Source organism: Camelina sativa, chromosome 1, assembly GCF_030686135.1.
Source record: "Camelina sativa cultivar CO46 ecotype springtype chromosome 1, ASM3068613v1".
Lineage (NCBI taxonomy): Eukaryota > Viridiplantae > Streptophyta > Magnoliopsida > Brassicales > Brassicaceae > Camelina > Camelina sativa.
In genome coordinates this window covers 18,304,448-18,372,700 of record NC_141880.1, presented here as the reverse complement: position 1 = coordinate 18,372,700, position 68,253 = coordinate 18,304,448, and the positions used below count along the sequence as shown (strand labels likewise).

Sequence of the window (68,253 nt, the reverse complement as noted above, 5' to 3'; positions counted from 1 at the left end):
GTTGTTCGATTTGCTTTTGTATTGCTCTGTTTTTCTTGCATTGCTCTGTTTTCCGGATTTGTCCAGATCGACCCTGCACTTGATCGAGTGCTTGCTCGAGTTCATCCCCAGAACTTTCGTTTATGCTTTGTAGTTGTCCTGTCTTTTCTCTTGTCTCATTCTAGTTGCATTTCTTTTGCATTTAGTTAGTGTCTTGTTCATTACTTGCCTTGCATTAGTTCATTACCATAGTTTCTATTTCTGTTCTAGCTTCATAACTGTTATAATCATTCTGTTTCATTTACATTTAGCACCTAGTTCTAGTAGCTTTTACATTCTGCATTTTGCATTTCATCATAGGATTGTTAGTGACAAACATCCTTAATATTTGGCTTGACTTAGACATATATGCACATCCTGATTGCTTGCAAACACTCAGATTGGATTGACACCTCTTATACTACAACTGCATAAGGGGAATTGAAACACCTTGCTTTCACCATTGTTAATCATCATATCATTCATTCACATTCCATCACACACACACAAGAAAGACACTAGTTTCATTTGCATAGTCTCCCCATCTTGTTGTTGAAACTGCTCTTCCTCTGATATAGCATGAACATGCTTCTGCTGGTTGAGGAGCTGATCGAGCTTGTCATTGAGGGCTTTCATGTCCCTCTTTTACTTGTTCCTCTCCTGTAGATCGCATAGAGCGATCATATTCCTCAGATTGAGCCAAGTTCTCAACTAGGTCCCAACCTTCATCAACATCTGTGTGGAGGAAGTTACCATGTCTTGCTGTGTCCAGCAACATCCGTATCTTGGGGACCAAGCCTCGGTAAAGTGTGCTCAGCAATGAAGCATTACTGAAGCCGTGATGTGGACATCGAGTAGTGTATCCCTTGAAACGTTCCCAAGCTTCACTGAACGTTTCGTTGTTCCTCTGAACAAAGCCGGAAATGTCATTTCGCAGCCTTGCGGTTCTGGAGTTGGAGAAGAATTTGTCCAGGAATGCCTTCTTGCATGCTTCCCAAGTATTGATGGACTCCTTAGGGAGCGATTTCTCCCAGATTTGTGCTTTGTCTCCCAAAGAGAATGGGAAAAGCCGGAGCTTGAATCCATCTTCACTGACTCCATTGATCTTAGTGAGGCTACAGAGCCTATCAAATTCATCCAGATGATCCAATGGGTCCTCCATTGGCAATTCATGAAAATTATTGCTCTCTATCATCTGGATGAGACTACTCTTGATCTCAAAATTATTGTTCTGCACAGCTGGTGGCACAATGCCATTCCTTTGAGTGTGAGTAGAAGGAGTATCTCCTGCTCCTATATTGGTCCTTGCTTGAGGAGCTGGTGGACTTTTCTGATTATTCATCGTCTCCTCAATGATTGATGGTTCTTGTTGAACTTGTTGTTGTCTGAGTAGCCGAGGTCTGTCGATGATGTCGATGAAAGGACTCAGGTTCTGGCTGCCTCTGGATCGTGTTTGCATGCACAGGTATGTGTCTGAGTGTGTACACGAGGTTCAACTCGATCCAGGTGAACGAGTGAAGGGTCGGGTGGGTGCTCGGGTTGTACCTGAGATTCAAAACAAACAATGCGAAAGCAAACAAGTCAGTATCCAAACCAAATATAAACAAACAAACTTGATCTAGCAAGCGCTGAAATCCGAAATGTAGCAAAAGTAAAACAACCAAATGGCAACGACGCCAAATTGATAGACAGGTTTTCACCCAGGGTATCAATCCCCTATGCAGTTGTAGTACAAAGGGTTATCAATCCAAATGGTTGTGTATTGCTAGCAGGAAGGATATGATCAGAACAATGCAAGTCAAGCCAAGCAATTAGGGTTTTGGTTCTAACGATTCCTAAAATAAACAAAGTAAAAGAATATAAACAAGTAATCCACACGACCTAAGCACTCGACGCAAGCAATCGAGTACAGGATCGAGTGGGGTGATCGAGTTTGCAAGTGAGATATGAACAGCTCGAGGTATTACTCGATACAGGTTATCGTGTACCTGATCGGGTAAGTAGTCGAGTAAGTGAAAAAAATGCAAATAAATAAAATACGAAAGTTCCTAAGGATGGGGGTAATCGAATCCTAAGTGTTCTAGACCAGTACGGATGCCTTACATGCCTCAAGCAATTATTTCCTAGACAATGAACCTCTAAGACCTTTTCACCACACTTTCGCACTAGCAATAATCAACCTTGAACACATTACCACACTGTCGCACTAGCAATATGAACAAGCAGGCAATAAGAACGACTTATTATTGTTAGTAGGCTTAAACTCATCTAATTTTGTTACTCAGAGTTAAGTAAACCTCTAGCATTGGCTAAATCAAGCATTTTATCTACTCCTTTCGGCCTATAGCATTTGTAAACGCCCTAGATCTAATCTCAACCTTTCGGTCTGTTGACAGCATTAAGAGCACCAATCTAGAAGGAAATCTATCAATCATTTACAATCAACTAAAGCATCCTAACCGATCAAGAACACAAAATCATCTATCCCATCCCTAGAAACTTTACTACACTACTCGGACATAAAAGCGAATAACAAAGCAATCAAAATGAATGAAAATGACATTGTATTAAAAGATAAAGTAGAGTAGCGAAAGTAAAAGATAGAAATCTAAGAAAACTACAAAATAAAAATGCAAAACAAGAAGAAAAATGTTGAGTCGCTCAGTTCTCTCACAGAGGCTCTCGCTCTCTGGTTTGAGGGTCTGCGGCATGCTCCTTTGCAAGCTTGATGTTCATATATTTTACCATGTTTTCCCTTAATATATTCACATCTTTTACATCTTTTGCTATCCATTTTGACCATTATTGCATAGCTTTAGGACTGTTCTTGCATTAGAGTTTAATTGCATTGCATTTGCATCTTTTCATGCATAAACAGGTGATTTTGGAGCTTAAGGAGCATGGAAGCAATGCTGAGGAGAAGTGAAGCAATCATGAGAAAAAAGCAAGAGAGCTAAGGCTGAAGAACCAAGGTCCGGAGTCCAACTCGACTGCCCACTCGACCAGACACTCGACCGTGTGCTGAGAGGGACTCGACCGAGTGGGAGGAGCACAAGAGGAGCCAACTCGACCGGTCACTCGACCGAGCACCAGGTCGAGTTGGTCGAGCCGCCTGGCTATTTTGGTTTTTAGCGTTTTTAGGGCTTCCACTACTTTTTCTATATAAGGGCTTGTACCTGCAGCCACCAAAAGAGTCCAGCTTTTTAGAGAGTCAAAAACCTAGTTTTTACCTTGTTGGGAATTATTCCTTTTGCACTTTTATTTTTAGATCTTGTACCTCCTTGAAGGAGAAAAACAAAGTATTCTTGGATTTTGTTGGTTCCATAACTTTCAAGATATTAAGAATTCGTGGTTGATTCCTTCTTCAATATTGTAGATCTTTGCTTTATCTATCTAATCATGCAAGTTTCATCATTTTCTGGGTTTATAACTTTGATGTTCATTATGTGTTCTTGTGAGTAGTTGCTTAGGATCTTGAGGATGGGTTAGGCTGGGCTGTGTTTGAGGTTTGTTTTATTTGGTCAAGCTTGATTGTTGTAGATCTCTTCTAGGCTAGATGTTCTTAATGCTGATCCTATATCTGAGAGGGTAGGATCTGATTTCAAGCCTCTTAGCATCACACCAATGTCTAAGGAGCATAGATAAGGCTAGATCTAGAGACTATCATTAGGCTTGCTAAGAGATTAGAAGTCTTGTTTGATTTTTGACATATTGCTTAATGCCTACTTGTGTAGATTCTTTACTTTGTGATAACAAGTCTAGAGATGCATGAGTTTGATTGTTTCTTGCCATGAGAGTGGATTAAACATGTCTTAGAAATATATGTCTAGAGATTAGCTCAAGTTGTTTGAGATTTGTTGACCAAGTTAGATGACCTCAATCATAGTCCAGCCCATGAATCCCTCCTCAAGACCTTCCTTGTTTATTGATTTCTTAGCTTAAATCCTGTTGTTTGATCTTTGTTTGATTCGTTTTGGTATTGCTCTGTTTTTCTTGTGTTGCTCTGTTTTGCGTATTTGTCCAGCTCGACCCTGCACTCGATCAGCACTCGATCGAGTGCTTGCTCGAGTTCCAACCCAGAACTTGTGTTTATGATTTGTGTTTGTCCTGTTTCACTCTAGTTGCATTTCTGTTGCATTCATTTAGTATCATGTTCATTACTTACCTTGCATTAGTTCAATACTTGCATTTCCATAGTTTTTATTTCTGTTTGTTATAATCACTCTGTTCCATTTGCATTTAGCTCCTAGTTCTTGTAGTTTTACTTTCTGCACTTTACATATCATAATAGGATTGTTAGTGACAAACATCCTTTACATCTGGCTTGACTTAGACTCATATGCACATCTTGATTGTTCACAAACACTCAGATTGGATTAACACCTCTTATACTACAATTGCATAAGGGGAATTGAAACATCCTGACATCCATTCATTCATAAGTCATCATTCCATACATCATTCACCACCAACCACAAAAATAGTCAGTTTCAATTTGGCGTTGTTGCCCATTTGAGTTTGTTTTGTGACATTTAGGATCATTATTAGTCTAAGATTAAGTTCGTTTACGCACTTGTGAAGTTACTGAACTCGAATCTTCCTTTCCTTGGCTGTCTTGAGTTTCAGGTACCCACTCGACCTCCACTCGACCGAGCCGTGATCGAGCACCTGATCGAGTCAGAAGCTGGATCCAAATAGCCATTACTTCCCAGTTGACTCGACCACCCATTCGAGCCTGCGCTCGACCGTGTACCTGTTCGAGTCTGTAGTCGAGTTTGTTGATGCACACAAGGTCAAAAGGCAAAGACAGTCTTCAAAGGCCTATTGACAACATCCACAGGCTACAAAAGGGTTTGAGACATAAGCAAAGAAGAGTAGTTCAACAACAAGAAGAACAAGTAGTCATGGAGCAGCAAGATCACCATGATCATAGACCTAGACACATTGGTGCTGGGGATGCACCTAACACACACAACCAAAGAGCCGGTATTGTGCCTCCTGCTGTGGCCAATAATAATTATGAAATAAAGAGTGGATTAATCTCCATGATACAAGCCAACAAATTTCATGGGTTGCCAATGGAGGATCCTCTAGATCACCTTGATGAGTTTGACAGAATATGTGGCCTCACAAAAATCAATGGAGTAAGTGAAGATGGCTTCAAGTTAAGGCTATTCCCATTTTCCCTTGGAGACAAAGCTCATCTATGGGAGAAGACTCTTCCTACTGGAGCTATAACCACATGGGATGCATGCAAAAAAGCTTTTCTGGCCAAGTTCTTCTCTAATGCAAGGACTGCTAGATTGAGGAATGAAATTTCTGGGTTTGCTCAAAAGAATAATGAGAGCTTTTGTGAAGCTTGGGAGAGGTTTAAAGGATTCCAAACTCAGTGTCCTCACCATGGCTTCAGCAATGAGTCCCTTCTAAGCACTTTGTATAGAGGAGTGCTTCCCAAGATAAGAATGCTTCTTGATACATCTTCAAATGGCAACTTCCTCAACAAGAATGTTGAAGAAGGATGGGAATTTGTTGAGAACCTTGCTCAGTCAGATGGTAATTATAATGAAGATTATGATAGAACCATGAGGATCCCCTCCACTGATCAGGAGGACAAATACAAGCAGGATTTAAAGATGGTCAATGAGAAGCTTGACAAGATTCTCCTAAGCCAGTCAAAAACCATTCACTTCATTGGTGAAGAAGAAGCTCCAGTCCAGGAAGGAGATAGGGAGTTTGCTGAGTTGTGTTATATGCAGAACCAAGGAGGAGGATACAAAGGCTACAACCAAGGTGGAGGTTTCAAGCAGAACAACCTCTCCTATAGGAGCACCAATGTAGCCAACCCTCAAGACCAAGTCTATCCACTTCCTCAGCCTCAACAACAGCACAACTATGCACCAAAGCAGCAGCAACAAGTGTTCCAGCCCCAATTGTGTCCCCCACCAGGGTTTCAGACTAACCAAGGCCAGGAACAAGACCTAAGAGCAATGATACAACAGCTGTTCATTGGGCAAACCAATGGAAAAATTGAGGAAGCCAAACAGTTTGCTGAGCTGAATCAAAGGTTAGCATCACAATATAATGATCTCAATATGAAGTTTGAGGGACTTAAGTCAAGAGTGAAGTATATGGAGAGCAATATAGCATCTACTTCAGCTCCAAAACCCACCCAACTCCCTGGAAAAGCAGTTCAAAACCCAAGGGAGTTTACTGCCAAAGCCATTCATCTCTTTGAAGAGGAAGTCACTGGGGACAGTGAAGATCAAGTTGGGGAGGATTGGTCATTTCTTGAAGCTCAAAGTGAAGTTTGTGCAAAGCAGACTGACTCCGGTATTGCACTCGACCAGGTGCTCGAGCATGCACTCGACCGAGTGAGTGTTTGAGTGGCTAATCGAGCTGAAGAGTCAGAAGCTGTCAAGCCTGCTAAGTACATCCCTCCTGCTTACAAACCGCCTCTACCATTCCCAGGACGTTTCAAGGCACAGAAGCTTAAGGAATTAAGGGAAATCATTGAGAAAAAACAAATGTTGGCTTTGCAACAAAAGGAAGAGAAGGCTTTGAAGGAAGTGGTTGTGATTGAGAAACAAGAAGAAGTGATGGCCATACAAGAGATCACCATTGCTTACCAAGAAGAAGAGAGAGGACCTGCCTTGGAACAGTATGATCCATATCCTCTCTATAAGGATTTTTTGCTTGATTTAGAAGGTTCAAGCTCAAGATGAGAAAGATCTTGAAGACCTTGGAGGAGTAATCATCCCAATTAAGCTTAAGGATCCAGGTCCATTCTATCTGCCTTGCACACTTAGCTATCTTCACTACAACCAGTGCTTATGTGACTTGGGAGCATCTATCAGTGTGATGCCCTATTCTATAGCACAAAAGCTTGGGCACACTGACTTCAAGTCCACCAACCTTCATATATGCCTAGCTGATGGTTCAAACAGAGATGTGGTTGGCAAATTGGACATTATTCCAGTCAAGATAGGAAGAGCAAGGATTCATACAGATTTTGTGGTATTGGGGATGGACAAGGAACCTGAAGATCCTATCATCCTTGGGAGGCCATTCTTAGCCACAGTTGGAGCTGTTATTGATGTTAAGGAAGGTCTTGTGACCTTGAACATTTCTGAGGATATAGCTATGAAGTTTAACATCTATAACCCAACCAACCTTCCTACCATTGATGATCAACCTTTTACTATCAAGGACAAAGGTGGTCATGAAGGTTTAAGTGAAGTGGCAACTCCAAAGGACAATCTCCCTTTTCAAGAAGATTCTGTGGAAAAGCTTAAGAGGTCAGTTCAAGAGTTGACTGGTATGGTTAAAGATCTCCAAGTCAAGCTAAACAAGAAGTCTTTGAGGAAAGTAAGACCAAGGCTCAAAATCAAGAAGAAATATGGTTTGTGTGTTAAGGGTGAGGTGATCAAGGATCAGACTCACAATGATCAAGAAGTGCCAGGGAGGATTTCATCACCTCCTTGGTATCTAAACAAAGCCTAAGAAGGCAGCCAAAGTCAAGCTTAGTGACTCTAAACAAGCTCACTAGGGAGGAAGTCCCTAAGGTATCCTTTGTAAATATGCTTTATTTTCTTAGTAGTTTTGATGTGTTTTGTTTTATGTTTGTGTTGGGCAGGCCTTTCAATGAAAGTGTAGATGGGTATGGAGAGATTTGGACTTGGGGAAGGAGATTCGCAAGCCCACTCGACCAGCCCACGAGAGGTACTCGACCGAGTTGGCAAAGAACTAAGGCCCACTCGATTCTCATTTCTCTAGAATGATCGAGTGGAGGGAAGAACAAGAAGAAAAATTTTGAAATTTCAAACTTTGGTCAAGGAGCTCGACCACGTGGTGGTCGAGTGTGGGGTCGAGTGGCAGCAAAAAGCAGGTCAAAGATTCTCATTTCAAATTTGAATGGTATGGACGCTCCACCCTTGTCTCCTTGCCCCCTTAGCTTCTTTAAATAAAGCCTTACACGATCCTATGTCTCTCACACTCTCTCACTTGCTCAAAACAACTAAAATCAAGTTTTAAAATCTCTCTCTAAGTTCATCTTTTGCTCAAGCTTAGCTCTTTTGAGTTTTTGGGTCACTAACCTATTAAACTTAAGCTTTGAGTCTATTCCCTTCAGTTCTATTGAAAAATGTCTTCAAGGATTACAAGGAAGTCTCAACAAGCGGCTGCAAGCTCCATGGAACGTTTTGATGATCGCCTACAATCAAGAGGAGAAGCTGGAAGAACCACTCGACGCCCCACTCGAGCATGCACTCGATCGAGTGGTGGTCCGAGTGTTCGATCGAGCCAGATGCCGCGTTCAAGAAATCAGTCAGTTGAGGAAGATCCTGAGAGAACTGAAAGTGAAGAAGAAAAGGAGCCAACTCTTAGTGATTTCATGAAGAGAAACAAGGCCAAAGGGAAGAGGCCAGCAGTTGAGATTGAGCAAGAGGAGGTTGAGAGTGAGAGTGAAGAAGAAGGTGAAGAAGAAGAGGGAGAGGATGATGGAGAAGCAGAATCTTGTGGATTGACAAAGAGGCAACTTTATGAAGCCTTCATGAGAATGGAGTTCCTGGGAACTAGGTATCCACACAAGGAGACCATGGAGAAGCTAGCCATTGATAAAGATGTGGAGTACCTTTTTGAGAAGAGCAACCTAACCAAGTTCATGGAGCTTTGCATGGAGGGGTATAAAGAAGAAAGTTGTGAGTTTCTAGCCACAGTCAAGCTGCATACATATGCAAGGAAGGATGATGAGTTTGGAGCTGGTCATATTGCTTTCACAATCAAGGGGAAGAACTATGAGCTTTCCTTGAAGAAGATAGCAAATGTGTTTGGTTTTGAAGTTGGTAGTAATAGGAGCTTGATGATACCAAGAGAGGAGCTCTATGCCATTTGGGAAACCATTGGAGACAACATCACCTATTCATCCTCCAAGACCAAGAGTTCAAAGATAAGAAGCCTAGTCCTAAGGTACTTCCACAAGGCCTTAGCAAATACATTCTTTGCTAGGAAGGAGACTGGAAATCTCAATGCGGGTGAGCTCAAGGTAATTGACATGGCTCTCAATGGAATCATCCTTGAGGCAAGAAATGGAACCATCTTCAACTTTGAGCTTCCAACAGTTGAGAAAAAACAGTTGATCTTACCTAACCAAGAGCTCACCACCATTCAAGAAAGAGCAAACATTGACTTTTGGCCAGCTGATGAGTTCTTGTTTGATGGGATAGTTCAACCTAGAGTTGATGAAGCTGGATTCATTTAGTATCATGTTCATTACTTACCTTGCATTAGTTCAATACTTGCATTTCCATAGTTTCTATTTCTGTTTGTTATAATCACTCTGTTCCATTTGCATTTAGCTCCTAGTTCTTGTAGTTTTACTTTCTGCACTTTACATTTCATAATAGGATTGTTAGTGACAAACATCCTTTACATCTGGCTTGACTTAGACTCATATGCACATCTTGATTGTTCACAAACACTCAGATTGGATTGACACCTCTTATACTACAATTGCATAAGGGGAATTGAAACACCCTGACATCCATTCATTCATAAGTCATCATTCCATACATCATTCACCACCAACCACAAAAATAGTCAGTTTCAAAGCTAGGGGAAGAGGGGGTTTATATATGGAAACCCATTTGACCTAGCTTCCCAGACCTGCCCGATGATCTACTCGATGGGGTACACGAGGGTGAAGTCGGGTTACTCCTCGGGTGGATCTTCGGGTTGCTCTTCATGCTCTTGGATCCTCCTCGATTGTGTTGGGGTTCAGACTTGTTCTTGCAGCTCGATGGCTCCTTCGGGTACATGCTCGAGTTGTCCGTGTTTTTCTCTATTTTTGGCTCTTTAGCACCTGTTTTCATCCAAAATATGAAAATGCAGAAATGCAACACCCTAAATGCTCTAAAAGTGAATTCCTACAGTAAATGATCTAAAAATGCTAAGTTAGAGGTATGAACAATGCAAAATATGGACAAAAAAGGATGCTAAAAACATGTAAATTAGAGAGTTATCAGCTGCCGTAGCCAAGATTGTTGAACTTCCTATAGTCAGTATGGTGGACGCTACCCGCGTGAAGCTGATGAACTGGTTTTGTGTCTGGGGTGCGAAGGCGAAAAGGTTGGCTGGTAAAGCTGATCCAATATGTCCAACTGTGAACAACTTAATGCTTCGCTAGCACAAAAATTCTGCTGGTTTGGCTGTTAAAGGAGTCTCTGCTTGGAGTTACCAAGTGAGTACAAGTGAGGGAAACGCATACTACGTTGACCTTGGGCAGAAGAGCTGTTCGTGTTTGCAGTTTCAGAAGTTACTCATTCCCTGCTGCCATGCTTTAACTGCTGCTAGGACTAATGGTATCTATATCCCATCACTTGTGGGAAATATTTACAATGTCGATGTTTTTGGTAGATCATATGCAGAGTTTATATTTCCGCTCCCAAACAAGTGTGACATCGTAGTACCACCAGCTGTTGAAGAAACACAGTTCGCGCCGCCTACAAATCCGCCAGGACCAGGTTGGAGAAGGAAAAGGAGGATACCTTCTACTGGAGAACATGTGGTAATGGTTTCAACTTTTTCATATATTAAAACTAGATGAAGATGACAATATGTGAGCTTACATCTTCGCTTCTGGTCTATGCTTGCAGGGTACTAAAAGGCGGAAGGGTGTACCGCATAAGTGTACAATTTGCCATATAGCAGGGCATCACAGGGCCACCTGCAGCACTGTGGTGGAGTAAGGTTCGGCTGGTTAGGAAGATACCATTCCTTTACTACAATAATGTTATATCTGTTTTGCCCTGTTTAGTGCAGATGTCAGTTGATAGTACCATTATTATATGGCCCGGTCTTTCTATGTGCTGCGAATAGGAATTATGCTGAGAAGATGATTGTAATTTTGTAGGTTGGATGAATGTTTTTTGGTAACCAAAGCAGTTGTAGTCCGATGGATTACCTTTTATCGCACCTTTTAGAGCATTTTGGATGGAAGCGGTTGCTATGTACGAAGTCATGGTTAGAACTGTGGGCTTGTTGATGGTTTCCAGGTTGTACTTAACCAGTTGACGGCGAGAAAGGAGGTTTATTTTGAGTTGGTGGTTCTTACCCCCTGATAGTACCATTTTATTCTGAAGAATTTGGAAAGGGGAGATCGCCGCAGCAGGCATTAGAAGTGATGTCGTTATTTATTCTGTTATTTCCCTTCCTCTTTGTAAAACCTATATTTGAAATAAAAATAAGCTTTGGTTAAGATACAAGGAATTTGAGATGATAATCAGTAATTATACATAGAAGAACAGGAAATGCAGTAATTATACATAGAACAAATTGCAAGGTGGATGATAAGCACTAAATACACATACAGGAAATGCAGTTATTATACATGGGAGATAAGCAGTAATTACACATAGAAGATGAAATCGCTACGACAGACATAGTAGAGTTAATACATAGTACGGTAGACATTGTGTTATCAGGTGTTAACACAAATCCTGAATGCGTGTAGCATACAAGAATTCAAAACATTTGGGACAAAGATGGACCGTTGCGAAGTTGTTCAAAAAACAGTGAGGGAGCCCACTGAAGCGGAGACTATTCTCATAGAGACCTTGTGCTGGTGTGCCCAACTCTGTTACAGTTGTCATAACCACTTCTGCAATCCCAATTGCCTCATCGATTGTTGGAATGATTCTAAAAAAACTGTTGAAAACTTCCATGCCTTGGTCAAATGACCCACAACAAATGAGGAATGTGCCAAGAGGAAAACATGCGTAGACAATATTTGGACCAGCTTGACAAATAAGATAGATTCAACGTAGGGACGGACCTACTTGAGCTAACAGGCGTAATCCTTCTATGTAAAGCGCGGTCAGCTTTCCAGCGTCGAGGCATCTTAGTAAGAAAGGTCTGTAGAGAGAACCTTCAGAACAAAGTTGGCTGACGAAGATGTATTCGTCAATATCAACATCCACTAAGACAATTTCGTCGAAAGCAAGGCTCTTCCAAGTGTTACCTCCAGAAATAAATGGCGCTAGATGTCAGAAACCATTGTTTCCCACTCTTCTAACTATGTCTAGAAGGACATGTGGAATATAAACCATGACTTCTACAATTTCTGATATATATTGTGTGAGTTCTTGAAATAGCTCAGCTGAGGTATTACTTTTATAGGGGGGTGATTTGCTACTACGGATGTGGAGTAGTTAAGCAAAAGCAATAAGTGCGGCAGTTGAAAGTCGAGTAAATGTGAAATTAACTTTTGTTGTTGAAACAGTAGTGTCGATTTTGCTCGCTCTTGGTTAGGCGATGAAAAGATGTTAGAGTTATGATAGGTGTAAGATGAGAGTAAATGTTACATTAAGTATCTATGGTGAAATAGTCAATATTAGCATAGTACTGTAAAATTGTGTTAGAGTAGTTAAGCGAAGTGACTAAAAGAACAAGTGGGGGTTTGAAGGTAAAAACCATGCGAGTGTTTGTCAAATTCTTCAGTGGGAATACCATACAGGGAAAAACCTTACATAACCGTATATTAAGAGAAAAACCGAAACTCGTCTTAGCATAAGAGGAGGTACATAACAGTGAACCAATAAAAAAAGCACTTTCGACAACGATTACTAAGGTTACATGTTCGGCAACGTGGAAGGTCTGGATATTTCCAAGTGTCAGTGTGAGACCAAACTTTGACGGGACCAATTTGCATAATGTGACGGAAAACAGAGCTTCCAACAGCATCTGCAGCTTCAAATGACCCAAGCTCGTTCACTAATCTATCAATTGTCTCAAGTGCTTCATGATAAAACCCTAAACAGAATTGTAACAAACCGGTTGCGAAGGTACCATGCGGGTGTAGAGGTGGGATTGCAAGTAACATCTCCAGCGCTAATTCTGCTTGCCCTTCCTTCATTGCAAGTTTGAGGCTTTCAAGGTAAAAAGTCGTTTTGTTACTAGACTCTAAACAAGCATTAAAAAAAGGACGGAAAGGGGATTCCGTGTTGATCAGGGAAGCATTGGATAAGAGCAATTGAAGTGAAACATGCCGCAGGACCCTCTTACGAAGAGTGAGTTTCCGGTAGAACTTGGAGGTCGCCAGCATACCGCGAAGATCAGTGAAACAATCACGACCCACACGCGAAGCAATATCTAGGGCAATATTTATATCTAGAGTTTCCATGAATGTAGAAGTGAAGTAGAGATGAGGTTGTCGTATGATAAGGTCTTATAGAGAAGCAATGTTATGGTTAGTGGGTAGGGAAATTAATTTTCTAATGTGGGTTTTAGGTGACATTGAATGACATTTTGTTACTGTAAATGAGAAAGGAGTAGAGTACTCTATTTGGAACATTCTGCATTGATTGAAGCTATAAATGATGCGTAGAACACAATACATAATGGTATAGCAGAAAGTTGTTTATAGCGTTACAGTAGGGCGTTAAATTAATTTTGTTTAGTTGGTTTATAAGAAAAAAGAACATCAAGACATAGGGAGAACTATGCAGTTTCAATTCCTTTTGACGCTCTCAACTTATTCGTGATAGCGTCGAATGGAACCAGGAAATAGAGGAGTTAGACAAGGGTCGGGTAAGGAGATGAAGTTAGTCAAGCTGAGCATGATAGTCGTCTGACTAAAGTTGATTCACAATGCAAGGAAAATCGAGTTGAAGTTTTGTATGCGAGGCTCGAGCGCCTCTCTCTAAGGTGAGGGTGTTGGCAGGAGAGATCAATCGCATGACATATGCTACCCTTTGTTGATGTTAGCTTGCTATGAGTTTTGTAGACATGGACAAGATATTGGACTGATCGGTGGGCAACTTTCTTTTTCGGATGCCTGAAGGAAAAAATATAGTAAGGGATCGAAAGTACATCTATTAACCTCGGATGATTATAATTTTTTTAGAAAATTATAATCATGACAAACCTCTAGTGGTGAAGGGGTGTGCGCAGAGACGATGGGACGAGTATGATTGATAGAGGAGGGTATATTGGTAAAGGTCATGGTGCCTTCAGATTTGAAAGTGATGTGCTACAGAGATGAATTGCAACTTAAAAACGTTTGAGCCGTTGAGGATAATACAAAGTGCAGATATGTAACTTATATGGCGTGAGAGATAACCTGTTTCGTTATTTTGCTCTGTACCCATAACACTGTAGGGGTGTGTTATGTTAGAGCATTGGGACTATCCAAAATGGGAAGGTCAGACGTTGGCTGTAAATGATGAATGGAAATCAGCACAAGACTGTACTTAAAGCATGGTGAAACAATATGGTAAAATGAAAGACACAATTGAATAGAGACTGTAGAGTGAGTAACCGTAAAGATAAGGTGATCAAAGATGTAGTACCTGGGAGTTGTTGTGATAAAGAGCATGTTGACAATCTGTTCCTTTCACCTGTTGATTGCGTGACCGCTGGACGAGAAACCAGGGTATTCAGCTAATAATGATTGTTTTAAGTCTTGGAGTTTCTGGCAAACAATTTTTTTAACATCCTCTGCGGTGTAAATAAACCTGTTATTCCTTCGTGTTCTATGCTTTGCAGGTTTGTCATCGGACTCTGATGATTGAGTTTCATAGTTTGTACGATGTAGGTTATTCCGTTTTACAGAACTTCCATTCATGGATGGTAAAGAATCATCACCAGCAGACAACGTGTGCTTCCTGAAGGTGTAACCTGTCGAGAAAATTTGATTCAACTGCCTCTCCCCTGCATTTGCTTCCTGAGAACAACAGAAGACTGGGTGGGATGCTGCCTCTGGAGTCAATATTTGAACCTACAACTGAAGAATTAATAAGTTTTTCAGTTCACCAACTCTTTAATTAAACAAAACATTCATTCACAGATTAACGAAGATACACTTACATGTGGGTCATTTTCAAGAGCCAGTATGGTCGATGTATGGAAGGACTTGCACTTAGGAAGACGACTAACAATTTGGTCGGTAAAAGTTGAAAGATCTTCTGCATGTGGTATATACTGCAGCAGTAGAGGACTTTTTTTTGAAAGCAAACAGTTGGATCGCTAGGGGGAATCCATGGACAGCTATGGATGATTGCTTCAGCTTTTTAATAAGACTGTCTTTGTCTTCAATATAACAACCAATTGTGACCATTCTCATGAGCCTGTTGAAGGATTGGCGGCCCCAAGGGTAATGCAGAAATAAGTCAACATTCTTTACCATCTCTACGACTTCAACAGATGGTTTGACAGGGTGGGTCCTGCACAACATAATCCCTTCTACAATAACAATGAGAGCAAGTTTAAACTTACGCCAAACTGCCATCTGTGGTTCAGCCTTCAACAAAATAACAATGTCCTTCACAGTGATTGAACCAAGAGTTGGACCAATTAGTTTATACCAGTAAGGAGCTTCTCCTTCATCATGTGTAGTAGCGGCAGCTATCTCAGACGAGGGGAGTGAAGGGGAGCAGGATAGACCAGTGACATCCGCAAATTCAGTTAGAGAAAATCTGAAAGCCTTCCCCCCCCCAAAAGCAAACCAAAGCTCGTCCTTCTTTTCAGTACACAGTTGTCTACATAACATCTGGTGAACTAATTGCCCAGACAACGAACTTTGACGAACTGGTAGAGAAAACAAGGAACCAAGAGGTGAGGCTAATAACAAATCCAACTCAGGCAGCCCTTGTAAGACACACAAGACATCTATCAAGTATCGAGGTTTCGAGTAGGAGTTGATCCGAACGGCATGACTAGGACAGCAGTCAACTTCGAAAAGCCTGTGAGGAAGGTAGCCTGTAGTACAAAAGTTGCAAAGGAAATGTCAAAGATCACAACGGTTTATTATAACAGTGTATTCTCAATACACCCTATAAGACAGTAAAATCGTAAAACAGACTTTGTAAATCTTTGCACTTCCGTTCAGTTCCTCATATAAGCTTCATATTAACGTTGTTGACAGAAAGTATGACAGGTTAAACGGGAGGGGTACATAATACTAACAGTAGACCCTACAAGGCGGTACTGCAAAGAACCTAGACAAATCAAAACCGGAGAAGGCAGTATTACAACAAATTTGTTACAATATACCCTAGACGGCAGTATTACAGTAAACCCAAACAAACTTGTTACTATATACCCTAGAAGGCAGTATTCCCCTAAACTGAAACATACTTGTTACACTATACACTAGAAGAAAGTTACACTATACCCTAGAAGACAGTATTCCACTAAACCCAAACATACTTCACTCACTATACCCGACAAGGTAGTATTCCACTAAACCCAAACATACTTGTTACACTATACCCTAGAAGACAGTATTCCACTAAACCCAAACATACTTCATACACTATACCCTAGAAGACAGTATTCCACTAAACCCACACATACTTCACTCACTATACACCAAAAGACAGTTACACTATACCCTAGAAGACAGTATTCCACTAAACCCACATATACTTCACTCACTATACCCTACAAGGCAGTATTCCACTAAACCCAAACATACTTGTTACACTATACCCTAGAAGACAGTATTCCACTAAACCCAAACATACTTCATACATTATACCCTAGAAGACAGTATTCCACTAAACCCAAACATACTTCACTCACTATATCCTACAAGGCAGTATTCCACTAAACCCAAACATACTTCACTCACTATACCCTACAAGGCAGTATTCCTCTAAACTCAAACATACTTCGTACAATATACCCTAGAAGACAGAATCGATGGGAAGCGAAAGATACATGTTACAATATACCCTAGAAGACAGTATTCAAGAAAACCGAAACATACTTATTACAAATACTGTAATCTTAGATGACTTACGTGAACCTTCTGAATTCAGATCATCACAGGTACTGGTGAGAACATTCATCGCGCGGAACAAAACCTAGAAAATGACATTGGGTTACAAATGAATCTGATGTACACAGATATGTTAAAACGGAATCGGTTAAATGAAGGAAGAAGATGACTGACTTAGAATGACGGAATCACTGCTGACGGGGGAGATTTCTCAGATTTACTACGGAGTTGGAGGTGACGCTGTTACGACATTTCCGATTTCATTTAAGGTAGGAGATGATTAATGAGGAACCACAAAATTGAGATAAGCGAAGATGTCTTCAATGGCGGCTAACCCTCGTGATATCTTGAGAGAGGAGAGGCGATTTCTGGATCGACAACCAACTATTTTAATTGTGAGGCGTGTGAATGGTAACGTCATCATCGTTTTCTCGTCCATAAAAGATTGAAATAATTATTTAAAAATGAAAAATGTAAATTTGAAACATAAAGGGTAAATATGTAATTGACTCTCCTTATAAAAGGCCTATTTCCGAGAATCCAGAGAAAATGACCTATTTCGATAAGAATTACAAAAAAAAGGCTATTTTCTGTAATTAATCATATTAAACATTGAATATTACTATGTAATCCAGATATCGGACCACATTTTTTAAATGTCATTAGGATCCGGATCCATATCCGGCTGATTCAAATAATTACTATCTAGATTTAGATCTACCCAAAATAAGCAAACCCAACCAACCAAATCCGTTCATAGGTCATTTGGGCCCGGCCCAACGTTTTCCCGCCACCCTCTTCCCTCCAAAAGTCATCGCGAGTAAAAACCCCTTTTCCCTCATAACTTTCGAGAGAGAGATACAGAGACGAATCAAAGATGTCAGGTTGGGACGAAGGCGCAGTTTACTTCAGCGACCAGCCGCAGTTCCCGGAGGCCGGGGACGCCGCCACCGTCAGCCCCCATGCCGTCTTAACCAAATTTAAGGAATTCATTCGAAATTTCGAGATCGAGCAGAACTGCTTCCCTTACAGAGAAGCTCTCATCGATAACCCTAAGAGACTTCTTGTCCACCTCGAAGATCTCCTGGCCTTCGATTCTGATCTCCCGTCTTTAATCCGATCCGCTCCTGCTGATTATCTCCCTGTGGTATGACCGCAATTCTTCTTCACCGTTTGAATTAAAGATATTAGGGTTCCTAAAAGTATTGGTGTTTTTATGAGATTTCTTAGTGTTTAGAAAATTTTGGCTTAATCAAGCTCTGTACTGCTTATTTAGTTCTTATAGACATGTTTACAGGCCTTGGAAAAACATTTGTGTTTTGAGTGTTACAGAAAGATTCATAATTTTTCAGTTTACGAGTGTCTATTTGCACATGAGAGATTTCTTGGTCAGATCTGTGAAAAGTTGGCACTAATCAATCATTTATATTGCAGTTTGAGAAAGCAGCTGGTGAAGTTTTGGCTGGATTGAAAATGAGGGAAGCTAATGAGGGAGGGGAAATGGAGGAACCTTTGCCAAAGGATGTTCAGATTTTACTGACTTCAAGAGAGGATCCAGTGTCAATGCGGTTACTTGGGGTATGTCTTTGTTTTTATTAGAGTCTGATTTAAATGTTATCTGTTATGTGTTTTCTTTTAGTCTGGAGATTTACTTTAGCTTTCCACAGGCCCAGTACATCTCAAAATTGGTTAAAATCTCTGGGATCAGCATTGCAGCTTCGAGAGTGAAAGCAAAGGCCACTTACGTATTTTTAGTATGTAAGAATTGTAAAAAAACAAGGGAAGTTCCATGTCGCCCGGGTCTTGGTGGGGCAATTGTTCCTCGATCATGTGATAATATTCCACAGGTACTTGTAAGATTTCTTTGATTCGTTGGTAATCTATGTTTGTAGTTATCCTGAGTTTTGATAAGACCAATTGGATTTTGTTTAGCCTGGGGAAGAACCTTGCCCTCTTGATCCATGGATGGTGGTTCCTGATAGGAGCCAGTATGTTGATCAGCAGACATTAAAGCTACAGGAGAATCCGGAGGTATATATCTGTTGCTTCTTTTTTTATCTGTATTATTTTTCAGTGTAAGCAGTTCTATATGAAATGCTTCTGACTTTGAAGGATGTTCCTACTGGAGAACTTCCAAGGAATATGCTTCTCTCAGTTGATCGTCATCTTGTACAAACAATTGTACCTGGAACCAGACTGACAGTAATGGGTATCTACAGCATTTTCCAAGCTTCATCATCAGCTAACTCGTAAGCTTTTAGTTTATGTCAAATGAGAGTGTAGATTGTTTTCTAGTAAAGTTGCACCAATAGTAATGAACTTATTTGTTAACCTTCTTATGTAGGCATAAAGGTGCAGTTGCAATTCGACAGCCTTACATAAGAGTTGTTGGATTGGAAGACACAAATGAAGCGAGTTCTCGTGGCCCTTCCAACTTCACTCCTGACGAAGTTAGTATTGCATCATTTGGATCTTTTTTTTTTTTCCTTTTTTCATTTTATAGCCTATAATATTGCTATTGTTTCACAATGAACTATAAAGTCATCGTAGCTGAGCTATTCTGATTACTGGGCTGTCAATATTCTAGTTCATCACTAAAAACCAAATATGCCTTGTGTTGCTGTTGGCCTTATGAAATTTTCTTCTTTGTACAACTCCCAAGTGACTGTGATGGTGTTCAGTAAAACTACTTTGTGCTTTTGTGCTTTTAGTTTAGCATAAACCATTTAGGCCTGCTTGGAACATCGCTTTATGCAGCCTTGTTGTACAATTTCATTTATCAGTTTTGTCTTTCGTACGTTAGGAGGAAGAATTCAAAAAGTTTGGTGATAGTCAAGATGTATATGCAAACATTTGCACCAAGATCGCTCCTTCTATTTTTGGTCATGAGGATGTGAAGAGAGCAGTGGCGTGTCTTCTCTTTGGAGGATCAAGGAAGGTAGGTGACTGCGATTTCAGTTTTCATTTTCTGTACACTTGGATGTATTTTTGACAGATTTATATACATTTCTATCTTCAATTCAGAGCCTGCCGGATGGAGTGAAACTAAGAGGTGATATTAATGTTCTGCTTCTGGGAGACCCATCAACTGCAAAATCACAGGTTTGTATCAATGATTTAAAAGAAGAGTGGTAGTGTTTTTATATTTTCTATGCCTCTCTTATTAGCCCGATATTCATCTTACATCCTTTTGTTCTAGTGTTAAATTACAGTCCTTACAAAAGTTCATTGGTATACTCAACACCTGTAGCTAACATGTTGAAACCCAATATGCTTTTTTTTTTTTTTATCTCTTTCCAGTTTCTTAAATTTGTGGAGAAGACGGCTCCAATAGCTGTTTATACATCTGGAAAGGGTTCTTCGGCTGCTGGGCTCACGGCGTCGGTGATTCGAGATAGCAGCACAGTATGTCTTATGTTCGCCAGTGTTTTTCTGCCACATTCTCTTTTTTTTCTTTCTGTTATATGAGATGTTCAAAATTAGTTTACTGTGACAGATTCTCAGTTATTTTACACAATATGTTCTCTGCAGCGAGAGTTCTATCTTGAAGGTGGTGCTATGGTTTTGGCTGATGGAGGAGTCGTGTGTATTGATGAATTTGACAAAATGAGACCGGAAGATAGGTAACTCAAATCTGAATCGTAGTGTTGATGAATCCAATTCTTCTTGATGAGTTGAGTGATGGAATGTTTTGTTTATAATTTTTCTAGGGTTGCTATACATGAAGCAATGGAGCAGCAGACAATCTCCATTGCAAAAGCTGGAATAACAACTGTCCTTAACTCTAGAACCTCGGTGCTTGCTGCTGCTAACCCGCCATCTGGTCGATATGATGACCTTAAGGTTTGAAATCTGATATTTTTGTCAACATGATGTTTTCCTGATTCTTGTTTGCAATATACTTAGCGACGGTTTTTTGGGTTTGCAGACTGCACAGGACAATATTGATTTGCAAACAACCATTCTTTCTAGATTTGATCTTATCTTCATTGTCAAGGACATCAGGAAATATTCTCAAGACAGGGTAAGCAAGAAAAGAAACACTTCTTTCAGAAATTTAATGTAGTACAGAGAGAAACAGAGATTAACCACGTAGATCACTGTGATTGAGAAAGTTTGCTTCGTTGCTCGCATAGGTTGACATGATTAATGTTGGAATTATCATTTGACAGGAAATAGCCAGCCATATTATAAGGGTTCATGCATCTGCGGAAAAATTTTCGGGTGAAAACACAGATGCTAAAGAAGATAATTGGCTCAAAAGGTATGATTTCATTCGTCAAGACAACTTGTTCTTGCATATTTCTATTCGAAACTATGACTTAAAAATATAATGGTCTTGTCACATTAGGTATATACAATACTGTCGGGCAAGGTGCCATCCCCGTCTCTCAAAAGCCGCTGCTGAGATTCTGCAGCAGAAATATGTCACGATCAGAATGGTAAATGTCATCACATTAGAACATTTGACAATAAGATGATAAAAAGAAATAAATAAAAAGTTGGGTCTCTCAATATAAAATTTTCCGTTAAACAGGATATGAAGAGACGTGCACATGAAACAGGAGAGGCTGCTCCGATACCTATCACAGTGAGACAACTCGAAGCTATTATCAGACTGAGTGAGTCACTTGCAAAAATGAGACTGTAAGTAATCTTATGAACATTGAGATTCCTGAAATTTGATGGGATGTGCCGTGCATTGACATTGTTAAATATGTCAGGTCACACGAGGCCACAGAAGATGATGTAGGCAAAGCCTTTAAACTTTTTGATACCTCAACCATGGATGCAGCAAGATCAGGGATAAATCAACAGATAAACATAACAGGCGAAATGGCTAATGAGATCAAGGTTAGTTCTTGTGGGAAGAAATAATCAGTCATATGTTTAGATTTTGGTTGGAGATGTAATCACTCGATTGTTTTGGTGTGAAAAACAGCAAGCTGAAACACAGATAAAGAGAAGAATGGGGATTGGAGCTCGGTTATCAGAGAGAAGACTTATAGAAGATCTGGCTAGGATGGGAATGAACGATTCAATGGTACCTAAGCTAACATCTTTGTTGTTTAATTTTCAGTAAACCGACTAGGGGTTTGAGTAGGTGAATGTAAAAATTGCAGGTGAGGAGGGCTTTGTTAATAATGCACCAGAGAGGTGAAGTTGAGTACCAGCGAGAGAGACGTTCCATTGTCCGCAAAGCTTGATCGTCTAAGGCACACAATCTCAGGATAATTCAACGATAACAAAACCAAAAAAAATATATTTAGTATTATTAAGTTAATTTTGTAGGCTAAAAAAATACCTATAAAAAAAAGCTTAACGATGTCATGTGGATTTGATGAAGATTCTTTCTTGGTAAACTTTTTATGCTTTTCGAGACAAATATCTTCTCCAATTTCCACCAATGGTCGGAATTTCGCAGTGGTAATCTATTGTAGGGAAGACCAGTTGGTGATTATGCTATAATCATTATAGGATTTAGTCTTGGGCATTCGGATACCCATTCGGGTTTGGGTCGGATATTTTGGATTTTTGGGTATTTCGGACCTTCAGGTATTTCGATAAAGGGGTTCTAAACCCATTGGAGTATTTTTAGCATTCGGATCGGATTTTGGATAAACACGCATCGAATTCGGATCGGGTTTTGGTTACCCAATACCTAAAATATACTTCAGATTTCGGTTTGACTTTGGTTATTTACATCTTAGACTTAACAAAATACTTGAATTCAATCCGAATTTCAAACATGTTTTTGTTGATAATGTTCTACTTGTTTTGTATTTATTCTTCTTTGTGTTTTTATTTTTTAATATGTAAAAACAATATTTTTTTTAACAATATGTAAAAACAATATTTTGGTATCTAGAATTCATGAGTATAGAATAAAAAAAATGTAATTAAGCCATTACAAAATAAGTAAAATCTCTCATATCTAAATTTTTTTTAAAAAAATGAAAAGTGTACATAGTAATATATAAATACAAGAGGTTTTAGAATTAGTCAAAGATATTAAAGTGCCAAAATGGTTTGAATGCACCATTAAATACTCTAGGTGATATGTTTGAAGTTCACTAGTAACTATTTTGCACTATATTTACATATGTTCGGGTTAATTCGGGTACCCGTTCCGATATCAGATACGTCGGGTACCCGATTTCAAGAAATCCTAATCCCATTAGGGTATTTTAAAATTTTGGATACGGATTCGGGTCTGTTTTTCCGGATCGGGTACAGGTCGGATTTTTCGGGTTCGGATATTTTGCTCTGGCCTAATATGATTAATATTATTAATATTATTTATTTTTATTTAAAACGAAATATTATTGAAAACAAAATATATTTTTTGTAATCTCAAATCACTCTTAATAAATATTAACTTTTACACATGTCAAAATCTCATATTGATATAAACTTGACACATGTTGAAGTCTTGTTAATGGCTAACTTTAAAACCCTAGATTGAAGTAATAAAAATTTTAACCAATGTTTTTGGCTATTGTTGTTGAATTTGGATTACATACTGTGAATATAATACTATAACTAGGTATTATAGTACCCGATTTCAATAAATTCTAGACTCATTCGGTATTTTAAAATTTCGAATACGGATTCGGGTCGAGTTTTTCGGATCGGGTTCGGGTCGGATTTTTCGGGTCGGATATTTTGCCCACGCCTAATAGGATTAATCTTATTAATCTTATTTAAAACGAAATATTTTTTTTTGTAATCTCAAATCAATCTTAATAAATATTAATTTTTACACATGTCAAAATCTCAGATTGATATAAACTTGACACATGTCAAAATCTTGTTAATGGCTAACTTTAAAACCCAAGATTGAAGTAATAAAATGTTTAACCAATGTTTTTGGCTATTGTTGTTGAATATGGATTACATATTGTGAATATAATACTATAACTAGGTTTTCTCCCGCGGTACATCGCAGGACTAAATTATAAATTATTGTAATTTAAAAAATAACTTTTAAGATATTTAGTTTTCAAATTGTCAATTAATTAACTTTTATCTAATTAATTTGTAATTTTGTTTAGAATGTTTTTTCTTCTTCTTATTTTTTATACAATTTAGAACTTAATTACATTATATTTGTTATTAGATAGAATATAAAATTTTAAAACACTTACTTTTTTTCTATAATTAAACAGAGTGTATATTTTTATGTGTATACAATTTTTTATTTTTTTTGAATATTACGAAGTATGTGTAATATTTTGTAGTTCATATACTAAATAAATTATAAGTTAATTTTCCAAACTATGACTACAAATCTATAGTATATGAAATAAACACGTAGTTATTTTTTTAATTATAAACTAATAGTTTTAATGTTGGTTCTATAGTCCAAACCCGCCATGCTAGGCGGATCACGCAATATGTTTAAAGATTTTTAATCTGCAAAAACTCATATAAAATTCACTTTTTATCAAATCAATTTTTAAAATTTTCTACTTGGGTTCATGGGTTTATATCTAGGGGTAAACTTCTTCATTCACCTCCTTATAAAATAAGGAAATAAAATCTATATACATTTGCAATTATGTTTGATACCTTTTGAAATACTTAGTTTCTATAAAAAAAATGAATATAAGTTAATTTATTTATTAAATTAATTATTTAATGTTAATGACATTCTCCTAAAGTACCAACTTTAGGATTTACTTTATAAATGTCTCAAAAAAATGTATATATATATATATATATTTGGATTATTGGTTAATTTAGAGAAATCAATTGGTTAATGCTGAGAAACCAATTGGTTAATGCTGAGAAGTCTGTGGCTGCACGTACACCAGTGGTTAAAAGTCAAACCGGTTTCTCTGAATCAACTAATAACTGTACCGATCCAAACCAAATTTGTTGGGTTACATTACACGGTGTAATATCAGACGACATAGGACAAACTTACTTTGCTTTGAGGACCTAGAAAAAAACAACACAATTTCGATACCTATCTCTGTACATCCGAAATTTCTGTGACTCCTGGCAACCACCGAACTTTGCACCTTCGAACGAACTCCAACAGTCAAGCATACACATATTTGATATAGCTTGCTAAGAATCGTCTCTGAATCAAAATTTTCTTTTTTCTATCTCGGTTCTTCTCTTCTTCTCTCTAGCCGCCAGAGACGATTCGCTGGTTCTCATTCTCGCTGGTTTCACAATCTCTTCAACCTCAAATTGGCTTTCAGTAAGATTCAATCTATTTTTCCCTTTATCAATTTAGATTTTAGACTGTTTGCTGAAAGTGAGCAAGGCATCATATTGTCATGGTTTCATTATTCTTGCTAGCTCCATAGTTTGTAAAACTCAGTTGCTTCCTTATGTATCAATTAGTGGCTTTATAATTGAGATTTGAGATGATATTGCAATTTGGAGTTATATTCTCTTAAAGGTTTCGGTCATATCAAATTTGCAATATGTATTTGATTATTCTTTAGCTCATAATGAATAAGTGATTGTGATGTTTATGTCGACTTCTTCTTTTTTTCTCTGTTTGGTGTTCGTTCGATGTATATGAATCATATTTATAACATCAGTGTCTCGCTTATAATTGCATTAGCTAGTTTTAATATGATGATGATGTAACATCAGTGTCTCGCTTCCAAACATTAACGTTGATGCAGTATGGATTACAAAATTTGATTGCAATTTTACTTTGATCTCATATTTGTATTACAAAAATTGATTGTATTTTACGTTGATGCAGTATGGATTTGCAGTCATTAGAAAGAATTGCAATACTAAATACTGAAAATGATTACATGGAGATGGAGATGAATGATTTCTTTTGGATATTGATAATAAACAGATTATGATTTTTTTTTATTTGAAGTAAATTTGAGTTTTGAATTTCTAGAACTGTTTTACATAACATGAGTTTTGGATATTGATGAGTTTTTGAATTTTTAGAACTTTTGGATTTGAGTTTTAATATTAATTTTACAGGGCTTTTTTTATACTCAAGATTTTAAAGGGCTTAATGTATACAGGGCCAGGACTGAACCGGGCTTAAAAACCCTTTTTAACATCCCTAATTACACCCGTTGTCCAAAAAAAAAAAAAAAAAAAATATCCCTAATTACACCCCAACTGAATTACGAAAAAGACCGACTATCCAAACCGAACTGAATCGTTTGAAGTTGAACAAAGCTCGCAGGCATGGGTAAGGTTTGTTTAAGTATGGTAAAATAACTGTTTGAACGGCCATTAGTACCAAAGGCATTGTCGTGTAACACAATGACCAATGCTGTTTTTCACACTTTTTCTCTCTCGGTCTGGCCAGGCTTCTCTGAGTTTCCCCGTTGTTTCGCCTCTTCTTCTTATTCTTATTCGGCGTCTCTTTCTATTCCCAGCCGTCCTCCTCTTAGGTTAACTCTGCTCTTTTTCTCACACCTTTCTCTCCTTTCGCATTGTAACTTTTTAGGTTTTTTTTTTTTTTTTTTTTTTTTTTTTTTTTTTTTTTTAATTTTATTCAATTAAGGTACGCCGTGCTTGGTGCGGGTTTTGCTGGAATCTCTGTTGCGTGGCACCTGCTTAAGGTTACAATTTCATTTTGTGATTGTGATTGTGTTGAGAGAAATCTGCTTCGGGATTTAACATTTTGGCGAATCATTAACAATTTTTTTTTGTTTTTTTTTTGTTTTTTTTTTCTGCAGGAGTGTCCACAGGAGCTGAGAATAAGTGTTGATGTATATGATGAAATTGGCATCGGAGGTGGAGCTTCTGGAGTCTCTGGAGGGCTACTCCACCCTTATTCCCCTAAAGGTAGATCAAGTTGCCCCCTTTTTGTGATTGACCGTTCTCTGAGATTTAGTCGGAAGAGGTTATACTTTACTGTAATGTTTAGTTTCATAGAGGTTTTTACTTCATGCAGGCAAGCTACTTTGGCATGGTGCTGAGTGTTGGAGAGAATGTTTAGAGCTCTTAAATGTTGCCGAGACAGCGGCTTCTTCTCCCTGTTACCCATATGCTGAGAAGGGAGACTCTAATAAGAGTTTCGGAAATTTTTTGGTTCGAAGAAGGTATACACACTCTCTCAATAAAACACTTGATTTTTTCCTGAGGATATGGGTTTTTGTAATAAGTAAAACTCAAGACTGACGAAGTTCTTCTTCTTGCTGCAGGGGAATCTTGAGACCAGCAACAAATGCCAAGACTTTAGATTTAATGAGTGATGTAAGTTTGAACTTGACTTAGATACTCTAGAGATATTTTAAACTAAACCCGTAGTTTTACTGTTTATTACTTCTGCCATTAGAATGCTCGAAACTGCCTTGCTAGCTGTGTAGTAGAGACTATTGACAAAGATGGTGCACAAAATCTTGTCCCCAATCTATGCCTGCCTTTGAACTGTGCCTTCTATTTTCCAGAAGCTATGAATGTTAATCCGCAGCGATATCTCCAGGTTAACAGACATAAAACAACACATTTTGAATTTTTTATATGTATGTTAGCAACAAAGCTTTTACCGACCCCTTCTGCAGGCACTCTTTCTAGCATGCCAGAACTCAGCGGAGGCATCACTTGGAAGGAAAAACGTAACTTTGGTGAAAAAATATATAGATGATGTGTTCGAACTTGAAGGTGAGTGATGTGATTTTCTTAGGTTTCACATCATTTGAACTAGATTCTTATATTTTGGGTTAACTCTTGCACTCGCATAAGCTTTGTGGAAACATCCTTTAAAACTGATGTGATAAAACTTGGTTGTAGATAAAAATCTGGTCTGAAAGCATCATATGAGTCTATGAGCATTTAAGAGTAGATAGCTATTAACATTCCAAGAGAAGAGTATCCACGCCTTTTCTCTTTGGTTCTCATTACAGCTTTGTTGTTGTTGTTATGTGTAGGAGAATATGATTCAGTAGTAATATGTCTTGGATCCAAGATAGACTTTCTTCCAGGGCTTATTGGAAAGCTACCTTTAAGGACTTGCCGAGGTGTCATTACTCATTTGCAGTTACCCGAGAGTGCCAGGTTTTTCTTCTTTCTGCTCAATACCTCTAAACATATAGAGACCTTGACCCCATAAAATTGGCCATTCCTAGTATTTTCTTTCAATACTGCTATTTCATTTCCCCAATACTAAATTTTACATCCTCATTCTATATTACACTTCTGGTAGGACTGAGGTTTTTGTTAAGTGTGGGACCCTTCATTTAACATAAAGTGTTGATGTACTCGCATTGCTACGTCTAGCCCAGCAACATGTTTTATTGGTTAGTTTACTTTAAAATTCTCTATTGCAGGGGTTACCCTGATGGTGGACCTTCGATCTTGTCAGATGCATGGCTCGCAGTTCAGGGATCTCGTAATCTACACATGGGATCCACGTGGGAGTGGCAATCAAGAAATTATTCATCGGATGTCACAGCAGAGGAAGCTTCAAGAGCTCTCGACGAGCTTCTTCCGAAGGCGAGTGCAGTTTATCCAGACATAGAGAAGTGGAGATTTGCGGGAGCAAGGGCAGGGTTGAGAGCAATGCCGCCTGTCACAAGCCGTGGGTCACTGCCGCTCTTGGGATGTGTAGATAAGCTCATAGGTGGTCCAGCAGGTGAGTCTAGCAAATTCTGGGTATTTGCAGGGCTCGGATCAAGGGGACTACTCTATCATGCTTGGCTTGGGAAACTCTTGGCTAACGCTGTTTTAAGTTGCAAAGAAGAACAAATCCCTTGTGAACTAACTTGTTGGAAGAAAAACAAACAATAACAATTGCGAAATGTGTAGGAATCTATCTTCTTTCTTTGTGATTAGAGAAGTCCAAGAAGAGTCATTTATGATGAAATACTGAGCATATAAATGACACTCAAACAAGGCTGCTAAAGCTGAAACCAGTTTTTGTTTAATTTTCTTTCAAGTACAGCGGTACTTAAGTTGTTAGATCATCAAATCATGAAGACATATTTATATAGCAAAGATCAGAGAAGTAACAAATTCTAACAACATCTCACTTAGAAGCTCTGACAAAGCTTGAGAAAGTTGAGGAGTCATCTTGCATAAGATGTTGTGGGTTTCCTTGTTCAACCAGGATTCCGCGATGAAGAATAAGGATGCTATCCAAATCAAGAACAGTTGAAATGCGGTGAGCAATGGTGATGACGGTTACGCCTTTGCATTCGCTCGATATTGTGCTCTGCAATAGGGAAGCTGTGTGAACATCAATGTTGGCAGTGCATTCATCAAGGCATAGGATCTTTGATGACTTGAGTAGAGCACGTGCAAGGCACAGGAGCTGTCTCTGCCCGACAGAAAAGGAACATCCAGATTCCTTTAAATTAGAATCTAACCCTCCTGCACTTTCTACCTCTGCCTTGACTTTACACTTGTCTAGGATCTCCCATATTCTCCAATCCTCACTCAACCCAAGAGGATCAAGGTTATTCCTGTGAGAAGCACAACATTTTTATCATGGAAACTGCAAAAGCAATAATTGAATATGAAAATGAGTAAAAGAGTAGTTGTAACCTCAGTGATCCTTGAAACAGAAAAGGGCTCTGAGGAACAACAGCGAAGCGAGAACGAAGCTCTCTAATTGGAAGATGGTGTATGTTAATTCCATCCACCATTATCTCTCCACTACAAACAGGGGTAAGCCGGACAAGGGCATTCAAGATGGAAGATTTTCCAGCTCCAGTTCTTCCAATTACTCCTACCTGATCAACCAACAAAATTTGTTCTTACATGAGACAGAAAAAAAAAAAAAACAGTCTGTTTATAGATTGCTTGGCTTGGCGATACATGTACCTGCATCCCTCCTTGGATTGTAAAAGAAATGTGATTGAGTGCTGGAGGCAGAGTTGAGATGTATCTCATCGTCACATTGTGAAACTCAACCAACCCTTGAACCGGCCACTTACCGCTGAGAGATTGGCGACCGGAAACTTCTTCTTGAGGCACATCCATATACTATTTCATACAGGCGAGAGAGCATGGTTCGTTCATGTATTATTATTAGTAACACTACTAGGCATATGGAAGTTACTTAATAAGAATTACCTGGAGAACCCTTTCAACAGAAACCATTTCCTTTTCTGTTTCGGTGAAACTTGTTAAAAAGCTACCTAACAAAGAAACCAGTGGAGCTGCATATGAGAGCGCTAATCCCACCTGTGATTCAAATCATACATTACATTTTAGTGCTTTCACTTTATAAATTTATGAAAACTTCAATTCCTTACCAATCCAGGTGTACCAAAACTGATTGGAAACTTTCCCCGGGAGCCGATAACAGCCATTACGGCGACAAAAAAGACAATCATTGCTCCTAACAACTGCACCAGTTTACTCAACTAATCAGCACCTTGTAGAGATTAATTCCATACTCATTTCTTGCAGAGCACATTTCATGAAACAAACATTGTTAAAAGATATTTGAAAACGGTCTTAAACTCCCAACGGAAACCTACACAACATTAGGAAAGATGTATTCGTATGTACCTGCAGACGCAAGGAGAGCCACAAGCTTACAATTATCTCTGAGTAAGAAGTCCGCTGGTATAACGTCAAGTGCTCCATAAACCTAGCGATGAAATGGTCCTGTCATGCATAATCTAACTAGCATTAAAGCAGAGAAGCACAACCGGACATTCATTTCAATCATAGCAACAAATTCTTTTTTAAAGCAGAACCTAAACTACCTCAGACTTAAAAGCTCTGATAGTTGATGACCCATCAAGTGTCTCCGTGAAAGATGCGTATATTGGTGATCGTGAAACACTGTCCAACCTTCGTAGTTCTCTTGATGTTGACCTGTAGAAGAACTGAAACAATTTTCACTTAGTAGAAACTTACACCTCCTCTTTCTTCACTTAAGAAAAAAAACCAATATAATATCAGAATGGCTATATAATCAGATTAGCTAATAATATATTAAAAGAGGCTAAAGTACCTGAAGCTTGCTGTATATATACCAAAATGGTAGAAGCAGAAGCAGGAACAGAACCTGTATACATATTTTACACTGATGTAACTCCTTTCCACCAAAACAAAAGAATGATACCTAAAAACAAGAGAGAATAGTTTGGGAAAAACCTGAACATAAGACAATACTAAAATAATCCCTAACAAGCCAACAAAATTTGCTAGAAGAATGTTGAGAATAAACGGAAGAGAGTCATCAATCGTATATAGATCAGATGAAAACCTGAACAGAGGAACCAAAAATTGGGATTAAGACGAAGAACAAGACGCATGATCCAAATTGTTTTCTAATCTTGTATCTAACCTGTTTAGTATTCTTCCACTTGGTGTTTGATCAAAGAACTGTGTAGGTGCATTTATAAGGTTACTGATTAATGCATTATGAACACGCACTGCTGCTTTTAATCCTCCAAATGCAAACGAGAATGCCCTCACCAAGGTTAACATAGAGTTGATAATGCAAAAGATACAGAGAACCATCTGCACGATTGGTAGTGACTTTAAACTCAATAACACAAAGGATAGAGTTACGTTTCATGGGATTTTACAGAGAATTTTAATACCAAATAAAACGAGGTTGAGTAATGTGATACTCCTCTTCCTGCCTTGTTAACCCAATAACATAACCACAAATCATTCCCATTACGGGAAGCTTGCATCAAAACAGCTGAAACCAATATTACAATTGTAATGAACCAACCAGAAAACACAGCATAGCTCCTGCAAAAACAGTTAAGTCAATCACTTACTTATACATAATCAAAAAAAAAAAAAAAAAGAACACGGTTAAGCAAATATTTTCTTTACCTATAAACCTTTACTTCAACTCGGCCCTCTTTTCTTTCCTCCAATTTGACAATATTTGCAGCTTCACTAATTTCATCAACATCGTCTTTCTTGATAGAAAGAGGTTCTTTTCGTTTGGTAAAGTGATTTGGTGATGACATATCAAAGTCATTGGTTAAAGAAACTGTTGGAGAGATGGATTTAGGCATATCGGTAACAGGTCCTGACCATTTCACTTTTCCTTTGTCCATCACAACCACAATATCTGCACAAGATATCGCCTGTCGTAGTAAAAAGAGCTCGACGGTATGAGAAAACAAATTTAATTAGGTGTCATCATATTAAGTACATCTGCAGGAGGGTTATCAAAGAAACTGACAAATACATTGAATCGTGATATATTTTCAATTGTAAAGAGAGATTCGAAACCTGCAAGTTGTGAGTGCACATAACGCGAGTCTTTTTGTTCAACAGAGGACCCATAAGTGCTCTTTGCAATATCCAACAGCCTACTTGTGAATCCACTGCACTCAATACATCATCAAGCAGATACATGTCTGAACTACGATAAATAGCCCTGTTGATTATGCACACACAAAATCATCAGAAACACAACACTTGATCAATGGATGGTGAAAGAGCATGATATATAAAGAAATCAAACCTGGCCAAAGCAAGCCGAGCTCTCTGCCCTCCAGATAAGTTTACTCCTTTATCGCCTATACATGCCATGTCACCTCCAGCCATAAGTGAAATATCCACATCTAGTGCACAAGCACTCAGTGTGTCGAAATACCTAGTTTAAACAGGAAGATTAACTTTGCGTATATATACATTCGATTGTAAAACAGAACATTTTGAGTAGAAGTGCATAAAATGTGTGGCTCAAGCAAATTTACTAGACCTTTTGGAGTCAAAAAGCTTCCAAAATAAGATATTTTCGCGTAGTGTTCCAGATAAAATCCATGGGACCTTACAGAAAAGTGAGGTCAATGTAAGACTTCGTCATAATTGAAAGTTGAAACCAAAAAGAAAAAGAAGCATAGAACCTTTGTTTATCAGTTTACAAACCTGTGGTACGTATGCCACAGACCCATTTAATAGAATTGATCCATGAACACACTGCATTTCCCCTAATAGTGAATTCAACAAAGATGTTTTACCTGAACCAACCTGAAAAAATAGTTAAAGAATGATACTATAAATAGTTAATCATAATTCAATCAGATGACTGATACTACAAATAAACAAAAGGGATAATAAGATTAATAAAGATGGGGATGATTGCTATACCTCACCGATAACTGCAACGAAGGATCCCTTTGGCACTCTTAGGCTTACATGTTTTATTGTCAAGTTATAATCCTCTTCTACGTTACCTGACCAAGTACAAGATGCATCTTCCACAAACACAGATAAGTCTTCAGAGGTCAAACCAGAGTCTATTGAAAATACTTTTCTATGCTCCAAACAACACAAGAACTTGGTCACACGCCTGGTGGATATAAATGCCTGTAACAAGGGAACAAATTATATATATAACTGAAAATAAAATGGTTGATAAAATGCTACTCAACATGACTGAAACACAAGCTTACATCAATGAGCCCATTGATGACCCATGGAAATGAGTTTAATGGAGAGATTAAGCTATTAAACAGTGCAAAACAAGTAAAAACCTGGAAAAAAATAAAAAAAAGTATCAGGAGTGTCAACAAGTGTTTTAACAAATTTGAAGCAGAAGATATCATAGAAAAAGATTCAATAAGTACCGTTGCTGCATCAAGTTGATGACCCATCAGAGCATAGAGACCAAAAGTGGAAAGAGAAAAAAGAGTTGGTGTTGTCGCCCAAAAGAAAACACACCAAGCATCTAAATACTTCCGAGTCTAGAAAAGCCAAACGAAAAAAATAACTGTTAATACAAAGCACTTACTATTAGGACCGTTTACATAGCAAAAGGAGGAATACGGAAACATAACCGCTAAGTGAGTCACTTCGGTGGCTCTTGTTTCCTTCAACCAATTAGCAAACCAGTTATCCCACCCATACATTTTAAGTGTGCGGATGTTTGTTAGGAGCTCTCCTGTTTTTCTAATCCTGACGGATAACAAAACCTTTTACAATGTAAGAAATCACAACTCAAATACCCCATAGGATCACACTGAAGAAACTTTCTAGCGACAGAACTAAACTTTTGGCCTTGAATATTATATATCCTCATACCTCTCATCTTTAAGCTTCATCATTTTCTCTGTTGCAGATGCAATCAGCACAGATATCCATTTATTGACTGAAAAAAAAGGAAAAGAACAATGTATATGAGAAATGTGGGCACTCCATATATTAGGAAATGTGATGTAAGCTCGTACCTGGAATCAACAAGATTGTGACTGCAAGTCCAGACAGAAAAGCAAAGTTGACTTGGGTATACAAAAAATACAAAGCTATCCCAATTTGCAAAGGCAGGCTGAGACAAATATATCGAATGAGAATGAAAGAGTGGATATTCTATCGATCATCAATAAGGAAACAAATTCATTATTCACAGGCAGATGTTGTTACCTCCACATGTCATGCAAACTGTTGCACAAGTTAACAATGCGGTCAGCATCTACCGACATAAATGTTTGAATCTCGCCCTCAGAAAATCCTGACCGGTTCGCTGTGTTCACCAACAAACACTGCATATATACAATATAATCTCTCAATCAAAACATCCTTGACCAAAGAACCAAAAGTGTTTGATACGTCGAGTTACTAGCTATCGTATCAAACCCCTTAAAAGGTGAAGTCATGGCTAAGATGTTTAGATATCCTGAATCGAATACTCACTAAAGCAAAGTAAAAGGTTCCAAAACATACTGTATATATACAAACGTCTTGTTTGATAAATAGTTCACTATCAAGATATTTAAGGAACCAAGTACCACTAATCACAATACAAGTTTTCTCTTTTCACATGTTTTACCTTCCTGTAGATAACACTCATTATACTAGATCTTAGCTTCAGTTTAAGCTTTGAAAGACGAAACGTATATTGTGTATCAAGAAAGGACCTACAAGACAAAAAAAAGAAAGCATATATCAGAAGTGCCTATAAATATTTCTACACATTTGAGTTGAATAAAAGTTATGTCTAGGAATGTATTTACTTAAAGATAGATGTGAGGCCCAAGGAGATAGCGAGGGTGTAGCCAAGAGAACTTTCTGAACCTGTTCAGTTAGAAACAGTGTCATTGATTCCAGACGTAAACATATTTACTAAAATCTTTAAGAAGAATGGAGACCTTTTTCTAGATACTTGATAAGTCTGTTGAGAAATAAGGGGCCTGCAAAGCCAATGCAATCATTGAACACCTGCAAAAGTTTATATTTTTCAGTAGCAAATATATAGTAAGATTACAAGAAAGTGAAAATAAGCAAATGTACCTTCAACAGTCCAAGGCGAAGATATGGCCATCCATATACACCAGAAATAGACCAAAATAGTGATGGGTTTGAGCCATTATTGCACTCTTGAAGTTGCCAGCATCTTAATAAATTCTCACAACATGTAAAAGGATCCATATCAGGTGGGAGTGGAAGTAGATTTTCAAATTCTAGCTGCTTCTCTGAGCCATGTCTCATTATTGAATCGATGTACGCAAAAGTGAACAAATCCCACCAGCTTCTAGTTTTCTCCTTCAAAAAATGAATAGATCTGTTGGTTTAACTATTCTTTAAAACAAGTACTAATTAGTTAGATGGAAAAGAGATGCCGTACAATGCAACTCAGCATATATAACTATTCTTTAAAACAAGTACTAATTAGTTAGATGGAAAACGGATGACCAATCAAAATATAAGAATTAATACAACTCAGCATATTCATCCAATAATAATAAAAAAAAAAAATTCTCTATTCCAGGTGTACACATCTGAAAAATAAGAGAACTTTAGTCATTTAAAAGCTCTCCAACGCATAAACAGTTTTGTTTTTATATAAAGTTTGAAAAAACGTTTAATCAAGTTACTTCTCGATTTTATGAAATAGTTATGTTGGATGATAGCAATTCAAACTTCTCCAAAAAGATAGAAAAATAAATCTATCAGTAAATTTCTACAAAATTATCAATTGGATTGTAAATTTGTGATTTTTCTAATTACAAGTTTACGTATGAGAAAAAAAATACTTTTGTGCAAATAATATAAAGAAAATGGCTCCATTGGTGCTGCTGCTTTCAAGCAAAACACATATATCCCTTAATTCTATTGTTGTTTTTTTATTTGTTAGAAATTGGCTACAAGAAATTTTTAAATTCGTTACGACCTTTTTTATCATGAATATTATGTATAGAATCGGAGGAAAACTCTATTGTTGATTTTGGGAAAAACCTTTGTTGTGTTTTGGTTGATTAACTCAAATAATCTGAAAATTTTCTCAAGTATATTCGGCTCGGCAAGTTACGTTTAAGGCTGTCACCTTAGAAATACTATGATAGTATGATCTATGTGATTTTTGTTTCCATCTTATGTGTATATATACTTATATGGTTTCTTTTATGTGTCTCTGATTTGATTTGATGGTTTTAGAACTTTTGATGAGTTGAGGGAACTTGATATTTTCTTCATTAAGGGACACAAAGTTCTTTAAACATATTGGTTACTTATTATTTGTAATCTAACATCATTTTAGTAGTTTATTTTATTCTAAATAACAATCTGCACTATATGCAGAGTAAAATAATTTTACTGTAATTTTTATATACAAAATCTATAATATTTATCTGTAAAATTATTATTTGGGATCTAAATTTTATTTGTGTAGTATATATTTTTCAGTTTTATTTGAATATATAAAATTCTTGTATAATAATAATTTAACATATGGAAATTATTATAATTTGAATTTTATATTATCTCACCAAATGAATCAAGAGTTCTTAAAATTTGATGAAAATGTAAGTAAGTGATACAACTAATTTATAAAGAAAAAACAAAAGAATTATATTTTGGGTGTAAGTGATACAATTATGTTATAAAGAAAATAAGATAATTAAATTTTGGGTGTCATTTAAAAAAAATACAATGGTATGTAAATAGAAATACTATGAAAAATTGAGGACAAATAAATAAATTATTTCTCGAGCTTTGTAAGCGCAACAAGTAATTGGAGGATAATCTTTCTTGTTTTTATGAGAAAGCTTATACATATAAGGGATATGAACCAAACTAGAGTAATCTCAAGCGTGATTGGAGGATAAACTCTCTTTGCGAACCAAACTTTCTTGTTTTAACTTTTGCTTGTGATAACAAAGGTTCCTTATCTCTCAAGATTTATATATAAGAATACCAACGACAAATTAAACAATGTTTAAGATCGAAAACCAAATGTTTTAAATTAAAGAAAACTAAATCATCTATAACTTTTAAAATAACTTTGAAGTTTAACATAATCCTTATAAACGTTGTATAGAGTTTAATGTAAGTATAGTATTTAAGTAAATAACACAAAACCAAACTAAAGTAAAAAAATACGTTATATTTACTTTGACATACGTGGATTTGTTATATAAAAGAATAGGTAATTTACAAAAGGAAACAACAAATAATAACGTAAGAACAACACAAACTATATAAACTTAGATGATTAAATTTGTAAACAACAAAAAAATACACCACAAAATAAAAGTACACTAATAGATCTCCCATAACAAGTAATAGGAGAAAAAAGCATAGCATATAGTAGAGTTAAGCCAATTATACGATTAAATTTATCTGACTTAAATGTAAATGATTGTAATAACAAATACAACAGAGTTAAAAACCAATGTAGGGTTTTTTTTTTCAGTACATATCTATATCTTAGCATTGTGTATATTCAAAACTATTAGTTAACAGATTTCATCTAAATGCATATATTACAGTCTAAAATTTGGATGTAGCTCATATGTATGCATTTAAGGTCCATAAATTGCTAACAAAAGTTTTATTTTTAATGGAAGGGTTTTTGATTGGGAATCAAAAAATTAATTAGACATGTGACAAATACTTATTTGCCACATGTCAAGCTCGTGAAAGATATAGAAGGAAACCTTCTTTATTATATAAGATGGTGTTAATTATCGTATTTTAACAGCCTATAAGACTATCAAAACTATTTCGGTGAATCCGGATCAGGGTCCTTCTTTGGATTGGTGGTGTTTTAACGGCGATGCACATACTTTATTGTTGGGTGCTAGAGGTTTTCAGCAAAGTCCTTCCTTGCTTCACACAAAGTTGGAGGCTTTGCTTTGGGCCATGGAGTGTCTCCTTGCAATCAGAGTTATTTTTCAGAGCTTCGAGACGGACAGTGCAAAACTAGTAGCGATGATTCAAGCTCCTGAGGACTAGCCCGCCTTCTCTAACATCCTAGACGATTTCCACATGCTACGTCCAGCCTTCCCTCTCTTCTCCTTTTCCAAGATCCCTCGCTCATCAAATATGAGGGCGGACTTTCTTGTTTGGTCGTTTAGATCTTTACTTTTTAGCAGTTTACTTTGTCAACTTTTTTTCTCTGGTTTGGGCTACCAACCTTCGAGTTCTTTTCTAAATAATGTTTGGTTCATAAAAAAATTATATATATCAAAACTTAATGATGCATATTTAGAAATTTAAAACCTAATGAAAATTTTAGTTATTTTTATACTACAACGCTATAGTTTGAAAAAACAACATAACAATTATTTTATAGACATAAACTCTAGGAGAAAATTCAGTTAAACAACATATACTAATATATTAACCTATATATATATATATATATTTTTTTAAAATTCTATGATATTAATGGAACCATATATACATAGAGATTCAAAAAATCTTAACTTATTATCTTAAAAGCCGAAAATACCTCATTTATTTTTTATGGACGTTTAATTCATCATCTTTTTTTGTTGGAAGAAAAATACACTATTTATATATATATATGGTTTTAAACTATTTCATTTTTTTCTTGTTAAAGGATTTGTACATGAAATTTAACCGTCGTTATAAGCAATAAACAGGTTAGATTTTAACTCCATGTGTTTAATAAATATATACAATATCAATATACAAAGTTACAATTATATTGGCGTAGTCCAGTGGTAAGTGTGTTTAAATCTCTCTTATAAAACATTCCAAAACTTGTTTTTTTGTCATCAATGATGACTCTACAAGGCCTGATCGATAGTCAATACCTACTAGTCGGGGTAACGCAACTTATTAGAGTCGAACTCCAGTGAGATCGGTCGTAGAGGTGGTGCTGTAACCACTTGACTAAAGATACTTCCCGTTCCAAAACTTTTTTCCCCTTGGTTTTACAGTTTTTTAATAAATGGCATAAGTGTAACTATTCATCATCTTCACCTGTAATTCATCATCTCCCATCATCTTCATCATCTTCATCATCTTCACCTGTAATTCTAATCTCCCATAAAAAAGTTTGGTCAGCTTCTTTCTTTTTCAAACGGGAAAAAAGCCAAAAATTACCTCATCTAGTTTTTATTTGGACGTTTAATACCTGGTCTTTTTTGTTTGGAAGAATAATATCCTGATTATTAAATACGTGTCATTTAATACCTCAAGAATTAAATGTTGTCATTTTCTTACTAACGATTTCTTAACAAAAAATAATTCCAGTTTTACCCCTATTTATTTCTATTATTTATTAATTTATAAATAACATTAAATTAATTTTTTAATTTTTGCATAAAAATGTAATTGTTAATATTTCATTTTACCACTATTTTATTTCTTTTATCAAAACAAATTTCTTTTTTATTTCTTTAATTATTTTTAATATTACATTTTATTAAAATAGAAAAACTCAAATAAATTAATCAGAAGAATAACTATGATTGTTCAAAACCATTATCAACTTTTTTTTTTCGAATCTTTATTGACTTTGTTTTGTCCATTCAACGAAATCTCAATGCAATTCCCAAACATTAACCAGCTGCAAGATTCTGAATTTTTGAAACCCAAATCAGAATTGATTTGTGAAGCTCTATGAATCTTTGAATTGATTTGTGAAGCATCGGTGATGGAGATAGCCCCATCGTCGCCACACTGTTGCTTCGATCAGATTTGAGCGATTTCGGCTGGACCGACGACAAAATCAAAGGCTCGTTGGTCGGATCCAACAGAATAAAAAGATAGATGAGTGAGGGAATAAACATGTAAGAAAGAAACAGATTGGTCGAGATAAAGGGATTGATAGCCTCTCGTCGTTTTTCTTCTCCCACACAATTTCAGTCTTAGGGTTTATGTATATTTGGGAATTTGGACATTAATCAGAACGGGATTTGGTATTGTTTGATAATTATTGGATTTGTTTTTATTATTCACGAAACATTGAGAAATCTTAAAACTTTTTTTAAAATAAAATTGGAATATAAATATTTTTTGAATTAAAATAAATAAATAGTGATATAATGAAATATTAATAACAATTATATTTGTTTACTTAAACACATTAAATTAATTTAATGTTATTTATAAATTAATAAATAATAGAAATGAATAGGGGTAAAACTGGAATTTATTTTTTGTTAGAAATCGTAAGTAGGAAAATGACAACATTTAATTCTTGAGGTATTAAATGACACGTATTTAATAATCTGGGTATTATTCTTCCAACCAAAAAAGATTAGGTATTAAACGTCCAAATAAAAAGTAGATGAGGTATTTTTTGGCTTTTTTCCCTTTTTCAAACTTATAATGTGTTAAATATTAGTGAATGCTAGTTTTCTATTTGTAGAAATGCAAGTAATCTGTTTTCTCCTATTCTTTTATTTTAAAGTGAGAAAAGCAAACTAAAAAAAAAACCAAATATGGAAAGCAAAAGAAAAGGCATTAAAACAGTTCAAAACACACACACGCATTGTCAAAACTCCTCAGTTTAAGGTCTGCCACAAACTATGAAATACATACAAGCCACTTGTCTAAGTGTATATATACCAGTTCTTTGTCCTAACATCAAATCACAAAACTAAAGAAAAATCCCAGTTCTTATAGCTTTTACTCTTCTTGTTCTTTAAGACACTTGACAAGAGAATAAGGAGAGTTTTACTTTTCTATCTAAAGAAGTCGTGCTTCGTGAAAACTGTTGTTTCTCATCATTGTGATTCATCATGGCTGCTGATATCTCATGGGAAGAAATAAAGAAGGAGAACGTTGATCTTGTTAGTGTTTGTTGTTATTTGTTAATATACCATTTATCTTATTATTGTTTCAACATTAAAACACAATTAAATTGTTATTAGAAAGCATTAAACCATGAATGTACGTACGTATTACAGGAGAAAATTCCGGTGGACGAAGTGTTCCAACAGCTAAAATGTTCACGGGAAGGTCTGTCATCAGAGGAAGGAAGAAACAGACTCCAAATATTTGGGGCAAACAAACTAGAAGAGAAGGAAGAAAACAAATTTCTAAAGTTTTTGGGGTTTATGTGGAACCCTCTTTCATGGGTGATGGAAGCGGCGGCAATCATGGCAATTGTGCTGGCAAACGGTGGTGGAAGGCCACCGGATTGGCAAGACTTTGTTGGTATCACGTGTTTGCTCATCATAAACTCGACCATCAGTTTTATTGAGGAGAACAATGCCGGTAATGCAGCAGCGGCTCTCATGGCCAATCTTGCACCTAAAACAAAGGTATTAAGAGATGGGAGATGGGGAGAGCAAGAGGCTGCGATTCTAGTTCCAGGTGACTTAATCAGCATCAAGTTGGGTGATATTGTTCCAGCAGATGCTCGTCTTCTTGAAGGTGATCCTCTTAAGATCGACCAATCTGCTCTTACCGGTGAATCTCTGCCAGCCACTAAACACCCGGGGGATGAGGTCTTCTCTGGCTCCACTTGCAAACAAGGTGAGATCGAGGCTGTTGTCATTGCCACTGGAGTGCATACCTTCTTTGGGAAGGCAGCTCACCTTGTTGACAGTACTAACAATGTTGGACACTTTCAAAAGGTATTATATGGCCGCCTCTAACTAATTTTCCTTGCGGTGCAAGCGATCATTTCTAATATGGCCTCTAAATGTTTCAGGTCCTAACCGCCATCGGTAATTTCTGTATCTGTTCAATCGGAATAGGAATGTTGATTGAGGTAATTATAATGTATCCGATCCAGCATCGCAAGTATAGAGATGGAATCGACAATCTTCTTGTGCTTCTCATCGGAGGAATCCCAATTGCGATGCCCACTGTGTTGTCCGTGACAATGGCTATTGGATCACATAGGTTGTCTCAACAAGGTGCCATCACCAAAAGAATGACCGCCATCGAAGAAATGGCTGGTATGGATGTTCTTTGCAGCGACAAAACCGGGACTCTAACTCTTAACAAACTTACAGTTGACAAGAATTTAATTGAGGTTTGAGGACGAATCTTTTCATTATTTATTTATTTATATTTTTTTTTGGAATATTAATTAAAATATTGTGGTTTCTTGTGTTTCATCAGGTATTCCCCAAAGACGCAGACAAGGACACTGTGATACTACTTTCAGCTAGGGCTTCAAGAATAGAGAATCAAGATGCCATCGATACTTCCATTGTTAACATGTTGGGTGATCCAAAAGAGGCAAGAGCTGGAATAACTGAAGTGCATTTCTTGCCCTTCAATCCGGTAGAAAAGCGAACCGCGATCACTTACATTGATAGCAATGGAGAGTGGCATAGATGCAGCAAAGGTGCTCCCGAGCAGATAATTGAACTCTGTGATCTCAAAGGAGAGACAAAGAGACGAGCACATGAGATCATTGACAAGTTTGCTGAGCGTGGCCTCCGTTCACTCGGGGTTGCACGGCAGACGGTTCCCGACAAGGACAAAGAGAGTGCAGGAACACCGTGGGAGTTTGTTGGTCTTTTGCCACTCTTTGACCCTCCAAGACATGACAGTGCAGAGACCATTAGACGAGCTCTTGATCTTGGTGTGAATGTTAAAATGATTACTGGAGACCAATTGGCTATTGGTAAAGAGACTGGTCGTAGGCTTGGAATGGGAACAAACATGTATCCTTCCTCTTCTTTACTTGAAAACAAAGATGACACCACGGGCGGAGTTCCTGTCGATGAGCTCATTGAGAAGGCTGATGGATTCGCTGGAGTCTTTCCTGGTATAGTAATCAACCTCAAATTTCACTTTTCCTTTGATCTCACTAATCAAATTCTAAAATTTTCTGATCTTGCGTAGAGCACAAGTATGAGATTGTAAGGAAACTCCAAGAAAGGAAACATATTGTAGGTATGACCGGGGATGGTGTCAACGATGCTCCAGCACTGAAAAAGGCAGATATCGGTATAGCAGTGGATGATGCAACTGATGCCGCAAGAAGCGCCTCAGATATAGTCCTGACAGAGCCAGGTCTTAGTGTCATAGTCAGCGCTGTGCTCACTAGTCGAGCTATCTTTCAAAGAATGAAGAACTACACAATCTATGCAGTCTCCATTACCATCCGTATAGTCCTAGGCTTCATGCTTGTGGCTCTTATTTGGGAGTTTGACTTTTCTCCATTCATGGTCCTCATTATTGCAATCCTAAATGACGGTACCATCATGACCATTTCCAAGGATAGAGTCAAGCCTTCCCCAATTCCTGACTCATGGAAACTTAAGGAGATCTTTGCTACTGGAGTTGTTCTTGGGACGTACATGGCTCTCGTTACCGTTGTCTTCTTCTGGCTAGCTCATGACACCACCTTCTTCCCGGTACTAGATACAACACTACTACAATTTACTTAATTATTATAATCTATATAAATTCATCTTGGTGTTGGTGTGTGTAGGATAAATTTGGAGTAAGGTCATTACAAGGCAAAAACGAGGAGTTAATAGCAGTTTTGTATTTGCAAGTCAGTATAATTAGTCAGGCTCTCATCTTTGTCACTCGATCAAGGAGCTGGTCCTTTGTGGAACGCCCTGGACTTCTTCTTCTTATTGCTTTCTTTGTTGCCCAACTGGTATGTCATGTGTATTCACACATACACATTTCTGATATCTCTCTCTCGACTAATTTTTTTTCTTTTTCTTTTCTTCTCACTATAACAGATTGCAACCTTAATAGCTACTTATGCACATTGGGAATTCGCGAGAATCAAAGGCTGCGGATGGGGATGGTGTGGAGTCATTTGGATTTACAGTATCGTCACATACATTCCGCTTGATATCCTCAAGTTTATCACCCGCTATACCCTTAGTGGCAAAGCTTGGAACAACATGATTGAAAATAGGGTATGTGTGAGTTAAATCTTGATTCTTGATTCGTATATGTATATATATAAATATTGACATTGTATTTAATTTTGCCCCTTGTAATCGAAGACCGCATTCACAACCAAGAAAGACTACGGTAGGGGAGAGAGAGAGGCCCAATGGGCTCTAGCTCAACGTACGCTTCACGGGCTTAAACCACCAGAGTCAATGTTCGAAGACACGGCAACCTACACCGAGCTCTCTGAGATCGCTGAACAGGCTAAGAAACGTGCAGAAGTTGCTAGGTACGTAAAAATGATCACTCGAATGATCCACACGTAAACATATTTTACAAGATTGGTGAAAAATGTGTTTTGTTGTGGTGCATGCAGGCTACGAGAAGTGCACACTCTGAAAGGCCACGTTGAGTCGGTAGTGAAGCTCAAGGGTCTTGACATCGACAATCTTAACCAACACTACACCGTCTAAGCCAAACTACAACGACATTCAATTATTCGACTCGGAACACATACATGATGACGATCTAAGCAATAAAGTTGGAGAAGATGAAATCTTAAAGATAAAAAAGAAGAAAAAAAAAAAGAAAATTCCGATCTGGATTCTCCTTCGGTTTCAATTTCGTTTTCTTGGTAAAAACATGATATAATCAGTGGAACGCTTCATAACTTGCGAAAAAAAAAGCAAAAAAGAATAAGACGAGGATGGTAGGCTGGATGAATGAGATGGAATAAAGGAAAGAGAAGAGACATCGTCATGTGATGATACACTCGTATTCATTAATTATTAGTAAAACCATATTTGTTTCTATTTGTTATTGTTATAAGCTTTTTTATTTATGTTCCTTTTTCTTAATATAAGAAACTAAATTTGATAATGATTGGAATAATTTTTCTTCAAGAAACTTTTTTTTTTGATTCGGCGAGTTTAATTGGTACTAGATTATGATTCTGCATCCTACCAAAACAAGAGTATGATTCATGCTATTATAGTATAATTTTTGAAAGTCGCATACTTTGATTCATCACTATCTTTCTTCATCATGGACTCATACAAGAAAACCGGTCAAATTACAATTTCTCACGGAACAAAAAATCGTAAACCAAGAATCGCTTTATCTTAACAAAGTAGCTTTCACATATCCAACTCTAAACTTATACAGCACCTTAAATTTAACAAAACAGTTGACTGAAATGTAGTTTTTCAAAATTTGTTACTAAAACTTGGTTTACATTCTGAATAATTTTCTATGTGACTCGGATCAACAGGACAACCATTATGAACACACATGTCATGGCGAAGATCAAGAGCCACTGGAAGCAACTTGTCTTCGAGCTTTGTGAATAAATCTTTGTGGCTCTTGTGGTTGTGTGTCCTGTGCTCGCTAAGCTTTGCTCAATGGCCTCCTCGGTACAGTCAAGTATCTTTTGTTAATGAATCCACAACCAAAGAGAGAACGAACAAATGTTAGGACCAATGAAGCCAGTTAAAAAAACATATGAACCAAAATATAGATTCTTCTCTTATCCCATTGATGTTGATAGTATGCAATGTCAGATAATGGGGTACCGTAAGGAAGTGGTTAACATGTCACCTTTTCTGTACTTTGTAGAGATTGGCTTATCGCTTGACTTCTCTCCTTGAGTTGTCTTGCAAGTCCCACCATTTCATCGGTTAGATCCTCTTGAAGCTTTATGTCATTAAACGAATCGCCGACGAGAACATGAAGTGGCAAATTCAACTTGAATTCAAAAGAGTACAGCTTTACTCATAGCGAAAACTTTCGTTCTAACAAGGAAAGTACATAGACTGATCATATTAAGTTCATAAGTTTCTAGTTCATAGATGAATATACCTGTGCTTGTCAATGTGCGCTTGAGCTGCAGAGTCTAGTTTTATTGGTTTTGATGTATCAGCATCAGCGGAATCATAGCATTGCTCCTTGGACCTTGTAGACCTGCATCAATCTAGGAAGCTGGTAAGAAATAAAGGCCCAAAGAATTTACAAGTTGATAAGGCATGTGAATCAAGTATTAATCTTACACTATTCTTCTTCTCAGCTGTGGCGAAGTGGGGCTTGGAGTATCGTCTTCTAACTTTGGAGAGCTTTCGTTGGTAAAGCCCTTTGCAAAAGGCTCATGAGGTACCTCTGCGTCGGGCTGTAAATTTAGGGGAAATAATTTGATACTAGTTGCAGGAACAAACCAAACTGTGGATTCCTAAAACTAAACTCATGGGGAAGAAAGAAAGAAAGAAACATGAAACAATTCCTCAAGACCAAATGCATCATAATAGCAAGAGCATAAATGTATATTAACACACGTTACTCTCCTAAAGTCTTAGCTCTAGAAATAGAAAAGAACAGCTAATCCTGTTTAGATGACTTACGAATTGAGCAGCTATTGCTTCAATCTTTTCATAGTATTCATTCACCTTATTAGCCTTTGTAACACTGGACAACAAGAGATCAAAGGAGAAGTTAAGCAATTCAATTCGAATATCTTATACACATAATCCTAGAAAGAGATTAATAATAGCTCTTGTCGACATAAGAATTCCAAAGCAGAAATCTTTTAATCAAATCAAAAGAGTTAAGTAACCACCTGGGAAGGCCTTGAGGTGTCGTCTTCTCTAGGGAGAGTTGTTCTAATAGTTCCCTCAAAGTAGCAACATACTGTTACACATGTTACATACAATACACATGAACATCAAAATAATTTACCTCTAAGCTTCAAGGAAGAAGAGGAAGAAGAAGATCCAAAAGGAACATACATGCAAAAGCTTTGACTGATTTTGCTGATTAGGTGCAACGGAAAGTAATCTCCGCAAACTGATCTCTGTTTTGCTCATTCCCATCTTCAAAAATAAAATATCTGATCTGACAACAGCAATTTTATAATCAAAATACTCAGATCCAAGCAAAGAGACGAAAAAAAAAACAGATTGAATCAAAGAAACCAGCTCCAGAATCTAAGGTCAATCACGATTTTGGAATCCAATTGAATCTCTGATTTCACCAAAATCAACCATCTCAGATTGAGCAATACTGAATTTAGGAAACTGAAACAGACCTTGTCACAATAGGATCACAATTCCATTACGATACTATCACATTCCATCATTCAAGTTCAACCAAAACAAAATAATTCTATAAATAGGATTTGGCTTTTATCATTGGTGGAATTCAAGAACACAACACCTACCCTCTAATGTAAAAAGGACACAACGACTTCCTTTTGCTCCTAGTGAAAAAAACTTTGACTTTAGGCACGAGGTAGTTATATCTAATGAATCCAAAAAATAACTATTCCAACCATTATATGAACGTGAGAAAGTGGTGGCCTTAACAAGGCAGATAGAGTCCTTTGGTTTTGTCACAAAGAAGAATTTTAGTTATGGAAAAAGAAATTCAGAAGCATAAGGAGATGCTTGAGGAATCACACAAGTGTCGGGTCTATACAAAGAGCATAAGAACATGATGAACATTAAAACAAACACAAGTAATCTAACAACTAACGAGCAATCCAGTTTCCTATACAATTGCTGAAAACTTGACATACACCACCAAACATGATGATCACCGGCAAATGAAAAAGAAAACAGAAGATTACTTACTTGTAGAACAACCCAAATCAGTCACTATAATATTTTGTTTAACAACCCAAATCAAGAGAACGAGCCACATAGATACACAAACACTGAGGGTAACAGTTTTAAGATATCAAAAACCCAGAAAAAAAAACAAAACCCAAAAATCAAAACCCAGAGTCAATTTGTTTCTAAGATATCAAAACCCAGAAAAAACTTCAAAACCCAAAAATCACGATAGCTGCAGCGATTCAATCCGTAACACCTGAAACCCACTTCGAGATTTAAATGACTAAAGGAGAAACCAAATCAATAATCAAACCCATGAGACAGAGAGACCGAGAGAGAGACAAAGACACCAAGACAGACGGAGAGAGGGAGAGAGAGAGTACGAGAGAAGAAACAAACCTGAACTCAGGCGAAGATGAGAAGAGCAAACCAGCTGCTGGTTCACGCCGGCGAAGATCCGATCCAAGTTCTATTTTTCTCCTCAGGGTGACGGTGGCTTGCTATAGCAGAAGACAAATCACGAAGTATGTGACTATGTTTTAATGTTTTTTTTTTTTTATGAGATTCAAATTGTGAAGTTATATTTAAAAATTAAGTAATGTTATAATACTTGGTAGATAAAATGTTAATCTTATTTTTGCCACATATTTATTTTACTTAGAATATTTTCCCTCATAAAGTACTCAAATTTATTCAATTAATGTATTTTTATTTTATATTTTAGAATAGATTGATAATTTGCATATTATAATTAAAACGTATTAATTTAATATAATTTTCTGTTATTGGTTATTTAATACTTTCCTCAATTGGTACTTAAATTTTTTTCACATAAATATAATTAATAAAATTCTTGAAATCCTTTTTTTTTTAAGTATGATCAGATTAATTAGTTAATATAAAACATCATAATTTGTTCTAAATTGTGTTATGTTAAAAACTAGGAGATGGGTACCAGATCCCACACTCAAGTATCCTAGTGAACAAATAGATATTAAATTCCTTAAAAATGATAATAAATGAAGAACAAATAAAATAAAAATATATAATTTAAATCGACAAAGTTCAAATGGTTAAAAAGTTGTGTGTATTAATCCTAAAAGTGCATCAGAACGAAAAAACTCTTTCTCTTCTCTCTTTAGTATTTTTGAGAGAGAGAGAGGCTCTTATATTTGATGAACTCCGGTATCGCCGTAAACATGGCTTATCTGTTGTCGTGTTCTTGTGATTCCATCTAGCAGTTCTATTCTCGCTGTCTGACATGTTTTGTCGATTTTTGTGTCTGGATGAAGTCTGGTATCGCCGTAAACATGGCTTTTCCATTGTCGTGTTCTTCTCGTGATTCCATCTAGCTGTCCCGAGTGTTTCGGGTTTCTGCCCGGTATCTTCCAGCTTTACTAGTGGGGAAAGCCGGTGTCTGTCCGACAAATCTAGTTTCCATAAGAGGTTTGGCCGGTTCTTATCCTTGTTCGTCCTCGATCGGTTTTATACCGATTGGTTTCAGTCTTTTTGTGTGTTTTTAATAAATTCTATGGATTTGAGTTGGTAATTAGTTTTTAGGTGTGTTTGGCTTAAGGTTAATCTCCAGCTTGTGTCTTTAGAAACCTTGATTTGCAGAAAATTGATCAAGCAATTATGTCTCCGGTTAAAGGATTGAAGAATTCTCCGAAGCTTATTACGATATCTTTATGTCGCTTTTTTTTGGTTGAGCTCCTTTCAGATCTATTTCGGTGGTAAACAAGGATTATTCGCGCGTTGTTTCGGCGATGTTTCCCTCACCGGATTTGGTGCTCGTCGGCGACGAAAGTTGATCTCGGTTTCTCTTCCGATGACTCATCAACTCGTGTTGCGGTTGTATTCTCAAGTTGACACGTGTATAAGATAGAGACCAAAAGCTAAAAACTCCCTTGGCTTTCGATGTAATGTCGGTGAGCTCTTGTTGGGCTCATACGGGCTTGTCCTTATCCTGTAATACTCATGTTGTGGGCCTTTTGTTTAGGCTCGGTTTGTATGCCGTGTATCTTCAATAAAAAATATCTTTCCAGTGAAAAGAAAAAAAAAAATCCTAAAAGTGATTGGCCCTTTTGGATGTACAAGATTTTGTATTTATACAAAAACGAGCAATTAATGCAGTTATCCAATCTCATGATTCACTATTATGTTGTTTCTTTTGGTTACACTAGTCCTACGAATTCGGTTAGATTGTTTCGGTTCGGTTCGGTTGTCGGTTATTTTAGTTATCGGTTATCTATTGAATTTTGAAATTATTTCGAAAATAACTGAATTAATAGATGGTTTGGTTACCGGTTATTTCGGTTACTGATTGTTGCTTCTGAATTGAAATGTATTACAAGTGATGAACACCATAAATTAGCAAAAATCATGCAAAATGTACATACATGAGCTGGTCTTAATTACAAATAAGTTCATACTCAATAGTTCAGTTCATCTTGCAGCATAAAAAGTTCATGTTCAAACAAATAAAAACTTCAAGTTCAAAAAGAGGGAATAAGCTAGGTACATAATACGTTCAAGTCATAACATAAAGTAGAAAGAGTGGAAATATAGATACATAGATAATTTCCTAGCCATTGTGATTGTATGATCGCTGCAACAAGATATACAAAGAGACAAGAATTATTGAATTACCACTGAAGCAAAGAATTTGATAATGAATTAAAAGATTTGTAAAAGCCAAGTGTACCTACAGTTACAAATGAGTCTCTAGCCACACCTACAACTCACACAGCAGCCCGAGGTTGGTCCAAAGAAGGAGAAGCTACACAAGGAAACAAATATTCATAAGCTTGAATATGTTAAGTCTTAAAGCCACATTAACTGAATGAAAAAAATGTAAAAACATATTCAAAACCGTAAATGATTACCTAGCGAGTCATGGAACTCCAATTCTTCAAGCATTTGAGCTAAGTTTGCAATATTTTTAGCATCCATTGTGTTTCTCAGCCACTGTTGTAAACAAAGCAAAACTTCAATCATATTGGGTGTTAGGCAACTTCTATAAGGGTCTAAAATTTTCCCACTTCTAATGAATGCTGACTCAAAAGCAACTGAAGACACTTGAATGGCAAGCACATCCCTAGCAAGCTCAGCCAATATAGGAAACTTCACACTATTACGCTTCCACCATGATAGCACACCATAATCCATTCCCAAGACATTTTTCATACGTGGCACACGTTTATCCATCAAGTATATGTCTACCCCGCTAGTAGCTTTCTTATACGCAGTTTTAGTTTCCATCTCTGAATATAGAAACTCTCTGTCATACCCATCATCATCTGACAAATAAAAAAGCACATCACTTGCTTGTTCAGAATCCCCCTTATCACTCTTGGATCCACATTGAGAAGAAGTGCTTTGCTTAGAGACACACTCTTCATACAGATTCTTCATGACAATCTTAATTGAGGATCTTAGATGCTTACTCTCCTTGCTGTCTTTACAGTAGAGCTTGTCGAAGCAAACAAATGCAAATTGCATCTTATTCCTTGGATTAAAGAAAATTGCAATGATCACTAATGGATTCATGTTGAGAAGTCCATCACAATACTTTTTAACTTAGCCCTCATGGCCATTGCTTGTTTCTGTTGGAGCGGATCATTATGGTAGCTTAATGAAATGAGATGTTGATCTATGATGATTATCTCATTGTAGCAAAGTAAATAGGTCATTGTCTTAGATGCTGAAAATGCCAAAGTGCAATTGAAAAACAATTTCAGAAACTTTACTAACCTGTGAATTTCATCCCAGCTAATATAAGTTGGAGGCCCAATCCTTTTCTCTCCCTCCTCTTCTGTCTCCATGAAGTCACCATTGTACAATTTATCTTCTGCCAACAACTTATCAAATGCATCTCTAAACTTCAAAGCAGATGTCAGCATAAGGTATGTCGAATTCCACCTTGTAACACTCCCTTTAGTTACCTTCATAAACATAAATCGCATTTCAGCCTTGGGGTCGATCATATAACATACTTTAATGTGTTACTAATGGCAAGTACACTCTCATTCACTAAAGCTTGAAAATCTCTCATAATCAAGTTAAGAATATGGGAACAACAACGCATGTGTAGATATGCACCATCTCGAACTAATTTCTGAGGTCCCTTCAGTCTCAAAGCATCTCTCATCAACCTTAATGCTTTATCATTAACCTTAGCATTGTCAACTGTCACTATAAAAACACTCCCAATTCCCCTATCTTGTATACACTGACTAAGCTATGCAGCAATGGTTTCTCCCTTATGGTTTGTGACAGTTTGAAGCTTGTAATCCTCTTCTGCAACACCCGATTTGTATCAATCCAATGAGCTGTCACCACCATATAACTCCATGAAGTAGTAGGAGCTGTCCATATATCTGTGGTGAGAGATACTCTCTTGTTATCACAAGCAAACATCTTCTTCAGTACATCTTTTTCTTGTATGTACATTGAGAAAATGTCGGTGGTTGCTGTCTTCCTACAATGAACTGTGTACAATGGCAGTACATTGAAACAAAATCTCCTAAACCCCGATGATTCCACAAACAAAAAAGGCAGCTCATTGAGTTAAATCATCTCATTCACTGACCTTCTTAACAAGTCTTTATCATACTTCGTTGTTGTGATTAAACCACTACTATCGACAGCAAAAAAAAAGACTGAGAACCACTATCTTTATAAGACAATAACAACTTACATCTGTCCAGGTGATTCTTCATGGGAGTTGTTCCGGTTTTTTTGTTGTCACAACCAATCTCCTGCCCACAATACCGACAGTTGCTGACTGGTTCTCCAGATTCTACATTCTCAAATCTCAACGAAATGTGCCCATACTACTGATCTACGAGCAGGTCTTTTCCTTGGTTTTAGTGGAACATCGCAACTTGATTTTCCAGTTGATCCCCTCTTCCTCTTTCTAGCTTCATCAGGTTGTGCCACTACTTCCTCTTCATCAATGAACTCATCATTGTCGTCGTGAAAAGAAACAATATGTAGACTTAAACAAATATGAGACTGTTAGTAACAAAATCAAACATAAATCGGTAAATAGTTTTAGTTCTATCAAAAAACAAACCTAAATGAATCCTTAAATCAATTTGAACGAAATCAAAATCCCAAATCTAAACCCTAAATTAATTTCAACAGCATATAAACTCCTAATCGAAATTTTATATCAATTTCAACATAAAAAGGGAGAAATAGAAGTAAGAACCCTAAATAAACCCGATTCAAAAGATTTGGAGTAAGAACTTACACTTCTAACTTTTGCGTTTTGAATTCAAACAAGGAACTCAACGAACTAAGAAACTTCGACCCACGATTTGGAGTTTACTGAGAAAAAATCAAAGGGAAAAAGAAGAAGATGTAACGAAAATTGGAGAAAAAATCGAGAGAGTGAACAAGAATGTGCCGGGCCTATCGGCTATCGAAGAGAGAATATGAGATTAGGGGTCAAAAACTTTTATTTAGTAACCCACAAATTTCGGTTATCGGTTATCCGTTCGGGTAACCCGACCGAACCGACCAGAAGACATACTTGAAGTCTCTGCAGAAATTGTGCCGAATTATCCAAACAAAGAAACACTGACCAAACAAATTTGTCCAAATCTCAGTTTGGTTCGGAAAAATCGGTTTGGTTATTTTTCCCAGGGCGAGATTCCACAATTATTTTTAACGTCTATTATGAATTCATTCTGCATTTACCTTTACTTTATGGGCCTTACTTCGAGTAGCCCTTGGCATTCAGGTATCCGAAACCGATCGGGTTCGAGTTTTTGGGTTTTGGGTTTTCAGGTTTAGAAATATAGAATCCTTTCGGGTTTTTTTATCCTTTCGGGTCGGGTTCGAATTGGATTCCTTTGGGTTCGGGTTAATCAGATATCCGAGAACCCAATCGAGTTTATACATTCAAATTGAAAGTTAAACACTTAACTTGAATGTTAAAAACACTTGAACTGAATGTCAAACCAAATAAAAGTCTTCCAAACTAAAGAGAAATTAAAGTATTCCAAAATAAAGAGAAATCCAAAATATATTTAATTTGTTCTACACTCCTCTCTTGCTTGTTCCCTGTGGCATTTAATCACTTAAGGTTTTTCTATTGGGGTTCAAACTCTGAAAAAGAAAATTACAAACACTGAGAGATAAGTTTTTGAATTAACACTATAAAATTTCAGATTGTAAGCAATGTTAATTTCAAATAGAGAGATAAGAAATGAACCTCTTTGAAGCTCATCTTCAAACACAAATTCTGCAAGACTATGCGCATTTGTAACCATTTTTTCTTCAAAACTTAATGTCTTGCTTTAGTTAATGTTCCGTACACATCAAAATCTCAACCATATAGTCTGTTAGACAACTTCTATATCAGTTTGTTATCCTTCCACTAGTGCTAAAAGCACTTTCAGAGGCAACTGCTGACACCTGCATAGTAAATAAATCCCTAGCCATCAGAGATGAAATATGATACTTGCCACTTTTGACTTTCCACCAAGAGAGTACATCTTACTCAGTTCCCATCATCAAGTCAGGATTCTCTACTTCTTCCCTGAGATAAGTATCCAATAAATTTGTGTTTTTAACTCCAATCCTTCTTAGCAACGTATCACGCTTCTGTTCCAATGGGTTGTACCCATCAAACTCATCATCCATCAAGTCAAATACTCGGGTCTGAATGCCCCTCTTGAGTATTCTGAGACTAAGACTGAGACTGAGACTAAGAAAAGTCCTCATTTGTTGTTGCATTGTGTCTTGTAGTGTACTCTTTATACATATCACATATGATATTCAAAACTGAATCTTACAACACCTTAGTATTACACTCTCTTCCCCACATAGCTCCACAAAACACAAATTTGCAAACTACATCTTCTTTTTCGGATCTAACATACTAAAAATTACCAACATCTTGTTTATGTTCTTTAGGCAATCTCAATACATGTCAAATTTGGTAAACATCTTCTCCTCATTTACTTTCACGTCATTATCAAGACTATAACAAAGCAACTGTAGTTTCACTGCTATGTTAACTATCTCACCATAGTACTCATATGCATTGAAAGTAGTAGAGGCGGTTACAACCAATGTTGTATGATAGAAAACATTGAGAAACTTCATTAACATTTCAACCTTTTGCCAATCTTCTCTTTTAGGAGGTCCAATCCTTTTTACTCCATTCTCAGTCTTTAAGAAATGATCATTATAAGGCTTATCTTCAAACTCCATCTTATCAAATGTTGAAACAACTTTATCCGTTTTTTTTGAATAATAAATAATATATCCTAAATATATATATATCATAAATAATAAACACATAACCCAAAATATTTATTTAAATAACCAGAAACTCAAATCACAGAATAAGCAGCGGAAAATACAAATAATAATAAACCAACAATTATTAGATTCATAGACCAAAAGCTAACAACTTAAACCATGGTTCTAACAACAACATTCCAATTCTAACAACCTACCAGAAACCAAAACATAAAAACAAAGTCCCTAGAACATCCTCCTCTTCATTTCCATGATCCCATGGTCACACTTTACCTCTACTTGCACCACAAACACAATGAGATGCATGAGTATTACCAGAAATACCCATTGAGGCGATCCTCCCCTCTACTAGCTATACACACAAGCTAATTAAGAGTACAACCACAAATAAAATATAACAGAACACCCAATAACACATTCACCACACCTACACATCATCACACAAAACATGTCATACAACCCAATCGCATAGATAAACTCATGGTCACGCACTCACCTTAACAATTGATTCACGAAAATAACTACAACAAAAAGAGAGGCTCTCCAATTTCCAAAACAACCAAATTCGCTCCTACAACCAATCACAACAACAAACAAACATTGAAAACAAACTGCCAGGAAAAACAGAAAAGAACAATCTCACAAGCGAAACCAAGAAATCAAAACGAAGCGTTAACTTTTCAATCCCTCTGGTGAAAAGAAAGGTCCAAATGTCCAGAAGCTTCCCACAAAATATCAGGATGACCAGATCTCAGAAGATTCAGCAATCCAGCCCGAATCATCTGCTGGTCTCAATCCGCGACTGAGAAGAAACGCCCCATGAAACTGCCGATATCTCCTACAATATTAACTCAAATTCACTTCTGTAAAAAGGAGAGTCTACGAAAATTTCTTAGCTACAACCCTATCATTTCCCAAACAATTTGAAGAGTCGGATCCTCCTTCTCCCAAACCTTGACAGTTCTGTTTCTCTCTTTACTCTAAGGATAAAGCTTGATCTCCTTCTCTTCCTCCTTTACACCAAATAACAAAGAGTTCTCTCTCTTTCTCTCTCTCTCTCTCTCTGATATTAATGTCGACAATAGCAAAAAAAAAAGAAGAGTCATCAAATTTATGAAGGATATTAGGGGTTTTTGTTTTAATTAGATTAAACCAAAATCAATTAAAATTCAATCCTTTTGTTTGCTCTGCATCCCACAATCCCAATTTTTGAAGGCGGATGTTACAAATGCTCCTTGAACTTTTTATGCCCTAATCAACATCAAAAATGTCGAATTCCATTTCGTGCAGACATCTAGTGGCGAACTTCCCTTTGAAAACTTACCAGATTCTACTCTCAATTGAAATGACTTCCTCCTATTTTTTCTTGATTTAACATATGAGATTCCATTGGGGACTGCAGCCACACTATCATCAATTTCAGCTATTCTATCTTTCATTGTCAAGTTTATGATATGTCTAGCGTATTGATAGACAGGTTTTCACCCAGGGTATCAATTCCCTATGCAGTTGTAGTACAAAGGGTTATCAATCCAAATGGTTGTGTATTGCTAGCAGAAAGGATATGATCAGAACAATGCAAGTCTAGCCAAGCAATTAGGGTTTTGGTTCTAACGATTCCTAAAATAAACAAAGTAAAAGAATATAAACAAGTAAACCACACGACCTAATCACTTGATGCAAGCAATCGAGTACAGGATCGAGTGGGGTGATCGAGTATGCAAGTGAGATATGAACAGCTCGAAGTAGTCGAGTAAGTGAAAGAAATGCAAATAAATAAAATACGAAAGTTCCTAAGGGTGGGGGTAATCGAATCCTAAGTGTTCTAGACCAGTACGAATGCCTTACATGCCTCAAGCAATTACTTCCTAGACAATGAACCTCTAAGACCTTGTCACCACACTTTCGCACTAGCAACAATCAACCTTGAATACATTACCACACTGTTGCACTAGCAATATGAACAAGCAGACATTAAGAACGATTCATTATTGTCAGTAGACTTAAACTCATCTAATTTTGTTACTCAGAGTTAAGTAAACCTCTAGCATTGGCTAAATCAAGCATTTTATCTACTCCTTTCGACCTGTAGCATTTGTAAACGCCTTAGATCTAATCTCAACCTTTCGGTCTGTTGACAACATGAAGAGCACCAATCTAGAAGGAAATCTATCAATCATTTACAATCAACTAAAGCATCCTAACTGATCAAGAACACAAAATCATCTATCCCATCCCTAGAAACTTTACTACACTACTCGGACATAGAAGCGAATAACAAGGCAATCAAAATGAATGAAAATGACATTGTATTAAAAGATAGAGTAGAGTAGAGAAAGTAAAGGATAGAAATCTAAGAAAACTACAAAATAAAAATGCAAAACAAGAAGAAAAATGTTGAGTCGCTCAGTCCTCTCACAGGAGCTCTCGCTCTCTGGTTTGAGGGTCTGCGGCGTGCTCCTTTGCAAGCTAGGGGAAGAGGGGGTTTATATATGGAAACCCATTTGACCTAGCTTCCCAGACCTGCCCGATGATCTACTCGATGGGGTACACGAGGGTGAAGTCGGGTTACTCCTCGGGTGGATCTTCGGGTTGCTCTACATGCTCTTGGATCCTCCTTGATCGTGTTGGGGTTCGGACTTGTTCTTGCAGCTCGATGGCTCCTTCGGGTACATGCTCGAGTTGTCCTTGTTTTTCCCCATTTTTGGCTCTTTAGCACCTGTTTTCATCCAAAATATGCAAATGCATAAATGCAACACCCTAAATGCTCTAAAAGTGAATTCCTACAGTGAATGACCTAAAAATGCTAAGTTAGAGGTATGAACAATGCAAAATGTGGACAAAAAAGGATGCTAAAAACATGTAAATTAGAGAGTTATCACACATCTCACATGCATAAAATCTCCATCCATCAACAGAGAATCCTCTGATATTAAAAAGAAGCAGACTGAAACAGACTTAGAGCAATACTTTTTGCAGTTCTTATCCATAGTCGCAGTAAACACATTTTCTATTCCCCATTCAGCAAGAACGTCTGTAAGTGTATTGGCGATTGTTTTATCTCTGTGAACTGCCACATACTTGAATCCTATAACTAGCTTCTTTAAACTCCAATACTTATCAATGTAATACGCAGTTACAACAATATAACGTGTACCTGTGAATAGAAATAAAAATGAATTACAAATTTAGTAAGAGTATGAAGCTAATGATCAGAATTGATTGAAAATAGTTTATAAAAAATAGTATCGGTTACAAAAGAAACTCATATATTAGTTGTGAGTGACTCTTTGCTTGGTAGAGTGATAGCTATACAAGCGATTTCCAGCCGATTTTCATACTTTCTTAGAGAGATTTGTTTTTAGTATTTTTTTTCTTCTTCTAGTTTTGTAATTCTACTTTCTGCTCTTTATTGTTATCGATTAAACTCATTATTTTTCAATGCAATTCTTATTCATCTCCATTGTCATTTCGTTTGTGATAAGATCTAAGTAGTGTACCAAAGTTTCTAGGGATGGGATAGGCTAGTATGTATTCTTGACCGGCTAGGATGTTTTAGCTTGATTTTTTTGACGAGATTTCCCTTCTGGATTAGTGTTCTTAACGAGAGGTTTAGATTAGAACCTAGGCGTTTCCGCACTGAGAGGTGCTCGATGAAATGCTTCAATCAACTAATGCCAGAGATTTGTCCACTTAGCCTAAGAGATTAGATGAGTAAGGGATTTATTGGCAATAGTTAATCGGATTTTAATGCCTGCTTGATCATGTTTCTCCAATGAGAGTTGGGTAGAGAAGTGATTAAGGTTGATTGCTTATACCACAATAGTGGATTAGCAAGGATTAGAGATTCATTGTCTAGGTAATAGATTGCTTGAGACATGTAAAACATTTTAGGTTGATTAGGAATAATTATGAACCAATTACCCCATCCTTAGAAGCTTTCATATATTGATTGTTTAAGCTTTTATCTTTAACTCGACCACAAACCCGATCTGGTACGCGATCATCATCATGGTGTGGAGCCTCGATTTGTTCATAATTTTGTTCTTATTTTCTTGTCACCCGATCACCTACTCGATCTGGTACTAGACTGCTTGCATCGTGTACCTCAGTCGAGTAGTTCTTTGATTTATTCTTTTTATTTCTGTTCATATTAGGTTGTTAGACAAAAGCCCTTTTATTGCTTGGCTTGACTTTCATAGTTCTGATTGCATTCTAATTGTTAACAACAACCATTTGGATTGATAACCCTTTGTACCACAACTGCATAGGGAATTGATACCCTAGGTGAAAATCTTGTTATCAGTTAGAATCATGTATATTAAAGCAAGCCACAAAATAAGATAGAAGAATCACCTTGTTGCAATAGTTTCTAGGTGCCATTCATTCTATAAACGATAATGGTAACTCCCCTATCACCAACATGCTCAGACACTTTTCCAGTTTGTAAATTCTCATCTTTATTAATAACATGTTGACATTCACTAGGATCTTGACCTTCTTCCCATGTATTGTATGCCTTGCATATTAGAAGATGATTTCACAAGGCTTTTGTACCTGATTTTGTTGGACAATTTAATATCTTTCCATAATAGTTGCAGTTACATTTGTCATGGTTGTCCCTCTCACTTGTGTTGCCATTTGATCTTGGGTGAGAGTCTTTGGGGTCTTAGGATCAGGTTTCTTAGACTCACATCCACAACAGTACCGCTATTTCGAGTTGATTCCTTGTGCCCCTTCGATTAGACTCAGGTGTTCAAAACTCTTCTTCTTCGTGTGTATCTCTCTCTCCATCATCAAAATTAATTTGGAGATGATGAATCCATCTAGAGATCATAAGTAGTAGTTTAACAACCAGTTCAAACTAGAACAATACAGATACATAGACTACATTATCAAACATATAGATAAATTAAAACAAAACTAAGAGATAAACTAGAACCAGTTCCAACTAGAACAAAATAGAGAGCTAAACAAACTAGGAAATAAATTAGAACTAGTTCCAACTAGAACAAAACAGAGAGCTAAACAAACGAAGAAATAAACTAGAATCCGTTCTAACTAGAACAAAACAGAAAGCTAAACAAAACAGAGAGATAAGGAGAGAGATAAACAAACACTAAACAACGTAATGACAATAACTAGATAAACTAGAATCAACTCAAACTAAGTCATGCAACACTAAGAATAAGCAGCCGTATGACTAAAGACATTAATCAATTACTAAGATGATAGATGAGATTCAAGAAGACGAAGAGTGAGAAGATGAGTAAGAACCTGTGATTTCCTCCGTGAAGCTTCAGAAGGAGGAGATGATGCGATAAATCGAGTTGGGGCTTCGAACTTTAACAATTGGGGATGAAATCTGATTTTATCTCTTTCACTTTTGAGAAAAAAACAACCTCGAAATTGCAGTTGGGAAGCTGAACAGGTTATAACAGGTTTCTCTTTGACAATGTGGATAAAAGAGCGAAAGCAAAGATTAACGATTTTTAGGCATATAGGGTTTATACATACATATGTTCAGGTTAGTTCAGTTATCCTTCGGGTATCCGAACCTCAGAGATATTAAATCTGATTGGGTTTTACTCTCTTCCCGAATCCAAACCAAACTACCTGTGGATAGTGAGAAGTGTTCTCTCCTTCCGAACTGATTTATGTGAGGAGGAGCTTATCACCGTTGGGAGTTCCGAACTGAAAAAGGAGTGTTTTGAATGCTAAAATTGTATATTACTGTCTGAGAACCAAAAAATGTTTGATCCCTTTCAAAGACTCCCCACTTACATATTTATACAGACAAATTAATTACCCAATTAATGCGTAATTAATTTTACATGATTCTCGCGTCCTAATTAATCCACTTGAATGCTGGAATCTTTGACCGAGCTCGAGCTGCGAGCTGATTAATATGACGCCTCTCCGCGCTCTCTTCCTCTCTCTGGACCTGATGGGCCGACCAGTGCTACACCTTTGGCCCGTAGCGTGCCCGGCCCAGGCCCTCTGCCTGTTATCCGAGATGACGAATCATGGGTACAACAATTGCCCCCCAAGTCTTCCGAGCTGAGCAGTTCGGGGGACTTTTGATCTCCAAGCGATCGATTTCGGGAAACTGAATATTCCCCATATCCCCACGATTTGATCGTGGTGATGATGAGATTTGCCTTCCCGAACAAGCCTTGGGGCTCACCAGAAAGCGTGTAAGCTATAAGAGAGAGGAAAAGCGGTCCGAGACCTTTCGCTTCCCCAGGTAATCATTACTCATTGGTTCCGTGTATAAAGGTAAACTCGCCAAACTTCTCCCTCCTACTCTTAATTCTCAGTTTGCTTTCGTTTTGTCCTGCATTTTTCTCTCTTTTCTTCTGTTGGTTTCTTTGCTTTCGCTGGAAAGTTCTTCGACCCCCCTCTATTCCTCACTACTTTTACCCGGAAAACATGTCTCCTCCAAAGTCCTCATCGGGTAAAACCGTGAAACCTTTGATTTCGGGTGTTTGTGGTCCCCATCAACCGTCAATTCTCTCTGCGGAGAATATAGCTAAGTTTAGAGGATCCACCGGGATTCTGCCTGAGATCGAGATCAGGTTCCCGGAAGCTCATGAATCCCCGGAGAATCCTCCTCCGGGCTACTGTTGCGCGTTTGAGATATTTTTCTCTGCGTGCGGACTATTGTTCCCCCTTCCCGAACTCATCGTAAAGATGATGTTCGAACTGGGCTTCGCTCTCCCCCAGATGTGCCCGAACTTCGTTCGAACCGTAATGTGTCTCCAGACTCTGGGGGAGGAGTTCGATTACAAGCTATCCCTGGCCGACTTTCTTCAGGTTTACACGGTGAAAACAGGTCGTACCAAGGGCACGCTTTACGTCAGTCCGCTCTCCGGGCTGAAGGTCTTTGATGACCTTCCCGAGAAGGACGAGAAATGGCGAAAGTCTTACTTCTTTTTCCCGGTTAACGAACTCACCTTTGGTCACCTCTCGAGTTCGCACGTGTCGAAGTGGACTTCGAAAATTGGTAGAATGGTGTTCTTTGCTAGGTAGAAACTCAATATATATATATATATTTTTTTTGCTTCTTACCCTTTGTCGTTTCCATCTCAGATTACTTCGAGCGCGGGTTGATTTGCCCTACCTTTTGCGAGATTTTCTCGAGGGTCTGTAGCCAGGGCCAGATCGCCCGGGATTCCTTTTCATGTGAAAGGATTAGGGAGTCCACGGTGAGGCTCAGAGAACGTTCTCTCATTTGCTCCGACCCCATAAGCACTTCGGAGATGAACTATAGAGAAGAAAGGGCTTGTCGACTTGCTGAGAAGGAGGCAAAGCTAAACATGGCGGCGGCTCTTGCCGAGGGCAAAGCTCGCCTTCCTACCAAGAATTCCGGTTCGTCCGCCCCTGAGGTAGGCGGGACTCCCGCGTCCCCTGCTGGCCCTTCCGAGCTCCTCGCAGGTGCGACCGATTCATCTGAACCCCCCGTGATTGTCATAGCTGATTCTAGTGACGAGCCACAGGAGATCGCAGCTCCCCCCCCCCCCCCGTCAACAAAGAAGCCTTCTGGTGGAGTCAGCTCCCATCGAACTGACTCGTCCAAAAAGAGGATGGAACCCGAGACTTCCTCATCTTCCCGCGAGAAGAGCCGAGCCCGGACTAGTTCATCGAGGGACGACCGGATTAGGTCCAGCTCGAAAAATTTCGTGTGGAGGGGTGAAATCTACAGATCTATGAAGGAACGCCAAAAGCGAGTAGCTATGGTATCCATAGTTCACTTTCTTTCCTGCATATGTAGGGTAAGTACTTTGTGCTTTCTTCGTCTAGCTCACACAAGGTGCAGAGCGGCGTGTTGACTCGAGTTCTTTGAACAAGCTCTCCACATCAATTGTGAATTGACGATGCAATGCTACTGTTCTGCAGAAGACCGAAAGTGCCAAGAAGAAAGATTAGTGAAAGAGTTTTCTCGCTAGACGATTCTGTAGAAAATAGGGATCATAGATCTGGTGCGTCTTAGTATGTAAAGGACTTTCCCCAATCAAGAAGAAGAATTTAATACAATCGTAGCACTCATTGCTGACGTTTACCGCTTTCTAGGCCCAACGCATAAACTTTACTGGAGTCCGAGAAGATCAAGAAAAATGCATCCGGTGGTGGTGATCAGAGCTGAATCTCATTCTTTTTCTTTCTAGAAGCATACGTCAAGTGTACTGACTCAATCAGCTTGGTCCCTTGATTGCGGGGTTTCAAACGTCATACCAAGAGAAAGATTCCAAACCAGCATATGCAAAGGAAAGAGCGGAAAGGTGCTTTGTACCTCATTTCGCTAAGCAGCGAGAATTGTACTGAAGCTCTCTTTCAAATCGGATCTTGAGACTAATGCTTCGGCGAATTAAACGGGATCCCTCCTCGGAAAGGAGATCTAGGGAAGTGCCCCCTTCAAAAGAATCCGGAGTCTCCTCCGGGAGGTTACCTTCGAAGGAACTGTGTTCTTCCCCCCGAGGTAACGATAGCCCGAAGTGTTTCATTTTTGTTTTTTCAGATGGGTACTGAGTTGAATAACGTTGCTCAAATATTTCAGCTCCCCCTGCGTCCCCAGCCGACCTGATGAGGAGCTATACTCGGCCTGGAGTTCGGATTCCGGCATTAGCCGACATGTCCGAACTAAACCGCGCAAACTTCCTCCGCTTCGCGGACAAAATTGGTGAGGTTAGTGACGCCTACACCCTTTCGTTGTTTTTCTTTACTTTACCACCTTCATCGTTTTTAACAAGCCGTGATTTTCTCAGCTGATGATCGAGTTTAACTCCTCGGTGGCATCTTACGAGGATCAACTGTTCGCTTCCCCCTCATCTTCCGAGGTGAGCCTTCTTAAAGAGAGAGTCGCCAACCTGGAAACCCAGGTGGCGGAATACTCCAAGTTGGAAGCCGAAAATGCCAACACCGTGGCGAAGGCCGAACAGATCCGAGCTTGGATGAAGAGAGCTGAGGTAGAGGTGCTTGACCTCAGGGTTGCCAATGAAGACCTCCGGGACAAATTGAAGAAGGCGGGGGACCTTTACTTTGAGGCTGCTGAAGATGCGAAGGCGGCGAAGAACAGGCTGCACGAAATCGAGCACCGTAATCAACTTCTGGAGGCTGGCAACAGCTGCGAAATTGAAAGTGTACGGAGGGAGGAGAGGCAGGCAATGAGGCGAGCTCTTCGCCCCTTGGTTGAGGAAGTGAGGATCACTTTCGAGGAAAGGGAGAAGCTAGCTCCGGCCAATATCTGAGCCGCTGAGATCAGGGCTAACCGGATGCTGGTCGAGGAGATCTCTAGGGGAGAGATCCAAGATATGGAAGCTGAGCTCGGACTTCTGAGAGCTGATGAGGAGGAGGCTGACAGAGAGGTTTCGCAGGTAACTCCCCGTGACCTCGACCTTTCTGCATTTTCAGACCTTTTGACGGATACGCCCGAGCTTTTGTGCGACAAACATCCTTTGAGCGTCACAATCGACGAGTCCGGCACTAATCTCGGACAAATGTCAAAGCAGGGGATGGACGACTTCTTGGCGAATACCAGGTCGGAGGCGGAGCTTGCAGAGATGGGCTTGGTCCTCTCCGAAGTGGCATCGGATCCTCCTCTGCCTACTCAATAGTTTTTATTCCGGGGGTGTCTTGGCACAAGTTGCCCCCCCGTTTGTTGTTTTTCTTTTTGAACTTATTTTGGAGTTTATGAGTCGTGGTGACCACTCCGTACTCGCGTATTTTGGGAATAATAATTTTTACCTTCTGCAAACTTTGGTTTTAACTGATACGAGCGAAATAAGTGCGAAGTGAGGACTTCAGTTTTGATAAGTAAAGCTGGGTACGAAGTGTGAGTACTTCGGTTTAGAATTCGCGAAGTTGAACCTTGGCTTACATCCATTTCGATTCGCGAAGTGTGAGTACTTAGGGTTTTTTTTTTTTTTTTTTTTTTGTGAACCATTGTTCATAAAAAGTTTCGGAAACTTTTGATTTTATTAATATGGATAACTGGACCCGAAACGGGCTGCCTACGTACCCTTATCGGGATCAAGCTAAACGTAGTTCCATACAATTAAATTATCTGTAAAAGAGTTTAAGATGTAAAGAGTTCCAGGACCTCGGAACTGGTTTTCCCTTTGAATCCTCGAGCTGATAAACTCCATTTCGGACTTCGCGAGTAATCTTGTACGGTCCTTCCCAGTTGATTCCCAGCTTCCCTGCATTGATCTCCTCGGTGTTTTCGTAGACCTTTCACCAAGGGCCTGCCTCGGATTTTGGAATTATAATACCGGGTTACTGCGTTCAGGTAATCCTAGATCCGAACTGAGGCCTGATCCCGACGCTCATTGATAGTATCGAGGGTATCCTGTAAAAATTCCTCATTCTCCTCAGCTCGGAGTGGGTTTAGCGAGGTACGAACTCCAGGAACCTCTATGTCGGTTGGGACTACAGCATCGACTCCGTAAACGAGGGAAAAAGGTGTTTCATTAGTGGCCCGGCGGGGTGTTGTTCGGATTGCCCAAAGAACGCCCTGCAGCTCGTCCGGGCAGCGCCCTTTGCGAGAATCGAGCCGTTTCTTCAAGTTAGCTAGTATGACCTTATTCATCGCCTCGGCTTGTCCATTACCTTGCGGATAACAAGGAGTTGACTTATTGAGTCGAATCTTCCATTTCGCGCAAAACCCTTCGAACTGCGAGGAGATGAACTGTGGACCATTGTCGGTGACAATTTCGTGAGGAACGCCGTAGCGATAGATTATACTTTTTAGCACGAACTGCTCTACTTCTTCACTCGTTAGTTTCGCGTAGGCTGCTGCTTCTACCCACTTGGAGAAATAGTCAGTAAGAGTGAGCACGTACTGAACTCCTCCTGGTCCCCGATGTAAAGGGCCAATGATGTCCATGGACCACCTCATGAATGGGTAAGGTGCGGACACCGACGATAGGAGCTCGGTAGGTTGATGGATTGACGGGGCATGCTTTTGACATTTCTCACAAGTTCGAGAATAGTTTTCGCCGTCTGTAACCATAGTAGGCCAGAAATAGCCTTGCCTTTTAATTTTGAAGGCCAGAGTCCGTCCTCCGGAGTGATTCCTATTGGGACCGTCGTGAACAGCTCGCATCAGCATCGAGGGCTCCTTACCAGCAACACATGTTAGATAGGGACCAGCTACACTTCGACGTAGGAGTACTCCGTTGTGGATGCAATACCGTGCACTGACAATTTTGAGTTTCCTGGCTGCCCATTTGTCGGTTGGGAGTTCCCCTTTTTCCAAGTAAGCCCAGATCGGGCTCCGCCAGTCTCCTGCCCCCCAATTGTTAGTGCTCGTACTGCCCGTAGTGGAGTGCGGGATAATAGCCTAGTCGTCGACTGGTGAGCTCGATGATTCCGGAGTTTGATTTGCTTCTTGCTCGACCGGAGGCATGACGGGAGCTGTGTCCTTCTGCGGCAAAGAATCTAAAGCTGCCATGCAAGCTGCCTCCTCAGCAGCCAATTGTTTTTTGTTCGCCCGGGTGACTACGTTTGAGCTCTCTAGTCGAATACTAGGAAACTCGATGACTTCGACGGGGATGATTCTTGTCATTGGAGGGTCCGAAGTTGACGCCAGAGCTGCTAAGGCGTCCGCAGCGGAATTTTCACTTCGTGGGATCTTAGTGATTTCAAAATCCTCGAACTTAGTTACTAATTCCCGAGTTGCGGATAAATAAGACTCCATACGCCCATCCTTAGTCTCGTATGCTCCTAGGAACTGGTTGGTGACTAGCTGCGAATCGCAGAAAGCTCGGAGCTTTCAGACACCTATCCCTACTGCGAGGCGTAAGCCAGCGAGAAAGGACTCATATTCGGCTTCATTGTTTGATGCACTGAAAGCCAAGCGAAATGACTGCTCGACTATTTCTCCAGTAGGAGAAGTGAGACGGACCCCAATTCCTGCTCCCGATCCGGAAGATGCGCCATCTACATGCAATGTACATGGGACCTCGATATTGTCATTGACCGTAGAGGCTAGTGGGAGTTCGATCAGGAAGTCTGCCAGCACTTGTGCCTTAGCACAGGTTCGAGTCCGGAACTCGATGTCGTATTCACTCAGCTCGACAGACCATTTAGCTAATCTCCCAGACTGGCTTGGACTATGCAACACCGTCCGAAGTGGTTGCGTCGTTAGGATTATGATTGTATGAGACTGAAAGTAAGATCGCAGTTTTCTTGCCGAAGTAACTACTGCTAAGGCCAATTTTTCCATCATGTGATACCTGGACTCTGCCCCAGTAAACGACTTACTGACATAAAAAAATTGGTCGCTGCTCCCCCCTTTCTTCCCGAACCAAGACTCCACTTACTGCGCTGTCCGAAACATCTACGTAAAGGAAAAGTGGCTCTCTGAACTCAGGTTTAGCCAAGACCGGAGGTTCAGACAGGTAAGCTTTCAGCTGAGCGAATGCTTCTTCGCACTTCGTATCCCATAAGAAGTTCTTCCCCCCTTTCCTCAACAACTGGTAGAATGGGAGGCACTTGTCTGTAGACCGGGAGATGAAGCGGTTCAGGGCGGCGATCCGTCCGTTAAGACGTTGCACTTCGCGTAAAGTCCTAGGAGAACTCATTGACAACAAATCGTTAATTTGCCTCGGGTTTGCTTCAATTCCTCGTTCTGTAACGATGTATCCCAGGAACTCTCATGATGGGACTGCAAAGGTGCACTTCGTGGGGTTAAGCTTCATCCCGAACTGGTTCAAGATGTTGAAGAAAACTTTCAAATCCGCGAGATGCGAGCTCACTTTAATAGATTTTACCATCATGTCGTCAATGTAAACTTCCATGGTTTTTCCGAGCTGGTGCTCGAACATTCGGTTTACTAGCCTCTGGTAGGTTGCACCGGCGTTCTTTAACCCAAAAGGCATCACCTTGTAACAGTAAATCCTGCGGTCCGTAATGAATGCGGTCTTTTCCTGGTCATCCGGGTTCATAAGGATTTGGTTGTAACCAGAAAAAGCATCCATGAAGGACATCAGTTCGTGGCCCGAAGTGGACTCGACTAGCCTATCGATGTGCGGAAGTGGGAAGCTATCTTTAGGACATGCTTTATTCAGGTCGGTAAAATCAACGCAAACTCGCGACTTCCCGTTCTTCTTCTTTACCACTACTGTATTTGCGATCCACTCAGGGTACTTCACTTCGCGTATCTACCCTGCACTTAGTAAGCGGTCTACTTCTTTGTTAACAATTTCAACCCGTTCCGGGCCCAGTTTCCTTCGTTTCTGCTTTACTGGTCTGAACGTTGGATCTACATTTAGCTCGTGTGAGAATACCTCCGGACTGATCCCGGGCATTTCATCTACGAACGACGCAAAGGTGGCCATATTTTCTTTCAGAAAGGTTACCAAACTGGCGCAGAGCTCGTCATCCAACCCAGCTCCGATCTTGATTTCCTGATCTGGAAACTTATCGTTGATGAAAATGGGCTCAGTGAGGTCGCCTTTTAATTGCCTCCGAACTGGGTTCTTCGGGACCTCGAGTTGTGGTTGCTATTGAACCAGGAGCTTGTGACTCGCGAGGTAGCAGCTCCTTGTCGTCCTTTGGCTCCCTAGAATCTCTCGACCTCCTTGCGGGGTTGGAAATTTGACGCACTGATGGTACGTCGAGGCTACTGCCTTCATC

The 68,253-nt window shown here is 38.4% G+C and overlaps 7 protein-coding genes, 1 long non-coding RNA gene, 2 other non-coding genes and 2 pseudogenes across 20 annotated transcripts; 7 read left to right on the top strand and 5 right to left on the bottom strand.

The window, feature by feature from the left end:
* Window positions 1–11,132, top strand: part of LOC104773270 (uncharacterized) — a 20,807-nt pseudogene extending 9,675 nt beyond the window's left edge.
* On the top strand, window positions 852–958 carry LOC147950086 (small nucleolar RNA R71). Its single transcript, XR_015565406.1, has one exon. It is a non-coding gene; the product is annotated as a small nucleolar RNA R71 (small nucleolar RNA).
* Window positions 5,319–5,425, bottom strand: LOC147950085 (small nucleolar RNA R71). Its single transcript, XR_015565129.1, has one exon. It is a non-coding gene; the product is annotated as a small nucleolar RNA R71 (small nucleolar RNA).
* A 3,272-nt stretch (window positions 11,133–14,404) lies between the features above and the next one.
* Window positions 14,405–15,559, bottom strand: LOC147950084 (uncharacterized; annotated as a pseudogene).
* A 2,079-nt stretch (window positions 15,560–17,638) lies between these two features.
* LOC104773267 (DNA replication licensing factor MCM5) lies at window positions 17,639–22,178 on the top strand. Its single transcript, XM_010497844.3, has 18 exons — window positions 17,639–17,939; window positions 18,227–18,370; window positions 18,460–18,639; window positions 18,725–18,823; window positions 18,905–19,041; window positions 19,137–19,242; window positions 19,596–19,730; window positions 19,817–19,894; window positions 20,093–20,197; window positions 20,324–20,415; window positions 20,503–20,635; window positions 20,721–20,816; window positions 20,965–21,056; window positions 21,144–21,234; window positions 21,330–21,439; window positions 21,517–21,646; window positions 21,735–21,836; window positions 21,916–22,178. Exons 1-18 carry the CDS (start codon window positions 17,670–17,672, stop codon window positions 21,997–21,999), a joined length of 2,184 nt encoding a protein of 727 aa, XP_010496146.2. The 5' UTR covers window positions 17,639–17,669; the 3' UTR covers window positions 22,000–22,178.
* A 2,519-nt stretch (window positions 22,179–24,697) lies between these two features.
* Window positions 24,698–28,662, top strand: LOC109124688 (uncharacterized). 4 transcript variants are annotated; one of them, XM_087460753.1, is made up of 11 exons: window positions 24,698–25,004; window positions 25,807–25,979; window positions 26,100–26,184; window positions 26,298–26,355; window positions 26,473–26,581; window positions 26,691–26,838; window positions 26,941–26,992; window positions 27,075–27,221; window positions 27,301–27,400; window positions 27,667–27,793; window positions 28,066–28,662. In XM_087460753.1, the coding sequence occupies exons 2-11, from the start codon at window positions 25,976–25,978 to the stop codon at window positions 28,523–28,525; spliced, it is 1,290 nt and encodes a 429-aa protein (XP_087316879.1). In that variant the 5' UTR covers window positions 24,698–25,004; window positions 25,807–25,975; the 3' UTR covers window positions 28,526–28,662. The 4 variants fall into 4 exon arrangements, with proteins under 4 accessions (XP_087316879.1, XP_087316883.1, XP_087316882.1 ...); XM_087460756.1 differs by having other exon boundaries at window positions 24,731–25,004; window positions 25,807–25,984; XM_087460751.1 differs by lacking the exons at window positions 24,698–25,004; window positions 25,807–25,979 and having other exon boundaries at window positions 26,002–26,184.
* LOC104773269 (ABC transporter C family member 13-like) lies at window positions 28,631–38,935 on the bottom strand. The gene is made up of 28 exons (XM_087512208.1): window positions 38,894–38,935; window positions 34,955–35,206; window positions 34,813–34,882; window positions 34,678–34,738; window positions 34,494–34,581; window positions 34,088–34,206; window positions 33,895–33,992; window positions 33,749–33,815; window positions 33,505–33,622; window positions 33,295–33,411; window positions 33,121–33,201; window positions 32,816–33,034; window positions 32,594–32,695; window positions 32,427–32,494; window positions 32,187–32,318; window positions 31,952–32,099; window positions 31,544–31,803; window positions 31,300–31,456; window positions 31,041–31,216; window positions 30,848–30,959; window positions 30,705–30,758; window positions 30,454–30,576; window positions 30,254–30,352; window positions 29,995–30,087; window positions 29,813–29,923; window positions 29,561–29,722; window positions 29,282–29,469; window positions 28,631–29,199 (listed from the first exon to the last, which is right to left on the bottom strand). Exons 1-28 carry the CDS (start codon window positions 38,933–38,935, stop codon window positions 28,764–28,766), a joined length of 3,753 nt encoding a protein of 1,250 aa, XP_087368334.1. The 3' UTR covers window positions 28,631–28,763.
* Window positions 38,936–40,484: 1,549 nt separating this feature from the next.
* Window positions 40,485–44,644, top strand: LOC104773264 (ATPase 6, plasma membrane-type-like). Its single transcript, XM_087460746.1, has 9 exons — window positions 40,485–40,710; window positions 40,828–41,499; window positions 41,577–41,903; window positions 41,993–42,647; window positions 42,725–43,239; window positions 43,317–43,490; window positions 43,579–43,761; window positions 43,852–44,027; window positions 44,115–44,644. Exons 1-9 carry the CDS (start codon window positions 40,660–40,662, stop codon window positions 44,209–44,211), a joined length of 2,850 nt encoding a protein of 949 aa, XP_087316872.1. The 5' UTR covers window positions 40,485–40,659; the 3' UTR covers window positions 44,212–44,644.
* A 147-nt stretch (window positions 44,645–44,791) lies between these two features.
* Window positions 44,792–47,956, bottom strand: LOC104773263 (uncharacterized). Of its 8 annotated transcripts, none has more exons than XR_015563403.1 (8): window positions 47,737–47,956; window positions 46,513–46,618; window positions 46,344–46,414; window positions 46,129–46,192; window positions 45,784–45,899; window positions 45,596–45,697; window positions 45,335–45,430; window positions 44,792–45,164 (listed from the first exon to the last, which is right to left on the bottom strand). XR_015563403.1 is itself a non-coding variant. In XM_010497841.3 (8 exons), the coding sequence occupies exons 2-8, from the start codon at window positions 46,594–46,596 to the stop codon at window positions 44,988–44,990; spliced, it is 714 nt and encodes a 237-aa protein (XP_010496143.1). In that variant the 5' UTR covers window positions 46,597–46,618; window positions 47,737–47,824; the 3' UTR covers window positions 44,792–44,987. The 8 variants fall into 8 exon arrangements, 2 of the variants coding, with proteins under 2 accessions (XP_010496143.1, XP_087316885.1); XR_015563419.1 differs by having other exon boundaries at window positions 45,335–45,481; window positions 47,737–47,911; XR_015563425.1 differs by having other exon boundaries at window positions 45,335–45,481; window positions 46,513–46,613; window positions 47,737–47,909.
* A 308-nt stretch (window positions 47,957–48,264) lies between these two features.
* Window positions 48,265–49,335, top strand: LOC104773262 (uncharacterized). Its single transcript, XR_765055.3, has 2 exons — window positions 48,265–48,783; window positions 49,058–49,335. It is a non-coding gene; the product is annotated as an uncharacterized LOC104773262 (long non-coding RNA).
* Window positions 49,336–61,047: 11,712 nt separating this feature from the next.
* LOC109125448 (uncharacterized) lies at window positions 61,048–63,863 on the top strand. Its single transcript, XM_087512205.1, has 4 exons — window positions 61,048–61,621; window positions 61,708–62,052; window positions 63,173–63,300; window positions 63,381–63,863. Exons 1-4 carry the CDS (start codon window positions 61,048–61,050, stop codon window positions 63,861–63,863), a joined length of 1,530 nt encoding a protein of 509 aa, XP_087368331.1.
* Window positions 63,864–65,956: 2,093 nt separating this feature from the next.
* Window positions 65,957–67,199, bottom strand: LOC147950083 (uncharacterized). The gene is made up of 3 exons (XM_087512196.1): window positions 66,939–67,199; window positions 66,407–66,781; window positions 65,957–66,361 (listed from the first exon to the last, which is right to left on the bottom strand). Exons 1-3 carry the CDS (start codon window positions 67,197–67,199, stop codon window positions 65,957–65,959), a joined length of 1,041 nt encoding a protein of 346 aa, XP_087368322.1.
* Between the last annotated feature and the right edge of the window lie 1,054 nt (window positions 67,200–68,253).

What these genes read in the sequence shown, in the direction of transcription:
- LOC104773267 (XM_010497844.3), top strand. Translation starts at nt 17,670, where the DNA reads ATGTCAGGTTGGGACGAAGGCGCAGTTTACTTCAGCGACCAGCCGCAG. An exon ending in CTGCTGATTATCTCCCTGTG is followed by an intron (nt 17,940 to 18,226) that starts GTATGACCGCAA and finishes TTTATATTGCAG; the next exon opens with TTTGAGAAAGCAGCTGGTGA. An exon ending in CATGTGATAATATTCCACAG is followed by an intron (nt 18,640 to 18,724) that starts GTACTTGTAAGA and finishes GATTTTGTTTAG; the next exon opens with CCTGGGGAAGAACCTTGCCC.
- LOC109125448 (XM_087512205.1), top strand. Translation starts at nt 61,048, where the DNA reads ATGTCTCCTCCAAAGTCCTCATCGGGTAAAACCGTGAAACCTTTGATT. An exon ending in GAAGTGGACTTCGAAAATTG is followed by an intron (nt 61,622 to 61,707) that starts GTAGAATGGTGT and finishes TTTCCATCTCAG; the next exon opens with ATTACTTCGAGCGCGGGTTG. An exon ending in CCCTTCCGAGCTCCTCGCAG is followed by an intron (nt 62,053 to 63,172) that starts GTGCGACCGATT and finishes CAAATATTTCAG; the next exon opens with CTCCCCCTGCGTCCCCAGCC.
- LOC147950083 (XM_087512196.1), bottom strand. Translation starts at nt 67,199, where the DNA reads ATGAGTTCTCCTAGGACTTTACGCGAAGTGCAACGTCTTAACGGACGG. An exon ending in TAGATGTTTCGGACAGCGCA is followed by an intron (nt 66,782 to 66,938) that starts GTAAGTGGAGTC and finishes TCTTACTTTCAG; the next exon opens with TCTCATACAATCATAATCCT. An exon ending in TCGCTGGCTTACGCCTCGCA is followed by an intron (nt 66,362 to 66,406) that starts GTAGGGATAGGT and finishes TGCGATTCGCAG; the next exon opens with CTAGTCACCAACCAGTTCCT.
- LOC104773269 (XM_087512208.1), bottom strand. Translation starts at nt 38,935, where the DNA reads ATGATGAAGATGATGAAGATGATGGGAGATGATGAATTACAG. An exon ending in AGTTTGCATGACATGTGGAG is followed by an intron (nt 33,993 to 34,087) that starts GTAACAACATCT and finishes TATTTGTCTCAG; the next exon opens with CCTGCCTTTGCAAATTGGGA. An exon ending in CTGTTTCAAGGATCACTGAG is followed by an intron (nt 29,200 to 29,281) that starts GTTACAACTACT and finishes TGCTTCTCACAG; the next exon opens with GAATAACCTTGATCCTCTTG.
- LOC104773264 (XM_087460746.1), top strand. Translation starts at nt 40,660, where the DNA reads ATGGCTGCTGATATCTCATGGGAAGAAATAAAGAAGGAGAACGTTGAT. An exon ending in AGAAGGAGAACGTTGATCTT is followed by an intron (nt 40,711 to 40,827) that starts GTTAGTGTTTGT and finishes TACGTATTACAG; the next exon opens with GAGAAAATTCCGGTGGACGA. An exon ending in ATGACACCACCTTCTTCCCG is followed by an intron (nt 43,240 to 43,316) that starts GTACTAGATACA and finishes TGGTGTGTGTAG; the next exon opens with GATAAATTTGGAGTAAGGTC.
- LOC104773263 (XM_010497841.3), bottom strand. Translation starts at nt 46,596, where the DNA reads ATGGGAATGAGCAAAACAGAGATCAGTTTGCGGAGATTACTTTCCGTT. An exon ending in ACACCTCAAGGCCTTCCCAG is followed by an intron (nt 46,193 to 46,343) that starts GTGGTTACTTAA and finishes CTTGTTGTCCAG; the next exon opens with TGTTACAAAGGCTAATAAGG. An exon ending in AAGCAATAGCTGCTCAATTC is followed by an intron (nt 45,900 to 46,128) that starts GTAAGTCATCTA and finishes CTAAATTTACAG; the next exon opens with CCCGACGCAGAGGTACCTCA.
- LOC109124688 (XM_087460751.1), top strand. Translation starts at nt 26,054, where the DNA reads ATGACCAATGCTGTTTTTCACACTTTTTCTCTCTCGGTCTGGCCAGGC. An exon ending in CCCAGCCGTCCTCCTCTTAG is followed by an intron (nt 26,185 to 26,297) that starts GTTAACTCTGCT and finishes TATTCAATTAAG; the next exon opens with GTACGCCGTGCTTGGTGCGG. An exon ending in CAGTTACCCGAGAGTGCCAG is followed by an intron (nt 27,794 to 28,065) that starts GTTTTTCTTCTT and finishes TCTCTATTGCAG; the next exon opens with GGGTTACCCTGATGGTGGAC.